Source organism: Equus przewalskii, chromosome X (genome assembly GCF_037783145.1).
Source record: "Equus przewalskii isolate Varuska chromosome X, EquPr2, whole genome shotgun sequence".
Classification (NCBI taxonomy): domain Eukaryota; kingdom Metazoa; phylum Chordata; class Mammalia; order Perissodactyla; family Equidae; genus Equus; species Equus przewalskii.
Window position 1 is genome coordinate 123,476,972 of NC_091863.1, and position 51,871 is coordinate 123,528,842.

A 51,871-nucleotide genomic window follows, 5' to 3' on the forward strand; every position below is an offset into this window, starting at 1 on the left:
CGGGCCCTCCGGGCTATGGACCGTCGCGGGGAGAGTGTCCTCAGCAAGGACCGCGAGTCGTCGGCTGGAGGGCACCTGACTGGCCGAGCAAGGGAGGCCGCGCGCCGGCAGCAGGTGGCCCCGGGCGCGCCTGAGAGCTCCGGGGCGGGGCCGGGTGGGGCGGGGCGGGGTCGGCGCGCGCCCGTGCCAGCCGCGCGCGCCCCAGGCCCGAGGTGGGTGTGGCGCGGGGGCGCGCGGGTCCCAGGGTTGCCCGAGGCAGCGGGCGGGGAGGAGGGGAGAGGCGCGCGCCGCGGACGCGGCCATTGTGCGAGGGGGGTCGGCTCGCGGGGCGGAGACCCAGGCAGCTCACGGGGGCCGGGATTGCGCGCGAGGCCTGCCCCCGGCCCTGGGGAGGAGGGGCCCCGCCCGCGCGCCCTGCCGCCCGGCCCTCCCTGGGTGCCCCCGCGCCGCGCGGTGGTACGATCCGGGTTTAAAAGGCCCGGGCGGCCCCGGGCCGGCCCAGTGTGTGGGCGGTGGCGGTGGCAGTGGCGTTGGTGGCGGCGGCGGCGGCGGCGCGCGCGGGGCGCCGGTTGCGGGGCGTGGCGGCTGGGGCCTGGGAGCTGGGCCAGTGTGGGGCTCGGGGGCGCGTCCACGTGGCTGGAGGGCGGCCACTCCGAGCCAGCGGCGGCGGAGAGACAGGTAGGTGGCCCCCATCCGCCGCCACCCGTGCGGGGCCAGCATGCTCCGCGGCCCGGGGCTCACGCAGCCCGGGGGCCTTCAGGGGGTCGGGCCCTGCCTCTGTTCCTGACCCTCGGGCGCCGGCCTGAGTAGTCCTTCATGCCCTGCGCTGGTAGGGACGGCCAGTCCAAGCCCAGCCTCCCTGCCCGATGGGGACCCTTTGTGGCAGAGAAGCTACCCCTCCGAGGACTGCTACGGCGCCTCCGTCCACGAGGGTCCCCGTGGCTCTGCCGAGGGGTGCCCCCTGGTGGGGGCAGGGCGAGCCGGGCAGCAGCATGGCGCGGGGCATGGGCACTCTGCTGGCAGGGCTGTGGCAGAGGGGCTTGGTGTGCCTGTGATGCCTGAGGCTCCCACTGACAGGTGGAGGTTGGGAGGGGGCTTGGGCTGCAAATCCTGCCTCTCCAGATTTCCCTCCAGCCCTGTCCCCATCCTGGTTCCTAGGAGGTGAGGGTGGGATGTGGTCTCCCCTCTGGCCTTCCTTTCTTCTCTGGCTGTTGTTTAGGGGTCCAGGATGTGGACCTGACAAAAGAGCCCCTGAGAGATGATCAGTCTGAGCTGAAACTTTGGCTTCAAGCTGGGCCTGCTCCTTGTTTTAGGAAATGTGTTTTTTCCTTTCTCTCTTCTGCACCTCCTTGGTTTGGTTCCCCGCGCCCCCCAGTCTGGGTACCTTGTGTCTCGCTTGGGGCTAGGGCACTGACTGGGTAGCGCTTAACCCTGCCCCATTGGCTGCCACGACACTGCTCTGCTGTATTTGCCGTCTGGGGCTGGCCAGAGGGCTGGGTGTGGCTTGGGGGGTGAAGACTCAGCCAAGTTGGGCACTGTCCTTATGGCCCCCCCATCTTCCCAAGGCCTTGCTGTTTTGGGGGATGTTGCTCCCCATCCATAGGGCCCCTTGGGTCCCTCTGCATCTCCCCTTCCCCAGCTAACCTTTGGACCTGGAGGGAGAGAGAGCAGCACACGGCTGCCTGGCCATCTGTTTGGCTGTGCCTGAGCAGAGCCTGACTTACGTCTGTCTCAGCGCGTGGCTGTGGGGGCAGGCGCGACTCGGCTTTGTGTTGCAGTGAGTAGGCCAGACAGCAGGCTCCTGGACAGCCAGCTGAGGGAGGCCCTCCAGGCAAGGAGGCAGCTGGGGCCAGGAGTGGGGATGTGGTGGTGCTAGGTCTGATCTCAGGCCTTGATGCCCCAGACTTCTGTCCTGGGGCTCCTGGTGGCAGTGCCACTCTGGGGTGGTGCCCCCCACCCCCGGGGCTTATGATTGTTCTCTCCCTGCCTTTCCGCCTTCCCCCAACTTGGGCATGGGGCGTCTCTGTGGCCTGCGGCTTGCCTACGGTGGCTCTTCTGTGTGGCTGGCTGCCCTCAAGTCTGGGATCTGGTGATCGGGGTCTCGTTCTGGGAGGGCCTCCCACCCTGCCTTTCCCAGCATCTGGCTCTGCTGCCCTCTTGGGTGTGGCCCAGCTGAGGCAAGGCCTCCTGGCTCCTTTCCAGCGGGGGGTGGGGGATGATTGATGGCCCCCAAGCCTGCCTGTGCTTGCTGTTCACTCATGCGCCCTGGTGGAGGCCCCTCCTCTCTCCCAGACACGGTCACCATCTGGGGCTCTGGCGTGGTGTTGGGTGAGTGGCCTCCACCCTCTGTGGCTCAGAGCTCAGCCTGCCAGGGGCCCTAGGCCAGGCAGGCCAGGAGGAGGGCAGGCAGCCTGGGCCAGAGGGCCTCTGACTGGTACTTGCTATCTCTCCTCAGGCCCGTCCCTGGGCGCAGCCGCCGGCCATGCCCGCTGTTTGTCTCCTCTCACTGCTCGTCCTTGCCATGGGGGGGGCCCTGGGCAGCAGCAGGCCCTTCCCTGCCTTCTCGGTGACAGACACTACCCTCACCCACCTGGCGGTACACCGGGTGACTGGAGAGGTGTTTGTGGGCGCAGTGAATCGTGTCTTCAAGCTGTCCCCCAACCTGACCGAGCTGCGGGCCCATGTCACGGGGCCTGTTGAGGACAATGCTCGCTGCTACCCACCCCCCAGTATGCGTGTGTGCGCCCATCGCCTGGCGCCTGTGGACAACGTGAACAAGCTGCTGCTCATAGACTATGCGGCCCGCCGCCTGGTGGCCTGTGGCAGCATCTGGCAGGGCATCTGCCAGTTCCTGCGCCTCGATGACCTCTTCAAGCTGGGCGAGCCCCACCATCGCAAGGAGCACTACCTGTCGGGGGCCCGGGAACCCGACTCCATGGCTGGCGTCATTGTGGAACAGGGCCAGGGGCCCAGCAAGCTGTTTGTGGGCACTGCTGTGGATGGCAAGTCTGAGTACTTCCCCACTCTGAGCTCTCGAAAGCTCATCGGTGATGAGGACAGTGCCGACATGTTCAGTCTGGTGAGTGCCTATTCGCCCTCTTGGGCGGGTTGCTGGGCCCTCCTTCCCTCGCGTCGCTTCTCACCCTCTCAAGAGCCAGCTCCCAGTTCCCTCCTGCCTGCACCTTGTGTTGGCTCCACCTCTGGAAGAGCCCTAGTCCAAGAGGGGACAAGCTGCTGAGGACAGCAGGACCAGCTGGAGCACAGGATGGGGCTGCTCACCTTGCCCTTGGCAGCCTTTCTGGCCTGGGCTCCTGTGACCATGTGGGCAGTCGGGAGTTGTGAGGGAAGCCTGGGGGGACCGTTTTGTGGGAGCAGGGCCAGGGTGTGTTGCAGGGTCCAAGGGCCCAGGGTTTGGGAGGTTACCGATGGACGCAGGCCTCATCCCAAGCTCTCTCCTTGATCTGCTCTCCAGGTGTACCAGGATGAGTTTGTCTCCTCACAGATCAAGATCCCCTCAGACACATTGTCCTTGTACCCTGCTTTTGACATCTACTATATCTATGGCTTTGTGAGTGCCTCCTTTGTGTACTTCCTGACGCTGCAGCTGGACACCCAGCAGACGTTGCTGGACACAGCAGGCGAGAAATTCTTCACATCCAAGATCGTGCGCATGTGCGCGGGGGACTCGGAGTTCTACTCATACGTGGAGTTCCCCATTGGCTGCTCCTGGCGCGGCGTGGAGTACCGCTTGGTGCAGAGCGCCCACCTGGCCAAGCCCGGCCTGCTGCTGGCCCAGGCCCTGGGTGTGCCAGCTGACGAGGATGTCCTCTTCACAGTCTTCTCTCAAGGCCAGAAGAACCGGGCCAGCCCACCGAGGCAGACCATCCTCTGCCTCTTTACCCTCAGCAACATCAATGCCCACATCCGGCGCCGCATCCAGTCCTGCTATCGCGGGGAGGGCACACTGGCCCTGCCTTGGCTGCTGAACAAGGAGCTGCCCTGCATCAACACTGTAAGCTCTCACTTGCCCCACCCTGCCCCTATGCCAGGCTATCTGCCCCTTCCCAGGTTTGCAGCCCTGGCCTGGATAGTGGCGTGGCAGCCAGTGGACTGGCATGGCCTTGGGAGTGGCACCCTAGCCCTGGAACACCTGCTTCTCCCTCTCAGGGGTCCCCCGCACTGTCTTGTCCTCTCTCTGCATCTGCTGTTTCTCTTCCTTCCCTGGCCTTCCGTCTTACTGGCTCTCTTGGCAGGCGCTCTCTGTTTGTGGACCACCCCCTTCCTCTTACTGCTCCTCCACCCATCCCCAGGTTGCTGCTCCTTACTCTGTCTCACGGGTGTCCCAGCCTGGCCCCATCTTGCAGGCCTAGGCCTTGCTCTTCTCTCCCCGCTCCTGCCTCCTCCTCCTCCTCCTCCTCCATCTCCCTCTTCAGCCCCTGATTTCCTGTGGGGCTCGCAGGGCGAGCAGTCAGTTCTTGCTCTCTTCCAGAATGTGGGGTCCCACGGCCTCCATCCAGCTGGTGCCTCCAGGCTCTCTTATATACATCCCTTCTGTTTCACCAGCCCATGCAGATAAATGGAAACTTCTGCGGGCTGGTGTTGAACCAGCCACTGGGTGGCCTGCACGTGATTGAGGGGCTGCCCCTGCTGGCTGACAGCACTGATGGCATGGCCAGTGTGGCTGCCTACACCTACCACCAGCACTCCGTGGTCTTCATTGGCACTCGCAGTGGCAGCCTGAAGAAGGTGGGCCCCAGAAGCCTTGGCATGTGGAGATCAGGGCAGACTCTGACATAGGGGACAAGGGTTGGGGGCAAGAACATGCAGACGGGCCCCTGGAGACTCTGAACAGGGCATGGCCCATGGGGGGAGGGGGACTTCTCAGGCTGGGCCCCAGGAGCCTGGCCATGCTCCACGGCCGACCCCTGAGCCATCCACCTCGCCAGCATCACTGCCTGCTGTGGCCTGAATTGCCAGCTTCCTGTGGCTGTGGGGACAGAGACCAGACCCATCTCAGGGCTTCCCTGCCGCAGAACAGGGGCCGTGGCTGAGCCATCATTGCTGGGTCCTCAGTCAGATGAATGAGGGAACAAATGGCATCCTTGGGGAGGTCTGGGGGTGGCCAGGAGAAAGGTTATGCAGGGAGCCACTGAGCTCTCAGAGCCTGGCTTACTTCCCTCCTAGGCCCTTTTTTCGTTTGCAGCAGCGTTACTGAGGTGTAGTCCTTGTACCATACACTTCCCTCATTCGGAGCGTACATTTCAGTGGTTTTAGTAAGTTTGCAGAATTGTACAACCATCAGCATTCTCTCGATCCAGGACATTGTCATCACCTTAAAAGAATCCCTGCCCCTTTAGCTGTTACCCCTCTTCCCCATCCCTAGGCAGCACTAACCTCTGTGCCCCTATCTTCTGGGAGCCTTTTCTGGCTGGCTGAATCACCCCCAAGGGCCTGTGGGGGCCAGGTCCTGGCTTCAGCTTGGCCACAACCTGGAAAGTCCCTGGCTTGAGAAGAGGACACCCTGGGTATGTGGGGTGCTACTATGGCATCAGGTTGGCTTGTCATCCCTCTGCCCTGGTCTCATGGCCCAGGTGCGGGTCGATGGCTCCCAGGATGCCCATCTGTACGAGACAGTGCCCGTGGTGGATGGCAGCCCCATACTCCGAGACCTCCTCTTCAGCCCTGACCACCGGCACATCTACCTCCTGAGTGAGAAGCAGGTGGGCCCGTGGCGGGCGGCGGTGGGTGGCAGGGTCGGGGCAGGCTGGGTGCTGATGTGGCTGTCCCCAGGTGAGCCAGCTCCCAGTGGAGACCTGCGAGCAATACCTGAGTTGCGCAGCCTGCCTGGGCTCGGGGGACCCGCACTGTGGTTGGTGTGTGCTGCAGCACAGGTGAGGGCTCAGTGAAGCTCCCGGAAGGGGCCAGCCCACAGGCCCTCTGCTCCCAGCCATGCCCTTGCGGCCTCCCCCTCCCTCCCCTTCCACTTTCTCCCGCTAATGAGTGGAACCTCCACCCTGAGTGACGTCCCTTGGACCCAGGGAACAAGGCTGAGGCATGCTGTTGCCTGGCACTGTGGGCTGGGCTGCCTGTCCCCTTTGTCCTCAGGCCCCACTGTACCCCCGGCCGGCACCTTCCTGGGGCAGCTGTGGGACGGGCTCTGGTCTGGCTCCACGCAGATGCTGCCGCGAAGGGGCTTGTCCAGGTGCCTCAGCCCCTCATGGCTTTGCCAAGGAGCTGAGCAAATGTGTTCAGGTGCGGGTCCAGCCCAACAACGTGTCGGTGACATCACCTGGGGTGCAGGTGAGTGGCGTGGTGGGTGGGAGGTGTGTGGGCCTGTGCGTGTTGGGGGGATGCGCCCTGTTCTGAGTCCTCTGCCTCCTCCAGCTCACTGTGGCCATGCGCAACGTGCCAGACCTCAGCGCAGGTGTGAGCTGTGCCTTTGAGGAGGTGACGGAGAACGAGGCCATCCTGCTGCCCTCTGGGGAGTTGCGCTGTCCCTCGCCCTCCCTCCAGGAGCTCCGGACGCTCACCAGGGGGCACGGTCAGTGGGCTGGGGCTGCCTGGGACAGGGGCGCCCTCAGGCCCCAGCTTGCTCACAGTTGCCCTGGGCTTGCTGCAGGGGCCACCCGCACTGTGCGGCTGCAGCTGCTCTCCAAGGAGACCGGCGTGAGCTTTGCAGGGGCCGACTTTGTCTTCTACAACTGCAGTGTTCTCCAGTCGTGAGTACTGGTCTCCCTGAGCGCTGTCCCCACGTCTCTTTGTCCCTCGCTGTATTGTGTGGGCCCTGCTGTCTTCTTCCTTCAGTCCCCTGTGTGTCCTGTAGGAGAGGTGGTGAGGGGCAGACATGGCCTTCCTGGTTATTTTGGAAGCCTCTCCTCCCCAGGTGCATGTCCTGCGTCGGCAGCCCTTACCCCTGCCACTGGTGTAAGTACCGCCACGTGTGTACCAGCCACCCCCACGAGTGCTCCTTCCAGGAGGGCAGGGTCCACAGCCCTGAGGTGAGGCGGGCGCCGCGAGCAAGGGGGCTGGGCTCCGTGTGTGCTGGCCTCTGGCTTTTCTGCCTTTGATCTCGTTGGTTTCTTGGAGCCTCCTCAACATGGGGCTGGCCCGGATGGACGGCAGCAGTTGGTGTGCAGCTGACGGGCGTTCTCCCTCCAGGGCTGCCCTGAGATCCTGCCCAGCGGGGACCTCCTGATCCCAGTCGGTGTCATGCAGCCTCTTACCTTGCGGGCCAAGAACCTGCCGCAGCCCCAGTCGGGCCAGAAGAACTACGAGTGCGTGGTCCGGGTGCAGGGCCGGCAGCAGCGGGTGCCTGCTGTGCGCTTCAACAGCAGCAGTGTGCAGTGCCAGAATGCCTCGGTGAGGCCCACCTATCACACCTGAGGGGGTGGCCAGGACGTGCAGGGCCAAGCGTGGAAGCCTCAGGTGGCCATGGCAGGGGGCCTTCTGAACCTCCTGCTGGGGATTCCTGAGCCGGGAGGTCTGTACACCTTCTTTGAGGTCACGCAGGTTCCTCTCCCCCCAGTACTCCTATGAAGGCGATGAGTATGGTGACACCGAGCTGGATTTCTCTGTGGTCTGGGATGGAGATTTCCCCATCGACAAGCCTGCCACCTTCCGAGGTGAGGGGCAGGATGGAGCTGAGGAGCTCGCCTCCTGGGACAGAGTCGGCATGAACTGGGGGCAGGTCCAGCAGGGGACCCTCCGGCAGGGCCGTTGGTGCCACTGGCTCCCTGTAACCACCCCCTAGCAGTGCCCTCTGTACCCACAGCTCTCCTGTACAAGTGCTGGGCCCAGCGACCTAGCTGTGGTCTCTGCCTCAAGGCTGACCCCCGCTTCAACTGCGGCTGGTGCGTCTCAGAGCACAGGTGCCAGCTGCGGGCCCACTGCCCAGCACCCAAGACCAACTGGATGCACCTGAGCCAGAAAGGCACCCGCTGCAGCCACCCTCGCATTGCCCAGGTCAGCCTCCCAACCGCCTTCCACCCACCGGGCACCCGCAAGTCTGGGCTCACCTTCTCGCCTCCTATGCTCTGCAGATCCACCCACTTATGGGGCCCAAGGAGGGAGGTACCCGGGTCACCATCGTGGGCGAGAACCTGGGCCTCACCTACCGAGAGGTGGGCCTGCGGGTGGCCGGCGTGCGCTGCAACTCCATCCCTGCCGAGTATGTCAGCGCTGAGAGGTGAGTGTGGCTGTGCCGCCGCCCAGCCCTATCCACTGTGGCTGGCCCTGACTGTCTCTGACCCCTAGGATTGTGTGTGAGATGGAGGAGTCGCTGGTGCCCAGCCCGCCGCCAGGGCCTGTGGAGCTCTGTGTAGGCGACTGTTCCGCGGACTTCCGCACGCAGTCTGAGCAGCTCTTCAGCTTCGTGGTGCGTGGGCCGCCCACCTCTTCCCCTGCCCACCCCTTCTGAGGGGCACAGGCCTAGCCCCAGAGCTGGGCTGCCTCCTCCCTCCCCTCAGGGCTGCTTTTCCCACAGACCCCAATGTTCAACCGTGTGAGTCCCAGTCGGGGCCCAGCTTCTGGAGGCACACGGCTCACCATCTCCGGTAGCTCTCTGGATGCTGGCAGCAGAGTTGCAGTGACTGTGAGAGACGGCGAGTGCCAGTTTGTGAGGTGGGCAGGGCGCTGGGTAGGGACCACAGGGGCAGGGCATGTGATAGCCCTGGGCCGCCTGCTCCAAGGGCCCATTTGTCGACCCAGGAGAGATGCCGAAGCGATTGTGTGTATCTCGCCCGTCTCCACCCTGGGCCCCAGCCAGGCCTCCATCACCCTGGCTATCGACCGTGCCAACATTTCTAGTCCTGGAGTCCTCTACACCTACACCCAGGACCCCACTGTCACTCGCCTTGAGCCCACCTGGAGCATCATCAAGTAAGACCCTTGAGAAAACGTGGAGCCTGTCTGGCATTGAGGGGATTGGGGACTGGGTCCTCGAGCTCCTGTCCTGGGGTCTCCCCTGATGACTGGGGCCTTTGGCCTCAAGTTACATCTCCTCTGAGCCAGAGCCCCTCGTCCCTGCCCCCAGCGGAAGCACTGCCATCACTGTGAGTGGGACTCACCTGCTGACAGTCCAGGAGCCCCGAGTCCGGGCCAAGTACCGAGGCATTGAAACCACCAATGTGAGTGCCAGCTGCCCTCACCCCACCCCTCACCCTCCCACCTGTGGCCTCATGTGCCGGGCTACCCGCCCTTGTCCCCACAGACGTGCCAGGTGATCAACGACACTGCTATGCTGTGTAAGGCCCCCGGCATCTTCCTGGGGCGGCCCCAGCCGCAGGCCCAGGGCGAGCACCCTGACGAGTTTGGCTTCCTGCTAGACCACGTGCAGACAGCCCGCTCTCTCAACCGATCCTCTTTTACCTACTACCCCGACCCCAGCTTCGAGCCACTTGGGCCCTCCGGCGTCCTGGACGTCAAACCTGGCTCCCACGTAGTGTTAAAGGTGCCGGTGGGGCTCAGGGGCCAGGAGGGGCAGGGAGGCTGGGAGACCTGGCTGACCGTGTCCTCCACCTGTAGGGCAAGAATCTGATCCCCGCAGCAGCCGGCAACTCCCGTCTCAACTACACAGTCCTGATTGGGGGCCAGCCGTGTGCACTCACCGTCTCGGACACACAACTCCTGTGCGACTCACCCAGCCAGACGGGCCGGCAGCCTGTCATGGTGGGTGGGGGTGGAGAGGCCATCAGGGGAGTAGGGGTGGGCATGAGGTCAGCTCACAGCGGACTTGTCCCTGCAGGTGCTGGTGGGTGGCCTGGAGTTCTGGCTGGGCACCCTGCACATCACGGCCGAGCGAGCGTTGACCCTGCCGGCCATGGTGGGGCTGGCAGTGGGCGGTGGGCTCTTGCTGCTGGCCATCACCGCTGTGCTGGTCGCCTACAAGCGCAAGACTCAGGATGCTGACCGCACACTCAAGCGGCTCCAGCTACAGATGGACAACTTGGAGTCCCGCGTGGCCCTAGAATGCAAGGAAGGTGCCTGGGGGCAGGGTACAGTGTAGGGTGGGCGGGCTGGGGGGCCTTCCTTTGCCTGTTCTGTTCATTCTCCCTCTCTGCCCCTCCCCAGCCTTTGCCGAGCTGCAGACAGACATCAACGAGCTGACAAACCATATGGACGGCGTGCAGATCCCTTTCCTGGACTACCGGACCTATGCCGTGCGCGTACTCTTCCCAGGCATCGAGGCCCACCCAGTGCTCAAGGAGCTGGATGTGAATCCCCCCCTCATTGCCTGCCCACTCCCTGTCACCCCCAGGGCCACCCCCGCACCCTCTGAGATGCCCTGTGCCCCACAGACCCCGCCCAATGTCGAGAAGGCCCTGCGCCTCTTCGGGCAGCTGCTGCACAGCCGGGCCTTCGTGCTTACCTTCATCCACACGCTGGAGGCCCAGAGCAGCTTCTCCATGCGGGACCGTGGCACCGTGGCTTCGCTCACCATGGTGGCATTGCAGAGCCGCCTCGACTATGCCACAGGGCTGCTCAAGCAATTGCTGGCGGACCTCATAGAGAAAAACTTAGAAAGCAAGAACCACCCAAAGCTGCTATTGCGCAGGTACTGTACTGCTCCAGCCCTGCCCTTGGCCGGCTCTACCTCTGGGCAGGCCCCGCCCCCTACCAGGCCTGGGCTGAGCGCACCTTTCACCCTAGGACTGAGTCAGTGGCTGAGAAGATGCTTACCAACTGGTTCACTTTCCTGCTGCATAAGTTTCTGAAGGTGCGCATGGCCGGCAGGCGGCAGGGGAGATGATGAGGGGAAGTAGCTGGCTGTCAGGCAGGCAGCAAGCTTTGTGCTGGCCCGGCTGCAGGAGTGCGCCGGGGAGCCGCTTTTCCTGCTTTACTGCGCCATCAAGCAGCAGATGGAGAAGGGCCCCATCGACGCCATCACGGGCGAGGCGCGCTACTCCCTGAGCGAGGACAAGCTCATCCGGCAGCAGATTGACTACAAGACGCTGGTGAGTGAGGGGCCAGTGGGCAGGGCTTCGGGCATGGGGGGAAGCCTTGCCCAGGACCCACCCTGTGGTGCCCCTTGCCCTCAGACCCTGCACTGTTTATGCCCGGAGAGTGAGGGGAGCCCTCAGGTCCCAGTGAAGGTTCTCAACTGCGACAGCATCACCCAGGCCAAAGACAAGCTGCTGGATGCTGTGTACAAGGGCATCCCATACTCCCAGCGCCCCAAAGCTGAGGACATGGACCTAGGTGAGGCCCTACCCTCTCCTCCTGGCCCCCACCCTGTGGCCATGTTACTTTGGTCACTGCTCACACTCCTCACCTGGGCTCTGTCCTCTGAGGGGAATGGGCCCAGGGTCTTGGGGGATGCTGTGCGGGACCTCAAGGGCTATCTGTGGCCTGCAGAATGGCGCCAGGGCCGCATGGCCCGCATCATCCTCCAGGATGAGGATGTCACCACCAAGATCGAGTGTGACTGGAAGAGGGTCAACTCACTGGCCCACTACCAGGTAAGGGGGCTGGGGGCCCACTCACCCCCAGGGCCACTGGGGTACTGCAGCCCTGCCCTGAGGATTCAGGAGCAGGGACCTTGGCTCCTCCCTTCTCTGGCACCTGTGCTCGCAGGCCTTCCTCAGGAGCCTTGGCTGCTGCCCTACATGTACACTGCAGGGTCTGGGTGGCTGGTGGCTCAGGTCCCTTGGCTTCTTGGCCTCCTGCACTGTCTCCTCTCTGTCTCTGGGGTCTCCAGGTGACAGATGGTTCCGTGGTAGCACTGGTGCCCAAACAAGTATCTGCCTATAACATGGCCAACTCCTTTACCTTCACCTGCTCCCTCAGCCGCTACGGTAGGTGTCCTCAGCGTGGTGGCCTCTGCTGGCCCTGTGCCCTTTGAGGCTGTATCAGCTGTCACAGGGGACCCCCTATCTGCGGCCAGCTTGGCTCTGGCAGTCTCCCTGGGCCCTGCCCTTGGGAGGTCTCCAGTTCCTTAGAGCCTAGAAGTGGGGTGGGCCAGCAAGAGTGGACGGGCCCCCCTCAGCCAGCTGGGCTCCCAGGACAGGTGGGGCAAGAGCCCTGACAATACTGGTGTGGTCCCCCTGGCCTAAGGGGCACACTTGTCCTCTGCCCTAGAGAGCTTGCTCCGCACAGCCAGCAGCCCCGATAGCCTCCGCTCTCGGGCGCCCATGATCACGCCCGACCAGGAGACAGGCACCAAGCTGTGGCACCTGGTAAAGAACCATGACCACGCCGACCACCGCGAGGGGGACCGTGGCAGCAAGATGGTCTCAGAGATCTACTTGACACGGCTGCTGGCCACTAAGGTGTGGGCCTGCCCTGCACCAGCCTGGCCTCAGCCCAGACACCTTCGAGCCTGGTTTTGACCCTGAGGTTGGCCCTGTCTGGCCTGTGTGGGGAGGAGACCACTGGATTGTTCGAATCCAGTGGGCCTTTGCTATGGGAACTCCCAGCCCAAGGTTGAGACAGGGCCTATCTTAGGGGCATTGGTTCTGCAGGGAAGCCTTGCTCATTGCTGAGCCTCTCTGTCCCCCCGTCTGTCTTGCTGTGGGGACATCCCAGCCTGGCTCCCTCACAGCCTGTGCCCTTGCTGTGCTCCTGCAGGGCACCCTGCAGAAGTTTGTGGACGACCTCTTTGAGACCGTGTTCAGCACAGCGCACCGGGGCTCGGCCCTGCCCCTGGCCATCAAGTACATGTTTGACTTCCTGGATGAGCAGGCCGACCAGCGCCAGATCAGTGACCCCGATGTGCGACACACCTGGAAGAGCAACTGGTATTGCCCCATGCCGGATGCTGCTGGCCCCTCCAGGGATGGGTGGGCAGAAGAGGCTGGCTTTGCTGAGATTCAGGGACCATGGGGCCAGGGTGACTGACGGGCTGGAGTGGTTGTCCGGGTAGGAGAGGACTGTGGCCTGGGGTCAATGGTGCCAGCAAGCAAAGAGGGCGAGTGAGTGAGTGCAATTTCAGAGGTGGGCTCTGCCATGCATTTGAGGGGGTGGGATGTTGGTAGTTAAGGCCAGTGCCCAGAGGTGGCCTTTTGCTCTCTGGGGTCTGGCACAGGGCAGAGATGCTGGTTGCCTGGCCCAGGTGGTCTCTGTCGGGGGTTGGGATGCACTGAGGACAGAAGAGCTGTTTACTCTTAGGTCTCACTGCTTGAAGGCCAGCAGAAACTTAGAGAAAAGGCCACTAATCCTAAATATGTCCCTCCTGCCACTCTGGGCAAGATGGGAGCTGACCAGATAGGAACCGTGGAGGGGAGCAGTGATGGGTGGGTGCTCACTGGGCGACTAGGGAGCTGTGGGTGTGTGTCCCTCTGTCCAGCCTGCCCCTGCGCTTCTGGGTGAACGTGATCAAGAACCCGCAGTTTGTGTTCGACATCCACAAGAGCAGCATCACAGATGCCTGCCTGTCGGTGGTAGCCCAGACCTTCATGGACTCCTGCTCCACGTCCGAGCACCGCCTGGGCAAGGACTCCCCTTCCAACAAGCTGCTCTACGCCAAGGACATCCCCAACTACAAGAGCTGGGTGGAGAGGTGGGCCCTGCCCCGCAGCCCTGTGTGCTGGGCGGAGGGGAGGCAGGGTCAGGCAGCCCAGGGAGGTTGCTGCTGGGTGAGGGGCGTAGGAGCTGCCTTCCCTGGGCTGGCTTGTCTTAGGTGGGCCAGCTGCAGGAAAAGGCCCAGAGGCCAGCCTGGCTGCCAGGGCAGGGGCTTTGGCTTTTATGGCACCTGCCTGTGTGACCTCAGGGTCCCAACAGGTACTACCGGGACATTGCAAAGATGGCATCCATCAGCGACCAGGATATGGATGCCTACCTGGTGGAGCAGTCCCGACTCCACGCCAGCGACTTCAATGTCCTAAGTGCACTCAGCGAGCTCTATTTCTATGTCACCAAGTACCGCCAAGAGGTGCGTGCCACCCCCACAATCCCCCTGAGGGTGCAGCCATTGGCAAAGGCAGGGGCGTCGGTGGGGGTCAGGGAGTGCCACAAGGAGGTGGAGGGGACAGATTGCTTATGATGTTCCCTCTGACCAGGTCCCCGGGCTAGCATAGGTGACACTCTCCATAGATGCTGGGATTTGAGGGGAGTGGGTGGAGCCAGAAGGTGTGTGGCGCCAGCCCCGTGTAGGGCCTGTGGTGTTTGCAACCCAACTGGAGACCCCAATAGGCAGGAGACACAGAGGTGTGGACTTAAGGATGCATCCTTGCCTGGAGACAAGAACTTGTGAGCCAGGACATGGCCCTGAAAGCCCCGAGCCTGGCTGAGCTCACCAAGGGCGGCCGAGTGGGTGTAGAGGGAGAAGCGGCCCCAGCACTGGGCCCTGGGACACCCACAGGTGGCCGAGAAGACGGGGAGCTAGCAGCAGAGACTGAGGAGGGGCGGCCAGAGGCGTGGAAGGGACCCCAAGAGTGCCAGGCGGGTCCTGGAACATGAGTGAGGCTCCCCGGGGCGGGGGGCGCTCAGGGAGGAGGGAGTGATCGGCTCTGTGGGGTGCTGCCGACGGTCGAGGGAGATGAGGCCCCAAACGCTCACCGGGACTTGGCATCAGGATCATGGAGACCTGGACAAGAGAGGTTTTGGGGGGGGCCGATAGGAGCGGATGGGAAAGGGGAAATCGGGGACAGCGAGTGCAGACCACTCTTGGGAGGGGCCGCGCTCTGGCTGTGGAGAGGACGACAGAGAGTTCTGCAGTTGGAGGAGGATTTGGGGTCGAGGAGAAGCCGGAGGGTGTGTTCAGAGGTGAGAGATTGCAGCCCTTCCCACGCGCCTGCCCAGGGCCCCCTGGGAGGAGGGATGTGCTGAGGCGTGAGGCAAGGAAGAGCTCAAGCTGCTCAAGCTGGGGAGGGGGGCTTTGCCCCGGAGGAGCCGGCCCCTCCTCGAGAGCCCAGCTCCGGGGGGCCGTCCTGCCCCAGGTTCTCACCGCTCTGGACCGAGATGCGTCTTGTCGGAAGCATAAGTTGCGCCAGAAGCTGGAACACATCATCACCCTCCTGTCCAGCAACAGTTAAGGGTGGCGGAACCGGTGAGGAGGGGCCTTTTCGGTCCTGAGCTGTCCTCCCGTTGAGGGGGGCGGCTCACGCCTGGGGCTGGGGGCTGAGCCCTGGATCGGGTGGCACGGGGGAGGTCACTGGGCCAGTGTGCCCCTGGCACACCTGGGCCCCCTTCATTAGTGCCTTGCTTTGGGCCCCACCGGGGTGGGGGCTGGGGGCTGAGGGGGAGAGGATGACAGGACCAAGCCCCGCACCCCAGCAGCAGCAATACCCTTAGCCTCCTGCCCTTGTGCCCAGGTGTTGCCACGGCCCCTGCCTTCCTTGCTATTTATACCCCCAACCACCTATTTATTTAATTTACCACCACCTCACTGTCTCCATCTGTAAATACGTGTCACCCCTGGCATGTTGCCAACTTCACTGACCTTCTCTCCTTGAGTCGTCCTGGCTCCCTTGTGACGTTGTCAGCCTTGGCCTAGCCTCTGGCACCTCACCCTTGCCATGGCTGGCCCCACCCATACCAGGAAGGCAGCCTCGGTGCCAGCAGCACTTGGGGTGGGATGATGCACCTGAAGCCGCCCTCAGACTGTGGCTGTGCCCAGGCGTCCCCCTGCAGCTGGGCCACAGCGTCTCCCTTCAGACTTCTCGGGAGTTGGCCTGTCCTGTACAGGGCCCTGCTCTCTCTGAGACCCTGGAGAGCTAGAACCAGGCTTGTGCCGGGGCCTGACCTGGGCCCAGGGACTCCGGCTCTCCTTCTCCCGGCCCTACTGCCAAACATCCTCAGTGTTGTCTGCACTTGCCCCCGACCCCCTCGTCCTCAGCTGCCCTGTCCTGCGCCCGCCCCAAGGGGCTGAGGCGGCAGTGCCTTAGTCCTTTGTCCTTCTGCCTCCTGTGAGGAATCAGGCCCTGTCTCGCAGTCCTGGAAATTCCATTCTCTCCTCTTTTGTTGCATGAGTTCTTCTTTGTTCGTGTAATTTTTTTTCCTAATTAAATGTTGGGAAAACAGAGTCAGTGTGTGGCTTTGTCCTTGAGGCAGGTGGGTGGTCGGAGAACATGGGAGCAGGTGGGGAGACTGCTGGACTGCAGATGAGCTGGACTCCCTTTGTGGGAGGAAGGGTAACTCATTGCAGGGTTTCTGAGGATTTGAGGAGGTCCAGGGCCATGTCCAACCCACCGGCAGGTCCTGGTGGCTCCACCTTCAAGATATATTCAGAATCACCTCACCTCGCCCCACCTCCACTGCTCCCAGCCTGGTCCAAGCCACCCTTGTCTCTTACCTGGATGCCAATCTCCCTGCATCTGCCTTGCCCCTCCTTGGCCTGGTCTCAACGTGGGAGGCACTCGGATCCTGGTAAGATACAAGGTCTATCTTGTCCTGCTCTGTTTAAAACCCTCCAGTGGCTTCATTGTACCCAAACTCCTTCATGTCTGACAATTCTTTACTGTTCCAGCTATATCTCCATCATGATGCCCCCACTTCCCTCTTACTCCCCACTCCTGTTAAAGTAATGCAGGTGATGAGAAAGTGGGATGCAATTTTAAATGGAGTGGCCAGGACTGATATCTGAGTGAGCCAGGAACCCTGGGGGAAGAGAGTTCCAGACAGGAAAGAGCCCAGTGCAAAGGCCCTGAGGTAGGCGTGGGCCTGGGGTGTTTTTTTTTTTTTTTTTTTGAGGAAGATTAGCCCTGAGCTAACTACTGCCAATCTCCCTATTTTTGCTGAGGAAGACTGGCCCTGAGCTAACATCCATGCCCTTCTTCCTCTACTTCATACATGGGATGCCTACCACAGCATGGCTTTTGCCAAGTGGTGCCATGTCCGCACCTGGGATCTGAACCGGGGAACCCTGGGCCGCCAAGAAGCAGAACGTGCGAACTTAACTGCTGCGCCACTGGGCCGGCCCCGGGCCTGGGGTGTTTTAGAAAGGGGAGGAGGCCAATCAATGTGGCTGGATCAGAGTGAGCAAGGTGGAGAGGGGAGGAGAGGAGGCCAGAGTGGAAGCAGGCTGGGTCACATCAGACTCTGTAGGCCACCATAAGGACCTTGGCTTTGTCTCTGAGTGAGAGGGGAGCCCAGGGAGGGTTGGAAACAGAGGGGTTTCGTGACCTGACTTAGGCGTTAAAGCTGCCTGCAGCTTCAGCAGTCCATCCATGGGGCCAAGGCAGTGAACTGTGGTAGTGGTTATGTGACTGTATGTGTTTGCCAAAACTCTGGACCTGTGCACCTAAAAAGGGGGAAGTTGACAGTGTGGAAATTAGACCTCACCAAAGCTGACTTCCAACACAGACAAGGAAACAAAAAGAAGAGGTGAAAGAGTAAAGGGAAAGCCATGTGATCCAGGCACAAGATTCCAGCCCAGAGAAAGGGAAGTCCCAAGATGACAGCTGTGCAGGCAGGCGACCTAGAGAGACCCAGATAGGAAGAAGAAAGAGGACGCCAAGGAAGATGGTTTTAAACATTATCATTATGAGATAAGAGAAGCTAAGCCAATGGAAAACTAAACAAGGCAGTTTTTAACCTCAGGGAAAATAGAAACCGCAAGAAATGAATAGAACTATTTTGGGAGGAGGGGGCGGGGAAGCGGAGTGGATAATGGTGTAAAAGAGCTAAATTCTCATCTATCTGTCAATAATTAAGGTCTTAAAAGTGATTTTAAAAAAGAGAGAAAGAGACCCTCACTGTAGCCACTAGAGCTGCTGCATGCTGTCAGGTGAGATTCTTCATCATCATCAGGACCACTGCCACAGCCCCGTCAACAGCATCTCTCTCCCTCCAACCCACAACATCAGAGCTGTCCAAGTTCTGCAGTGGCGGACTATGTCCAGGCATACTGAGTGACAGGGACTGGACCTACCGTCCCACTTGAAACACCCCAAAAGACAGACAACAGATCTGAACTACAGGTTTGGAGAAACCGGCTATCAGGCAGGGAAGGACAGTGGTCTCTTGGAGCTGGGGACAAATGGGTAAGCCCTGCAGTTGCCCCAGCTGACTGACTGGAGAGGGCGTTTCCTGATGGGGCCCAACGGACACCCTGAATTTAGGAGATGGAACCGAAACTCTGAGCACCTAGAGTTGGCAGGGACAGGGGACCAGAGAGAAGAGAGCTGCAGAGGGAGAGAACCCTGCATATCCGCAGGGGGTCCTGCTGAAGCAATCTGCAGACCACCGATCAGCACAAGTGTGTGAGGAAACTACTGGAGGGAGGCCGTGAAAGGACCCCTCCCTTCCCCCAAAGGATGAAAGGTTAACTATGCCTAGCCCTACAGCAGGACAGGGACTAGTGGCTGCCCACCCCCACTGGCCAAAATGGCAAACCTCATAATTCAGGCGGCCTCGGGCAGGGTGCTCAGAAGGGTCTCGTCTCAGGGTCATGGAAAAAAATGACTCTGACACTGAAAGCTGCTCTGGTGTCACGCAGCAAATCTTCAAAGCAAGACTCAAAAGGATCCGACTGTTTCCGAGGCACTTAACACACCCCAGAGCAAAGCTCAGGAAGATGTTGAGGAATACAAAGGTAGCCAGCACACAAGGGAAAATCATAATGCCTGGCATCCAATCGAAAATTACCAGGCATGCAGAGCAGCGGGAAAATCCAACTCATAATGAGGAGAGAAATCAAGCAATACGAGGCATCCAGATTAGAAAGAAGAAAAACCTGCCTTTATTTGCAGACATGATCACCTATGTAGAAAATCTGATGGATTCTACAAAGGAGCTACCAGAATAAGTGAGTTTAGCAAGGCTGCAGGCTACAACATATTTTACAGGGAGCTAACTTCTTCCAACAAAAGGCTTAAACAGTTGTCCCACCACTTTCTCTTCACTGATCTGAGACTAGGCCAGGAAGCCACAAAGCTCCTACTCCAGAATTTTTGGGGTATTTTTGTTGTTCTCATGCAAACTAAGTTTTTAAAAAATTTTGCTGAGGTGACCCAGTGGTGACAACGATGTGGGAAACCAACATTTTGTTGAGAAGGCACATTCTCTGGAGAGCAATTTTGCACCGTACGTTGAGAGCTTTAAAAAAATAGTAAATATTGAACGTGGTAATCCTACCTCTTATAATCTTAAGCAAACCATCATTCATGCAAAGATCTATATACAACAATTCCATTGAATCATTACCTATAATATGGCAAAAATTGAAAATAATTTAAATGTTCAATAATTACATCATAATTTATCTTTTATGCATTTATTCAATAATGCTTTTGAGAATTTTTATAAAAAGTTCACGTTAGATGAAAAATATCAGGAAAAATCCTAAACTTGCAAGATACTATGTATCATCTATTATTGTTAAATATTTACTATACAAATTTAACTATAAAACTAAGAAAATATTCCAAGATGTTGACAGTAGTTAATAGTGAGTGACAGGACCCATCTTCTTCCATTTCCTAAATTGTCTTCAATTGCCTAGCACTACTGGACCATCTGAATCCCGAACCTGCCCTCCAACCTGAGGACAAAAGCAAGAATATTAGGAGGTGCAGTAGCTGAAAAGGAACTCAGACACGGAACAGTAGCTCAGTTTTATTTTCTGCTGTAACAAACATTTAATCACCAAACAAAACAAGTGGACCCTGAGCGCCCAAGGGCCATACAGCCAAGGATGAGGCTCCCGTAAGAAAGTGGCAACTACTGCGGGAACCTAGGGAGGGTACACTGACCAGGACAGGACACAAGGTTAGACCTTAGCCCCCTTTCCCCAGCCGAGGCTTAGCGGGAAACAGGGGGCCCAAAGCGCTGCATGGTCCGCACCACCAGGGAAAGCTGGTCAAGAAAGTTGATGATGGAAATTCGGAGGAGGCGAGAATCTTCAGCTCTCCAGCGGCTAAAAGGGAGGGGAAAAGAAATTCAATTTGGAGGCGGTGACTCCTCCCCTTCCTTGCTCTGCCCCTCAGGCATCCATTACAGCGAACCCTTTGCCATGCGCATTAGAGCGCCCTCTCAGGTGGAGACGGGTCCAGCGGACCACGTCCCCTCTCTGGACCTAACTCTCGTCTCCGGGACTCCAATAGAGCGCCCCTCGGTGGCCTGGCCACCCGCTGCCAACCCCACCGAGCCCCTATTAGAATTTACACCGCCAGGACGCTGCCAATCACTGAGAACTCCTTCCAAACCGCCCCTCGGTGGGGTTCCGCATCTGGGGCCAGGGACCCATGGGCGATCTCCGCCTCTAAGGAGGACGGGAAAGGCACGCTGAGGGCGCTGGTGGAGATTCGGTTAAGGCACCATTCAATACCGACTCGGCCTCGGGCTCCCTCTCAGGCCACCCTGACAAGTCTCCTTCCCTTCAGGACTGCTTCCACCCGGTCCAAACCACTCTTGGCCCTAGTCCTCCCCAGCCACCCCGTACCCCCCTGCTCTCATTTCTTCTCCCGCCAGACCACTCCCAGCCCCAGCCTCCTCCGGCTCCCCTTTCCGCCCCTAGGCTGCTCACCGACCCGTTTGTCCCCTGCAGCTCAACTCCCCGCCGCAGGCAGCCCCCAGCCCATTCCCCGCTGTCCCCTCGGGTAGGATACAACATGTGTAGTCGGCTTTCCAGCCTTCTGGCTGTGGACGCGGCGTCTACCCCCGGCCCTGAGGCGTGCTGTACTCGCGTGACGCGCGGAGCTCCGCCGGCTGCAGATGCCGCCGCGCCCCCACCGGCCCGGAGGCCCTGGCCGTCCTGGCCGTCCCGGCCGTCGGCGCCGCCCGCCCCGCCGCCTGCGCCTGCGTCTGCTGCCTGCATGGCGGCCGCGCCCCGCCTTCGACTCCGCCCTCTCCTCCGGCCGCTAAGGAACTGGGGCTCCTTCCCGAAGCTCCGCCCCTTCGCGCTGACTCTGCCCCGCGCGCCTGCGCAAACAGACCCCAATGAGGCCGCCGGGCGCGTGGTTGATTCCCGCCCAACCGACCCTGCTGGAGGCTAGGGATTCCGTTGGCCGCGGAGAAACTGAGGCTCCCTCCAGAAGCCCCACCTCTTCGTGCATGACTCGACCCCAAGACGCCTGCGCAAACAGGTCCCCAGTGAGGCCTCAGTTCCCGCCCAGCCAGCCCTGCGGCCCGCGGGCCCCGGGAGACCCCGTGGCTGCCTAGCCAATGAGCACTCCCTCACGAAGCTCCGCCCCTTGGCGCCCAGTACAACTGGGGATCCCCAGGGCGCCTGCACAAACAGACACCCTGTGATTCCGCTGGGCGCGAGACTATTTCCCACGCAGCCAGCCCAGGCAAGGGCTCCTGGAGACCCTGTCAGCTGCCTAGCCAATGAGTGCTCCCTCATGAAGCTCCGCCCTTCAGAGCTTGATATGACCCCAGTGCGCCTGCGCAAAGATACCCGCTGTGATTCCATTGGGCGCATGACTGGTTCCTGCCCAGCCAGCCCTGCCCCGCCCGGGGACACCTGGTTGGGTGCCTAGCCAATGAATGCTCCCTCATGAAGCTCTGCCCCGTAGAACGACATGTGACCCCAGTTCGCCTGCGCAAACCCGTCCTGCCTCATTATCGCCCCCGCCCAAGACCTCGTGTGAGGCCAGCAGATGCGTGGCCGGTTTCCCGCTATACTTCTTCACGGAACCGAATGACCCCAAGAGATGTGCCTCGACGTCCTTGCAGTGATTTGTGGAGGGAGGTGGAACAGGATAGTCCCCGAGGGATGCTGCTCTGCACCCCGCCCCCATTGGCGATGTAGGCAGAGAAACCAGAGGGGGCTTTAAAGAGGTCAACGACCCCATCAGATATACTTTTTAGAAAGATCACTAAGTGGGCCTTGTGGAGGTCAAGCCTGCCAGCAGGGAGGCCCACAGAGAGGCAAGGAGAGAAATGATAGGGGCCTGAAGTAAAGTAATGGCAGTGAGAACAGGGCTACTGTCATGTGTGAAACATTAGAATGTAAGACTAAAATCATTAAAACCCCAATTGGGGAAATTACTGTATATATGAGTAGAAATCCTAGAACAGTACACCAAAATGTAAATACTCATCCTGATGTGATGGGATTGTGGATGATTTTAACTTCCTTTTTGTGTTTTCCCGAAAATTTTTGACAATGATCTCTCATGACATCTTTAATCAAAAATAAGTTTTTACTGGCTTCCCAGTGGCGTAGTGGTTAAGGTCGCACGCTCGGCTTCAGCGGCCGGGGTTCGTGGGTTTGGATCCTGGCGGGGACCCATACACTGCTCATCGAACCATGCTGTGGCAGCATCTCACATGCAAGAACTAGAAGAACATACAACTAGGACAGAGAACTGTGCACTGGGGCTTCGGGGAGGGAAAAAAGAGGAAGATCGGCAACAGATTGTTCCTCACCAAAAAAAACAACACCTAAAAAAATGTTTTTGAAGTGACATGAAATTCTTGGTGGGGATTGTCATTAGTTTTCTATTTTCCGCCTTTGTAATCAAAAGGCAGGACATGAAGCTGAATTATGTTATCAAATCTCGTTGGATCTCTCCTCAGAATAGATCCTAAATCAGCCCACTTCTCTCCCTTTCCATTGCTAGTCCCCAGGGGGAGACACATCTCTTCCTGAGCTCCTTCAACAGCTTCCTGACTGGTTTTCTTCTTCCCTTGCACCTCTACAGCCTGTTCTCCACACAGCAGAATCTGTTCTTAATTTTTAATATAAACCACATCATAATCTCATCCCTGCTTAAAAGCCTAAAATGATTTCCCATTGCCCTTGGAATCAAATCCAAATTCCTTGCCATAGCTTATAAAAGCCATGTGTGACCTGTCTCCCCACTCCTCCACCCCCACTTGCCTGCTTGCTCATTCTCGGCAGCCTCTGTGGCCTTCTCTCTGCTCCTGACCAAGGGTGGCCTGCCCCCAGCCCTTTGCACTTACTCTGCTATTTGGAAGACTGTGTCGGCAAACTTTCCCCTGGCTGGCTCCTTGTCATTAGGGTCTTGGCTCCAATGACACCTCTGAGAGGGCTTCTGAATCACCAGTCTGGCATACTACCCCCAGGCACACTTCACATTTGCCCATTTAAATTTGCTGCATAGCAGGGGGCCAGCCCCATGGCCGAGTGGATAAGTTCACGCGCTTGGCTTCGGCGTCCCAGGGTTTCGCCTGTTTGGATCCTGGGCACGGACATGGCACTGCTCGTCAGGCCATGCTGAGGCAGTGTCTCACATGCCACAACTAGAAGGACCCACAACTAAAAAAATATATACAACTGTATACTGGGGGGATGTGGGGAGAAAAAGCAGGAAAAAAAAGATTGGCAACAGTTAGCTCAGGTGCCAATCTTTAAAAAAAAAATAAATTTGCTGTATAGCATTTCTAATAATCTGAAATTAGTTTGCTGCTTGTCGAATGAAACAGAATATTAACTAAGCACCAGACTGGAGCACAGATTCGGAACCAGCAATCCCACATGTAGGAAGTTACTTCACAAATAGGAAACAACACATCCACAAAGCTACTTACTGTAACATAATTGGTCATAGAAAACTAATGGACGCAAGGTACATGTTCATCAGCAGGGAACTGGTGAAATGAACTATGGTACGTTCATAAAATAGTCCTAAGCAGCAGTAAAAAAGAATGAAAATTTCTAATGAAAAATGAAGTGATTTCCAGGATATATTGTTATGTGAAAAAAGCACAGCGCAAAGGACACACACGCTCCCAGACATACGTGCTTATTGGAAAAAAAGAAAAGACAGAGGAAGGAGAAACCCAAAACTAATGAAAATGGTCACCTCTATGGGCTTGAGATGGGCCTGGGATTTCTTGGAATATACCCTTTTGTGTAGTTTTGACTTTGAACCATGTGAATATTTTACATGTTCAAAAATACATTTGAAAAGAGTGAAAAAAATCAAAATGCTAAAATTGAATAAAAGCAAACACAGTGAGCCTAACTGCATATGCAACTGATAACAAAAGCACACGGAGTGGACAGTTTAGGTGCCTTTGAGCTCAGCTCTCTGACCAGACTGCCTTCATGGGATGTCTTCTAAGGACCAAAAGAATTGGCTTTCCTCTTAGTATGTTTATTGTCAACAATGGTGGTGATGAGGCGGTTTTGGGTGTACTTTAAGATAGACTCTGTCTGATAGAGCAAATGAGTAACTACATGCAGTTTGGGAACCAGAATTCTCACTGGAGTGAGGGAAGATGGGCAAGAACTGTGATGTTGGATTGGAATTGGGGATTGCAGTGTGAACCCTTAAAAAAATATATTTCCGGGACTGGCCCCGTGGCCGAGTGGTTAAGTTCGCACGCTCCGCTGCAGGCGGCCCAGTGTTTCGTTGGTTCGAATCCTGGGCGCGGACATGGCACTGCTCAGCAAACCACGCTGAGGCAGCGTCCCACATGCCACAACTAGAAGGACCCACAACGAAGAGTATACAACTATGTACCGGGGGGCTTTGGGGAGAAAAAGGAAAAAAAAAATTTGTTTAATACAAAAAACGTATATATATATTTTCCAGTTTGATCCAGTGAAAGAGTCTGGAAGCAATGACACCCCAGTAACAATGGACATACCCTGCACCCAGACCTTGGTTTCTCAGTACCAGTCACCACTAAAAGGACCAGAGCTCCAGGGCTGGCCCCAGTGGATAAGTTCGCGTGCTCCACTTTGGCGGCCCAGGGTTCGCTGGTTCGGATCCTGGGCGCAGACTGAGCACCGCCTGTCAGGCCACGCTGAGGCGGCGTCCCACATAACAGAACTAGAGGGACCTACAACTAGAATATACAACTATGTACTGGGGAGCTTTGGGGAGAAGAAGGAAAAAAAATGAAGATTGGCAACAGATGTTAGCTCAGGGCCAATCTTTAAAAAAAAAAAAAGAAAGGGGGGTGGGAAAGGACCAGAGCTCTTTGGAGAAACGGTTAATTTTAGGGCTGGGGCGGGAAATACACGAGCTGAGCCCGGAGCACCTTGTGGTGGTTGAACAATGAAAGAATGAGGCGTGTCAAAGGGACACAGGAGCCAGCTGGAGAGAAGCAAGCTAGAACAGCTTGAGCGTCCGAAAGGGTATGAACCATTTTGTAGAGGAGTGTGACGAGGAGCGGGCAGCAGGAAAGTGCTGTAGTGCTGGCAATATTCTCTATTTCTGCCTGGAGGGGATAGATACATGGGATATTCACTTTAAAGGTCTATTGTGCTGTACACTGATGATTTATGCACAGTACTGTACACATGCTGTAGACCAATAAAAATGATCCCCAAATGACACTCTTGGATTCTAAGTTGTTGAATAAAAAAATGATGCATCCACCATGATAATCGAGAAAAGAGAGCAGGGAAAAAGGAAAGCTCTTTATAGAGAAATACCAACTAACAATTGTGGAAAGAAAGAAAGCATCAGAAAACCAGAATTTTGGGGCCGGCCCGGTGGCGCAGAGGTTAAGTGCGCACGTTCCGCTTCAGTGGCCCGGGGTTTGCTGGTTCTGATCCGGGGTGCGGACATGGCACCGCTTGGCATGCACGCCATGCTGTGGTAGGTGTCCCACATGTAAAGTAGAGGAGGATGGGCACGGATGTTAGTTCAGGGCCAGTCTTCCTCAGCACAAAAAAGACGAGGATTGGCGGCAGATGTTAGCTCAGGGCTAATCTTCCTCAAAAAAACCCCCCCAAAAAACAAAACAAAACAAAACAAAAAAAGAAAACCAGCGTTTTGCAGCCACCGACACAATTCCTTCTGGCCAGGCTCACCCTTGGATGGTGAAACCGTTAGATGAAGGTTGCTGGGCACAGGATATGCACAGGGTTTCGAGGTATTACCCCAGATACTCGTGCATTAGGAAGGGAACATGCAACTTTGCAACGGAGAGACCTGGCAGCCACCACCTTGACCACTGAGCCTCCCCTCCCCTACAGTGGGACAGCCTGCTCCCGAGTGCCTGCTGATGCTGTTGGGGGGCAGGGGGAGGGGGACAGAAACTTGTCAGAGCACTTAGGCTGAATCTAACAAGGAAGGAATCAGGCAAATCCAGACTCTGGAACATTCTACAAGGCAAATGCTCTGGACTCTTCCAAAAATATTGTTGCCTGATTGCCTATGGAGAAGGGAGAGTTGGGAGAAGCAAAGGTGGCCTCCCACTGCCTGTCATTAAAAGCCTGGCTGAGTGGCATTGCCATTCATCGAGGTGGGTCGTGGAGAAAATGTGCGTGCTGAGGGGCTGCCCAGTGCTGGACGTGGGTGCTAAGAGGGAAGGAGCTGTGTCTGTCAGTCCCAGTGTGGCCAGCATTTGGGACATGGTGGGCACTCAGTGAGTGTGTGCTGAAGGAGAGCCAGGAGCTGTCTCAGAGTCCCACCCTGGAGATGTGGCCTGGAGCTCAGGAGAGAGGGCCCGGGTGAGCTGCAGACATGGGGGTGAAGCATAGAAATGGAAATGAAGGTGGACAAGCTCCCCTGGGGAGTGATACAGAGAGAGAAGAAAAGGGTCTGGGGACAGAGCCCTGCAGCCCCCCAACATTAAGAGGTAGAGCGTGTGGGAGGGAAGAACCAGCAAAGAAGCCAGAGAAGGAGTGAGCAGTGAAGTGGAAGAAAAAGCACGAGAGTGAGGGCAGAAGAGGGTGGGAGTGAGGACCGCCAGAGGTGTGCGGAAGGGGGAGGTCCTCAGGTGCCCAGGGGGGCCGCTCCGTCTGCTTGGAAGGTGACAGGGGTGGTTGTCTCTTGCGCAGGCTTTTCAGGACCCAGAGGTCTGAGGCTCACCACAGCTGCCACATCTGCTCCTTGGAGTGCTTGGCCTGGCCAAGCAGCGGCCCTGTCAGATCTATTGGACCTGGCTAGGCCTGTAAGGTGCCAGCAAATTGTGGGCACAGCTAATTTCTCGCTTGGGCACCTCCAAGTCAACGAGCCCCACCCCAAAGCAAATGCTGCTCTCCTCTGAGTACCCCCCTCCTCCCACGTGCCCTCAGGAAATGGTACCACAAGCATCTCATTCCAGGTGCTAGACCATTTCTGTCTGAGAGGCCGCTTTAGCTGGGCCCTTCACTCATCCTGCTGTCTCCTAGTATCATTGTGATCACAACAGAGCCTGCGAGACGCAAGATGTCCCTGGGGCTCAGGGATTGTCCTGAGGCCACTGCCCTAGGGGCAGGCAGAGGGTCTCAGGGCCCCACAGTGGGCAGGGGACAAGGGATAGCAGTGGGTCAGCACCCACACCCCGGGTGGACACTTGGCTTGGAGGAGCATCAGGCCTGCAGTAAACATTCTGACCCCTGTTGAAGGATCTCAGCAGTTGGAGCCTGCAGGTGTACATGGGGCCACCCGTGGTATCTAGGGGCAAAGGTGGGGTGCAGCCTGTGACCCCTCCATCTTCTCATGGAGTCCTCAGTCTCCTCTCATGACGGCTGGGGCCTGGACAAGAGCTTCCCCGGCCTTGTCCTACCGGGGCCTCCCATCTCTTATCCCGGCAGCATTTCCTCCCTCTCTTGTCTTCCCGCCCTCAACCTGCCCACCCCTGCCCTGCCACAGCTACATATTCCTGCACAGACAAGTTTCTGGAATGAGGGGTTCCCAGTCACTGACACTGACTCCTCCCCTACCCACCCTGCAACTGCTTCTTGCCCCCCAACATCAGCGATGACCTTCTCCTTACTAAGGCCAGGGGTGGCTCCCTCTTGCCCTCACTTTGCCTGTTGGGAGCACTGGACAACCCCCCTTCCTGGAGGGGCATTCCTGGCTTCCGACACCGAGCTCTCCCCGTGGCCTTGTGTTTGGGCATGCTCCTTGGCCTCTACCACATCTCCAGTCAGTAAAGTTCCTCAAGGCCCAGTCCTTTCCCCTCTTCATGCCACACTCTCGGGGATGCCGCCTCATCCGTCCTCAGCCTCTAGGGTGCCCTGTCCACAGGTAACTCCTGAACATTGTTGTCGAAGGCTGCACAGGGCTTTGGAATCGGACCTGGCCTGGGTGCCAGCCAGCTCTTCTGTCAGCAAGGCTCCCACCACACACCCTGAAGACTCCACTCCTGTCTCCATGTCCAGCCCAATCTCTCCGCTGAGTTCCTGCCCCCATATCCAACTGCCCAGTGAATGGCTCCTAACCACGACATGGCTCTGTCATTCCTGAGTGGAGAGGCGCTGACACAAGGGACTCAGTGACCATCTAAGGTCTGTCTGAAACTCACATCCGCGTGTCACTCCCCTGCAGTGGACCAGTCAGCCCTCCCCGAGAACCTGGCTTTTGGTTGAGAATCCCCTTCTCCCTCCGGCAGCCCATGGGTGTCCAGGTGCCTGGCCTCCCACTGCCCACCTCATCCCCAGCCAAAATGATCAGAGGCACAATCTGGTTCTGACCAACGAAAGGACTGTTTATTTGTCAGGGGCATCTGAGAAAAAAGCTACACTACAGGGCAAGTAGGTGCTCCTTGCTGGCTGTGAACGAGGGATTCAGTGGAATCTTCAGGCAGCCATCTTTTGATCCTGAGGCGGCAGCCTGGGATGAAGCAGACACTGCAGAGTGCAGAAGGGAGGTAGGAAGAAACTGGGTATTTGGTGAAATTGTTCATCTGCTGCCAATACCGCTGGACTTCTCAGCTTCGTAAACCAGTAAGTTTCCTTTATTGTTTAAACCAACTTCCTCTATGGTTAAACCAATTATTGGAAACCAAAAGCAGCCTAGCTAATATAGTTCCTTTTGGATAAAAGTCAAGGTCTCATATTCACCTTTAGTGCGATTTAAAATTTCAACATAAACTTCCTGACTCAAAATAAATGAGAGCATTGGTAAGTCACATGAGCTGCCAGACCACACAGGCTCCTAAGCAGGCCCTGTTTTCTATTCTCGGCTCTCAGGTGGGGCCAGGGGCTTCTGTGGACTCTTCAAAGCCTTCGCCCCTTAGGCCTCTGTTTGTCTTCCCATCCTGGGGACCCAGTGTTCACCCAACAAGGCCCAGGCAGGAGGGCAGCTTCCTTCCTGCCTTGGCCATCCCAGATGCCCTCCTCTAAGGAGCAGGTGCCCAGATGATCTCTAGTGCCCACACCAGGCAGGGTGGGAGGACCACTACCACCAGCCCATGCTTCTTCTCCCTCCCCAGCACCCTGAGGTCTCCTCTCAGCCAGTGAGGGGTGTGCAAAGTGGAAGCCCTTGTACACACATGGCAGGGGAAGGGGCCCTTCCACGCTGTGGGTGAGCACAGGGTACAGGGGCCTCGTCGAGGCCTAGCTCTGGCACTGCCTTGAGTGACCTCAAGCCAGTCACCTGTCATTCCTAGGGGGTGAGAACTGCCCATGTCCAGGAGGAGACAAGCAGAGAGGGTGCCTAGACAACAGCTGTGACACTAAGGGCTGGGACACCTCATCTCTGGGCCATGTTTGGCCATTACTCCACTTTTGGCCTCAGTTTGTTTATGGAACATGACGGGGAGGATGGCTGCCGACTCCTCACCCTGGTGCTGGGGTAAGGATGAAGGAAATTGACTGAGGTTTAAGGACCGGCCCTCATTGTGCAGAGCTAACAGCTGGGGACCAACATGGCACAGGGACTTGCTTGAAGTCACACTACAGAGCTGGGCGTTCATCCCCGATTCCCCAACCTGCTTGTCTCTCGTCGAGTGCACTCTGGCTGCAGCAGCTGAGGGGCCTCGGGGCTGGCTGTCACCTGGCCTCCCACCAATGCTGGACCACCTGTCAGGTGACAGGACTGGGCAGCAGGGGCCAGCTGCTTCCCCTTTCAGGCCTGGAAAGGAGTCACTTGAGGGTTTATTCTCAGTGGGCTAAACATGAAATGCCAGAGCCCATCCCTCGGAGCCCTTCCAAACAGCCCCTCTCTCCTTCTTACCCTGAGGCACTTCTAGAAGCTGGCTGGACTCAGGTTCTGGCTCTCTCACTTCACTGCCAGGAGCCTCGGCTGTCCCACCTTCTGTGCGAGGTGCCTGGCACCTAGCGAGAGCCGGGTCCGGACACCTGCCAGCTAGTATTATTGTGAGCCAAATTGCAACATGAGAACACATTTAATGCTACATGCAGCTTGCAGCCTGGCTGCACTCCTCCCCACACTCCAAGAATCCTCTTAGGAGAACCCCTTCTCCATAGCTTCAGTCACTTCAGGGTGCAGGAAGCGGCTAGCCAAGCGTTCGATGTCATCCAGAGTCAGGCGGCTCAAGGACCTCTCGTAATCCTGAGGAGACAAGGCCAGGAGGATTCAGGGGGTGTCAGTGCGGGGTACACGGTGACAGAGGTGGGGGCTGGGAGCAGCGGGGCCAGGAGGGGCCAGCCAGGGCTCCCTCTCACCCTCTGCAGTTGATCCAGGACTCTGCTGGCATCTGCAGCGCTGAAGTGGCGGGCCAAGACTTTGGAGATCAGCTGCCAGGCAGGTGGGGGTGGGGCCGGGGTCTCAGCCAGTCTCCGGGTAGTGCTTTCTTCCAGTAACACCTTCTCCAGAGGTCTGACCACTAGGTTGAGCTTGGAATTGGGCCCAATGCTGTAATCGGAGAGTCTCTTCCCATCTGTCAAAGAGAGATTAAGTTGTCACCCACAGCGGTGGGGGTGGCTTCAGGGAGCCCAGGCCGAGCGCTGCCGCAGCTGGCTGAGGGGGGTTCGGCCACCTCCCGGAGGGTCCAGCGGCCAGTGCGCCGTCCCTCACACGCTGCCCGGGCTCGGCCTGGGTATCCTGTCCCCCGACTTCCTGCGGGGCTCCCTGGACGTCTCTCCCCGGTTACCTGCCAGGGCCTTGCCCTTGAACAGCAGCCGCTGCTGGCGCACCGGGACGTTCAGTTTCTCGGAGACCAGATGTTTCAGCGTGGACACGAGCTCGTCCTCCGACACCTGGCCGGGCCGAGGGTGGGAGGCCGGGGTTGAGCCCGCATGCCCGCCGAGGGCGCTCTCCCGGCCTCCCCGGCGCAGCCGGCCCGCCCGCCCCGGCCCCGGCCCCGGCCCGCCCGGCCCTGCGCCCGGGGCTGGGGGTGAGGGCGCGAGCCGGCCCGGCGGCGGGGCCCGGCGACGCTACCTGCAGGCTGCACTCGCGGCCCTGGAGCGCCTTCACCGTCAGCTGCATGGCGGCCGCGGCGGCGTCCACTCCGGCCGGCACGCACCCAACAGCCCGCCGCGCGCCGCCGCCCCGGGCGCGCGCCGGAACCTCCCGCCGCCGCCGGAAGCCGCGAGAGGGGCGCGCCCCGCCCCGCCCCGCCCCGCCGGCCCCGAGGAGGAGTCCCCGCGGCGCCCCGCCCCGCCAGCGGGCGGGGACCGGCTGGGCTGACGGGTCCCCTGGGACGACGGCGCCGGAAGCCGGCCAGGACGGGGAGGAGGAACGGGTCAGGCCGGCTCGCCCTCCTCTGGGCGGGGAGCGCCGGCCTGGCCGCCCCGCGGCTGAGCAGGTCAGCGCAGGCGGCCCGGCTGTGCCTCGCAGCAGTCCCCACACGGCCCAGCCTTGCCAGGGTTGCTCCGGTGCCCGCGGCGGGCTGCTGCCTCCTCCTTTCCAGTCTGGCTGAAGAAAACCAGCTGAGCTTGGGAGCAGGCAGGGGAGCCAGGCCTCTGCCCGCATCCTCCCGCGGCTCATTCTAGAACAGAGACGCCTACCTCTCACAGAGAGGGGATGCCTGGGGAAGGCAGGCTGAGAGAGAAAGTCTGTGCAGAGGTCACCTTGTCACTCAAGCCAGTCCTCCACCCTGGCCCACACCTACCCAGTCACACCCTTCCTACCCCCAACCCCAGGCCCCAAAGGGCAAAAATTGGAAGGGACCCAAGCTTGCTTCTCTCTTTTATTGAAATATATTTTCTGGGCAGTGCCTACCTACCTAAGTCAGCATAGCCTCTTTGGCACTGAAAGCTGGAGAATAAAAAACCAGTAAAAAACATCAGCCTGGATTTTTGTGAGTGCATAGTGCATGAGAACTAAAGGCCTTTGGTACACAAGAACTGTGGGGACAGTGGGTGGAGGGTGGGGGCTAGGGGCGGCGAAAGCTTGACCCAGGGGCCTCAGGGAACTGGGCACAGGCTGCTATAGATGAAGTGGCCAATGACTAAGGCCAGCATCTCCGAGGTGCCGCTCAGTGCCACGATGAAGGGGGCCTGGGAGGCATAGTTGGCTTGAAGGCGGCGGAGGGACAGCTGCAGCATGGCCAAGGCCAGCAGGCTGTTCTGCACTCCTACCTCAATGCTGACCGTCCGCCGCTGGGCCACTGGCAGCTTCAGGCATGTGGCCAGACAGTAGCCCACCAGGAGGCCAACCAGGGGCACTGTGAGGCCCACCAGCACGATGGGCAGCCTGACGCCCGCCAGGATGAAGACCCCCATGCGGTAGGCCAGGAAGAGGCCACCCAGGAGCAGCACAAAGCTGAAGGGCTTGATAACCTGGAGCAGCAGTTGGGAGAACTTGGGGAGCTTGGACTTGATCACTACGCCTGCTGCTATGGGGATGGCAATGAACAGCAGGGTCCCCAGGATCTTGGAGATGGGCACATGGAGTGTTTCGTGGATGCTGAGCAGGCGGCTGTAGACGGCTGAGGACAGTGGCAGGAAACCAGTGGCAGCCACCGTTGAGATGAAAGTCATGGAGATGGCCAGAGTGACGTCCCCTCCAAGGAGGAGGCTGAAGAGGTAGCTCCCCCCGCCGCCAGGCGACGAGCAGGTGATGATGAGGCCCAGAGCCAGGGCCTTAGGCAGCATGAAGACCTTGGCCATCAGGAAAGCAAAGAAGGGCATGACCAGAAACTGGCCCAGGAGGCCCAGCAGCATGGGCTGGGGGCTCTGCAGGAGTCCCTTCAGAACCTTGAGCTCCACTTTGCACCCGAACGAACACTTGTTGACAAAGATAAGAGGCAGGAGCAAATAAAGTATTGGGTTCTCTGAGAAGTGGATCAGGTCGGCGCCGAGGGTGGTGGGGGAGTCTTCGGCAGGTGAGACCTTGATGCAGAAATCTCTCCGCTCCTCGATCAGCATGGGTGGGGCCTTGTGGGGATCCACAAGCTGGATGTGGAGTGGGGCTAGCCCGGGCAGGCCTGAGTGGATGCTCACCACAAAGCCGCCCCCACCGCCCCAGGTTATGGCACTCACATTCTTGATGGTCAGCACCTCTGTGTCCAGGGAAGTGACTCTCAGCGTGGGACCAGGCCCTGTCCTGTTGCCCTGGCCTGGGTACTGGCTCGAGATCACAATGATGCCCTCACTCTCCTCTGGGAACTCAAACTCCATCACAGAGCCATCCCCAATGCTCAAGTAGCGGCCCCCTGTCAGTGGCACAGTATGGCCCAGAGCCGTGCTGAGGTTGGCACCGGCAATGGCTGTTCCCCAGACCCCCCACGGTAGGCTGACAAGCAGCAGGGCAGCCTTGAGCATACCTAGGCAGCCTGTGCAGCCACTGCCCCCTCCTGGGCCAGGCCACTGCTGGGAGCTGCCCCTGCCCCTCCTAAACACCATGGCTCCTCCTGAAGGATGGTGAGCCCAGGCTCTCTGCGGCTTAGGAGAGCAGCCCTGCTGGTACCATTGGGTTGTCCTGAGAAGGGTCCATAGGCACGGCCCAGCCCTGTGCTGCCTTCCTTGATGGCAGAGCTCTTCCTGAGGAGAGAAAGGACACAGAGAGATGGCTGGTGAGGGTGAGCAGCTGTGAGCCCAAGAGCCTGGGGATCTGGAAGCCCACTGTTGGGCGACTCAGTAGGACCCCTTGCCCCAAGCCCAGGAACAGAAAGGCAGTGCCGAGTGCTGATCCTTGAGTGCCATTCGGTTGTCCTCTCCCCCAGCACAAGTGCCTCAAGCTTCTCATCCCTCACCCAGAGGAGCCACCCACAGGTAGGAGTTCCCGTTCAGCCTGCTGGTACCTGCTGATTTACCGGGACTTGCCCAGCACAGTGACCATGCAGAGACATCCTGATACCAAAGGGTTTGAGAGAGCCACCCCCAATCCTGTCACCACTAGCCTGTTCCCCACCAGCTTCGAGATGCAGCTACAGCGGGGCCGCAGCAATCCCACAACCAGGATGAAATCTCTGAAAGGCTGCCCAGGGATGACAAGGAGACAAGCTCAAGGAGAGCAAAGGGTGCTGATAGGAAACACTGGCTTGGGCCAGATTTGAGAGGCCTTCAGAGAGCAGGTTATGGCATTTGAGTGTCATCTGACAGGTAGAAAGCAGCCAGCAAAGTGGTGTGGGCAGTGGGTGACCATCTGGTTGAAGGCCCCAGGGGCTGATGTCCACCACCAACGTGAAGTTGTGAATGGTGCCACCGTGGCTCCGTGGCCTCCCCTACCTGCTGACAGTGGGGAGATGAGGGTTCTGGGGTGGAGCAGGTCCCATCTCCCCAGGGAAGTTGCTGGAAGGGGCAGCAGGAGGGGGTCAGATAGGATCCGATGTCTGCGGGGGGACTTCCTCTCCTTCAGAGCTCCCACTCCTCTGGCAGTCCCAGAATTTGAGCTCCTAGAGCCGCTGTGTTACATCTGAGAGGCTCTGCTTGGAGTCCAGGGGCTCCTCCCCATGCCCACATGCGCCCTACCAGAGCCTGGAACTCCCAGTGGGACTATGAGTGTTTCTCATAGGCGAGGTGCCTCAGGCTGAAAGGAGGAGGTTTGGGCAGCCACCACCCAATTGTCACATCACCTGCTGGGACTGGAGCAACCAGGATGGGGACACAGTGGCTTTTCATCACTACTGTCAGTTGCCTCACGTCCTGCAGTGTCCCAGTCCTGTTAGAGGCCCCTGCCTCTCTAGATCCTATCAGTCTTTGTCCCTGCCCCCATCCCCCCACCCCATCCTGAGACTGGGGAGCCAAGCCGCAGCGGGTGGAGGGCAGGTTAAGCAAAAGGTTCATCCCTGGGAAAGTCTCCCCCATCCCCCTTGGGATGCCATGGCCTCGGCTTGTTTGGAGTTTAGGTCACTTACCGTGGAGGCCTTGGTCCAGCCTTGTGTCCCACCGTTGAAGAGGGAGGCAGGAAAACCAGAGGGAATATGACAAGCAAAGTGGAGGAGAGTCACAGGGAAAAGATGAAGGCACCCAGGACTGAAGCCACCGCGGTGGCGTGAGCCAGTTCAGAAGGGAGAGGAGGCTAAGGGTCATCCACCCTGTCCTTCCAGTAGGGTAGGCAGCTTTGAGTCACTGCAAGAGGGGTCTGGCCCAGATCCCACACCATTTCTGCTTGAGGGGCCGGAAGAGTTTCAGCAGATGCACCACAAGGCAAGGGAGGGAACCCCAGGCTGGCTGCTTTTTCCACACTGGCCAAAGGTTCCGTGTTAGGGCAGTTGGCAGTGCTGACCCGGAGCCCCTTCCTACCTGGAAGTCCGGAAGTTGTCAGATTGAGCTCGAGCAGAGCTCGGGCGCGAACAGGGGATGGAGGGAAGGAGGAGAGCGCTGCCGCTGGGCTCGCGCTGCCGCCCCGAAGCCGGCAGGCCGGCGACCCGCCCGGGCGGTCCCGGGGTCGCGGAAGGGGGCCCTCGCGCCCCTCCCAGGCTCCGCGGCCGCACCAGGCCTCACTTTCGCGCGGCAGCAGTCCTCCGCCTGGCCCGGCCGCCCGAGTCGGCGAGCGCGGAGCCGGGCCGGACCCAGAGGCCGCCTTCCGCCCGCCCTTTCAGGCCCCAGGCTCTCACCTGCCGTCGCGGCCCCGGAGCTCGGCGCCACCGGGCCTGCCCGGCCGGCGGACGCCTGCGAGCTCGGCAGGCCAGGGCCCCGCCCCGCCCCCGACCAGCTGAGGCACCGCCCCCGGTCAGCCGAGGCCCCGCCCCACGGGCCCGCTCCGCCTCCCCCACGGAAACAGGCTCTCCTCAGGCTGCCGGGTCGGTTCCGACCGGATGTGACGTATCCGGGAGCGACGAGCCGGCGCGGTCCCTCCGGCCTGGCCGCCTTCCGGATCGCGGTTGGTCGGCGCTGGACGCGGCTTCTTGCGGCTGTCGAGCTGCAGTTCCGAGTTTTCTGTGGTTGCCGCCCGGGTGACGTGCTCCGGGTAGGGGCCATGGTCATTGCCAAACACATTGCGACCTCTGGGGGCAGTGAGACACAGGGCTAGCCATTAGCAGGACTGGGACGCCCAGGTACTGCTGCTATTGGCGGGAGCCCGGGGTCACGGTTTCGGCACGTTCCGGCTCCGGGCGCCCAGCCCTATGGCCCCAGGGCCGAGTCCGACCCACCCAGACTCTGGGGGCCAGGCTCGACCTGGTTTCAGCTTCCTTCATTCAAGCATTGACTGAGTGCCTGTTTCCACACTGCGGAACATCAGTGGACTTGTCCACCTTTCCAAACTTTTTGGCGCCACCAGCAAGGTCTGGCGACTTCACGGAAAAGGAATGCAAACAGATGGCATAAGGATGGGCAGAAAGGTGGTAAGGGTGTAGAAAGGACATGGGAAGACTAAGCAAGTGCATAGTTGAAGGGGATTTGCACGTTCCCAAAGGCTGCTGGGCACCTGCAGTCTGCCAGCGGATCACTGGCTACCCACTGCTCTGGGAGGACCTCGTCACGGCTTTGATGGAAACCAGTGGGCCCCAGAGTTACAGGTGCTTGCCCCCGGAGGTGCACAAGACACTTCACTGAGAATGTCCCCCAAAACTCCATAGCATCTCTATTTTTATTTAACTTTTCAAATAAATAATTTTAATAAGTATTAATTTAAATGTAAATGTAAACACATTTTATTTTAAAAATTTATATTTGTGTGTTTTATAAAGTTCAGATTAGTGCGTGCATATGATACGTAAGCAGGTAGATGTACACATGATGGCAGTGCATGCTTAAGAGGGTTTGATTTAGGTCGGTGATTAAAAACATTCAGAGGCCATAACTCTGGGCTGTTCTTTAGCCTCAGAGGACCAGTAAGGCGTAAGCCATTTGTGTGTGTGGACTTGGTGTTCCAGAACTATTGCATTGTCCCTCTCAAATAGGGTTGAAGGGTCCTGATGGAAGCAGGCTGGCACAAGTGAGAGGGGAGGGCTGGGCTTGGCACATGCTGCGTTGAAGACTGCAGTTTGCAAAAGGGCAGTCGGGGTAGGGCTGTCCAAGGACAGGGTAAAACTGGCTAGAGGTAGAAGGGGAATGGGTCAGCAGAAAGAGCTGGGGGAGGAAAACCTAAAAGAGGTGTCCTCCCTGGAGGAAACCTGCGTTTTTATATTCCAACTGAATGGGAATGGGTGCCGGGGGTCAAGGAGACCAGATGTAGTCAGAAGGCTGCTCCCCATTGTCGTCAGTCACTTCAGCCATCCCTGAAAAGCCAGAGTGCGCTGGTGGGATGTCTAACATGAGGGAATTTGGAGGCCTTCTCTGCAGGAAAAAGGGACGGCTTAATTAAAGGCAAGGAAATGTTCATAGTTGGGTCAGGGTATTACCAAATTACCCCAGAAGAGGAGGAAGGGCTCTACAAATCAGTCCAGGATATTTAGTTCCAAAAGAGAAGTCATCTGAACTGAGAGAACACATAGAAGGAATGATAGGGACAGCCAAACAGCAGAAATGTACTTCAGATGGGAGACCTGCCACTGTAGTAGGTAATAGGGTCACAATGGTGACCTTGAGCAGTGTGCCCACCTCCTGCTCTCCAGGCAGGGGCCTCCAGGAATGCTCGGTGATGAATAAGCAGGCATGGAAGGCACATTCTCTACAAGCACAAGTACGGGATGCAGGTGGTATTTGCAGGGAAGTGTAATGACCACTGTTGTTTCTGCTTGCCCGGCATCAGGTCACAGCACCTCAATTTCCTTTGGGGGAACCATCCCTCCTCCAACCTCGGTACCCAAAGTTTGCATGTGGATGGTCCCAACGCTGGCCTCCGGTGGGCCCATGCCCAGATGTAGCCAACCAGAGCCACACAGATTGATGCAAGGATAAGCCCATAATCCAATTTGGACCAATGACAGTCCCCGGGGACTTGTACGCGATCTATTGGGAAGGTGGGACCACTTTTTTGCTGGGGTTGCTAAACTGGGACCTCTCTCTTGCTCCCCGTACTTGAGGGAGACAGCATGTTTGAAAAGGAAGCAAATACAGAGAAAAACGAAGCCGAAATGGAGACAGCCCGTGTCTCAATGATCCCGCTGACATTATTGGAGCTAGAACCACCCATGGGCATTGGGATCTGTTACAGGAACAATAAGTCTCCTTCCCTTGTCATTACTTATTTTTGCTTATGCCAGTTTGAGTTGGGATGCTGGCACTTGTAGCCGAGGATGTCCTAACTCCTCAAGGGTAGGCCTGAGGATACAGCTTTACCTCCACTTTGGAAGGTCGTGCAGGCTGTGCCCCACACCACCATCAGCTTCCTAGCCTGTGCTGGGCCAAGTGGGGGAGAAAGCTGGCCTGCTGTTTCCATTGGTGTAACTCTGGTGACCCTCGGCGAGGGCACAGCCTCTTGGGGAGTTAGGGGCCATCAACGGGGCTCACTCCCACCTTTCCAGCATGTAACACAGAGCCTGGCCCAGGGCAGGCACCTGGTGAATGTCTGGGGAAGGTCAGGCAATCACAGCAGTGGTTTGACAGGCACCGTGGGGCCTAAACACCTCCCAGCCTTGCAGTATGGAGCTTCATGAGCTTCCATTTCATCTAGAGCAAGCACTAACCTTGCAGAGCCCTACTTATCTGGCTTCTAACTTCCGAGCTCCAGTGAAACTCTCCTAAGCTCACCAGGGACTTTTATCACTTCTGGAAATGGGGCTAACGGCAGGGCTTTCTTGCTAGGGTTGCCGTGAGGACCGTTTAGGTAACATGTGTATAACCGAAGTCCTGATGGAAGAACTAAGGTGAGATTTGCTTCAACATATTGGGCTGTAGGGGGTGCAGATGAAACACTGGCCACATGCTGATCACTGTGACAGTTCCGATGGGCACACTGAGGTTCATTATACTATTCTACTTTGGGGGACATTTGAAATTTTCCATAATCAAAGGTTTAAAAAATGAATACCTGGGGGCTGGCCCCATGACCGAGTGGTTAAGTTCATGCGCTCCGCTTCGGCGGTCCAGGGTTTCGCCCGTTCGAATCCTGGGCGCGGACATGACACCGCTCATCAGATCACGCTGAGGCGGCATCCCACATGCCACAACTAGAAGGACCCACAACTAAAAACACACAACTATGTACCGGGGGCTTTGGGAGAAAAAGGGAAAATAAAATCTTTAAAAAAAAATGAATACATGTATGATACTATAATGGTGGATACACGTCATCATACACTTGTCAAACTCACAGACTGTATAACACCCAGAGGGAACCCTAATGTCAACTCTGGGCTTTGGGTGATGATGATGTATCAGTGGAGGTCGGGTATGTGGGAACTCTCTTCCTGCTCAACTTTGCTGTGAACCTAAAACTGCTCTAAAAAAGAAAGTCTATATAAAAAAAATGAATACACATAAAGCGCTCCGCACAGGGTCTATGATCACCACCCCCGGGCCGACGCGTCCCCAACCGTTTGTGGTCCTGGCAGCACAACCACAGCCTCTCCTTCTGGGCTGTCCCTTGGCCTCTCACTCTTCTTCTGCCTGCTCCTTAAATACTTGTTTCTTGACATTTTGTTTGCACTCTGGCAGCACTTACTCCTAGAAGGCAGAGGCTCGGGAAGCCTGTCTCCAGAACCGGACTTGTAAGTCCACCACGCCCGCCACGGCCCCCTCGAGGCTGCCTGGCTGGCACCCTAATTCCTCCCATCCAGGAAGTCCAAACTGCCTTCTCTCCTTTTGCTGACCCCAGACCACTTCTGTGTCCCTGGATGTGCCATTCCAGTAAAACTCCTTACAGTTTCCTGCTGGTTCTTGCTCAGTGGAGGGAAATGTAACTGCGATCTGTGAGAAATGCCAAACAGCCCACATGACTTGGCCCTTTGCAGCCCTGATTTCAAAGGCATCCACCAGCCCGCTGTGGGGAGACACTAGCTCCTGAGGGAGGCTGGGTGGAGAGGGAAGGCACTTGGGCTGGTTTTAATCCCCATCCCTGTCCCTACAGGCCTGTGCTGTGTCCGAGAGAGCTGCGTGAGTTTCCTGCAGCCTCAGAGGGCAGAACCATCTCTCTCAGGTAAGGCTATGGGGATGCCAGTTGGGGAGCTCCTCTGCTCACCGCCTGAGTCACACCTCAGCTACAATGGACCTGTTGGTGGCAGGAGCCCTGGAGACAAAGGCTGTCTGCTAAGGCTGTGGGGGCAGGTCAGCTGAGCCTCCAGGACATGTCCCTCCCCCTGACACCACCAGCCCTGACTCCCCACTGAATGTACTTCATTCCATCGAGGGCCACCAATTTATTAAGAGGTCATCTAGAAGGCGGGCCCTCTGATAAACTGCAGGAGCCGGAACCCACTGCGCTAGGGACTGTCATCAGGCTCGCTGTCTTGCTGTCCCAGCTGGTCTGGCTCCAAGGCGGCCCCTTCCCGCAGAGAGCGAGGCAGGAGGCAGCCAGTCCCCCGAACTGGCCACCAGGTGTGGCTCACCAGAAGGAGTCACACTGGAAACAGGTTAGCCCACAGGGCAGCGAGTGGTGTTGGGACGGAGAGGTTCTGGAAGATGCCCCAATCCACCAGGCAGCTGCTACCAGACTTGTGCGATGAGAGGGTGAGCACCCAGGGTCCTTGCGGCTGGGGGTGGTTGGGAATCGGGTGGGGGCTAGCCAGGGGAAGCAGCCTAGGAAAAGGAGATGAGTACCTGGGCTCCCCTGACAAAGCGTGACGCGGCCGGCCCCTTCAGCCCCGACCACTGGTCATGCTTTGGTCATCAGTCACTGCCTTGGAGCCCCAATGTGTTGGGGCAAGAGAATGTTCCTGGCCGGGTATGGGGTCGGGCCTCAGCCCTGCACTGCTGCCGCCGCCGCCGCTGCCGCCGCCGCCGCCGCTGCCGCCGCCGCCGCCGCCACCGCCTCCACCCGGGCTGGGCACACGCAGCCTCCCTCAGCCTGGAGCTCACGCTCGGTGGGCTAGCTGGCCATGGTCCTCCTCGGGATGCAGCCTTCCATCTCCAGCGCCTCAGGCCAGCCTTCATACTTATTGGTGTGCTTACTGTTCTTCACGTGCTGCAGGGTGGGGGGAGCAGGAAGTCATAGCCTCAGCCCTCAGGCACAGGGGACAGACAGAGGTTTCAGTCCCCCTGTGCTAGTGTCAACCAACTGTGTACTCTCTGCCTGCCTGCCTTGATTTTCTCATCTAAAAATGGCAATAGCTGCGCTGGCCTGCCCCCTCACAGGTGGAGCGGGGGGTCAACTTCTGTGCCCTCATGTTGGCCTGGAACACAACGGTAAGGGAAGGAGGGAGTGTGTGTGTCCCTGTCCTTACCTGGCCTGCAGGCAGCTGCTGGAAGCTGCAGAAAAAGCCAGGCCAGAGGGGGCATTTCTTCTCTGGGGGCTGAGCTGCTCTTTTGGCAGCCAGAGCCTTCCAGAAACCACTGGAACAGCCTGTTTGCCTTGTCCTGCTGTGGGGAGCAGGGCTTGGGGGCACCGTAGCTTTTCACTGGACTGGGAGCCTCCCCAAAATAAGGATGGGGCCTGACACATGTGGCCCCAGAGGAGCAGCTGGCCAGAGGGCAGCCAGGGCTGGTGGCAGAAGGGTATATAGTGTCAATCGGGGTACTGGGTCTTGGGAGAATGGGACAGAACTGAGCATCTTGAAGATGTTTGAGAGGAAGGTTGCTTAGTTGTGACTCTTGCCAATGTGAAAGCTTTGCCATTTAAAGACTGAAATCCATACAGGACAGACAAGGTCACATTACTGCCCCTCCCTGTGCAGACGGTGAGGGGCCAGGCCTGCCTTGGGGGTGTGTGCTAGGGCAGAATTCAGGGCAGGCTGTGGTGTGAACAGAAGGGGACCTAGCAGGATGGTCAGCGGGGCGGCCAATGTCTGCAGGCAGAAGGGGCAGGCAGACTGCCCTGGGCTGGGAAGCAGAGGCACCACGCTCTCCAGGTGTACCTGCTCAAAGGGGCTCTTGTTCTGCACGCCCTTGGCCCCCACAAACACCCAGCTGTCCCGGAAGGCGAGATCCTTGACATTCTTGCTGCCCAGATCGCTGAAAAGCTTCCTGGTCTCTTCATTCATCCTGCCGCAAAGAAGGAAGAGATGTGAGCCTCGCCGGAGAAGGGCCAGGCTGAGGCTGGCCTTGGCAACCACTTACTTGGTGGCTGGGTCATCATAGGACGCCACGAACACCAGCGTGCCTTCATGCAGTGGCCGAATAAACTTCAGCAGATCGTTGACATCTGGGGGGACAGGTCCAATGGAACACGGAGCATCAGGCACCACTGAGCACCCTTCCCCCACAACCCCTGTGCTCCAAATGAGGAAACTAAAGTAGGGATCAGGCCAGGGACATATCCCACCAATGGGGGCCAAGTGAGTGCAGGGGCAAACTGGTATAAGAAGCCAGGGCCATCCCCATGACCATACACCTGTCCCTTCCCACCTTTTCCAAACCCAAGGAAGTGCTTGAGAAGCCCCCAGCAAATGGATAGAAAGAAGAGTGTTTCAGGGGAAAGACTCCCAGTCGTTCTGCTGCACAGTCACAAAGAGGAGGCCACAGCTGCCACTCACCTCCTGCCCACATGTCGAAGGCTCGGGCCTCGATAAGCTCACCGCTGACCCCTGGGTCGAGAGGGAGGGAGGGGGTCCTACTGGGCAAGCGCCAGGGTAACTCCACCCTACCACCTCGATCCCCCCAGATCAGGACATGGTGGTGGCCACCAGGTGCAGCCCTTCTGGAAGCTTTTCAAACATCCCCCCATATTCATGCCCACTGTGCCCCTCGTTCAGACAGCGGCAGCCCGCCTAAGGCTGCAGAGCTTCTGCCTGGCATTTCGGGCCCTCCAGGAGCTCTCCATGAAGCACCCTCCAACTTCCTGGAAACTTCTAGTTTTTTACTGCTACCATGGTTTTGTTCATTGGGTCACTTCTGTGGAGCCTTCAGCTCACACAGACCCCCGCAGAGACCCCTTCCCGGGCCTCCCTGGGAATTCCTGGAGGGGAGGGCCAAGACAAACAGCCAGACACCTCCTCGCGAGGAGAGGGTGAGGAAGCAGGGTGGCAGGTCATGGCCCAGCTCTGCTTCTCTGGTCTTAACTCTGACCCCACATCATGGAGGACTCACCGTTCACTAGGGCGATGTTCAGTCCACGTCCCACGTTGTCCTTGACACTGCTCATGAGCCTGGCAGGGAGACGGAGCCCTCGAGTAGCACATCTGCTCTGCTTTCCCTCACAGACCCAGCTTTTGGTCCCCCATTCCCTCCCCTGCCTCTGTCTACCCCAAGCAGCTCACATCTTGTCCTCGAGGCAGATCTTGGGTCCGATGACATTGGCAGCCCCGCTGACCATGCGAAAGGCCAGGTGCTCCTCAGGACATGGCTGGGGCAGGCCGCACTTGTACTTCCTGGCCCGTGGCTCTGAGTGGGGACAGGAGGGGTGACCCATGGGCCTGGTCCTGGGGTCACCCGAGATCGGAGACAGGGAGGCCAGGACCAGCCCATAGGGAGGAATGAGTGACCACAGAGCAAAGGACTGGTGGTGGGGAGGGGACATGGCTCAGGCCAAGGCCAGGGACACTTCCATGGATACTCTGCATCCTTCTGGGGCTGCCCTCAGGGCAAGGTGACAGGGACCCCAGGGAGGCTTTTCTGCCACTGGTGGGAAAAAGGAGGCGGGAGAGCTGGCTTGGGCTGTGCCCGTACCAGGAACAGAGCACAGGTGGGGAAGGAAGGAGCAGCTGGGAGGGTAACTGCACAGATGAGTGCCCGGCCAGACTGGACTGCAGGAAAATAGCTCCGAGAGCACCTGGTTCCCATGGGGTGGGGTGGGAGGACGGCCTCTGTGACAGGTTGAATTGTACCCCCACCAAGGATGTGTTGAAGTCCTAACTCCAAGTACCTCAGAATGTGACCCTATTTGGAAATAGGGTCACTGAAGATATAATTTGTTAAAATGAGATCATCCTGGAGTAGGGTGGGCCCTAAATGTAACGACAGGTGTCCTTTAAGAGACAGAAGAGGAGACACAGACACGGGGGAGAAGGCCACGTGGAGACAGAGGCAGGGACTAGAGTGAGGTGGCCACAAGCCAAGGAACCCCCAAAAGGGGTTCCCCCAAAAGCTGGAAGAGGCAGGACGAATCCTTCCGTAGAGCCTGCAGAGGGAGTGTAGCCCTCCAACGCCCAGATTTCAGACTTCTAGTTTCCAGAACTGTGAGAGAAGAAATTTCTGTTGTTGAAGTCACCCACTTTGTGGTACTTAGTTACAGCTGCCCCAGGGAAATGATGCGGATTTTGATACCAGGAAGTAGGGTGCTGCTATAAAAAATCTCTAAACATATGGAAATAACTCTGGTGTTGGGTAATGGGTAGAGGCTGTAGAATTTTGAGGTGCATGTTAGAAAAGGCCTAGATTGCCTTGAAGAGAGCACCAGTAGAAATATGGACATTAAGGGTGATTCTGGTGAGTGCTCAGAAAGAAGAGAGAACAGTAGAGAAAGCTTCTGTTGTCCTGGAGAACACATATATCATCATGACCATAAGGTTGCTAGAAATGTGGAATGCTAAAGGTGCTTCTGGTGAGATCTCAGACGGAAATGAGGAACACGTTATCAGACACTGGAGGAAAGGCGGTCCTTGTTATAAAGTGGCAAAGAACTTGGTCAAATTGAGTTCTAGTGCTTTGTGAAAAGTAGAACTTGTAAATGCTGAACTTGGATATTTAGCTGAGGAGATTTCCAAGCAAAGTATTGAGGGCACGGCCTGGTTTCTCCTTGCTGTTCACAGTAAAATTTAAGATAAGAGAGAAAAACGGAGAAAGGAATTGTTAAACATGAAGGAACCAGAACACGAAGATTTGGAAAATTCTCAGTCTAACCATATCGTGAAAAATGAGAAATTGTGCTCTGGAGAGAACATGAAGGATGTGGCTGGACAACTGTTTGCTAAAGAGCTGAGGCATGTGACTGACAGATCCACTTAACCATGTCAGCAGAAGCCAGGAATAGAGATGGGGTTACCCAGGAAAGATCTGAAAGACTTTCTTGTCTTATAGCTTAGACCCTCATGAATTGCACAGGAGACCAACAAGGTTTTTGAGAATTTTATACTAGCAGAAACACTGCTGGCCTGGACTGAAAGGGACAGAGAAAGGACAGAGGGAAGGAAAGATGACTCTGAGGGCAGAGTGGTGGCTACAGAGGCCAGAGATGGCACAGGCCCAGAAGGTAGGGCGGTCCCCTCCATTCTGGAGGGCCCCCCAGCCCGGTGGGCCTAGAGGACAGAGCATCGGGTCACAGAGGATTCTTCACAGGCCTTGAAACCTAACGGCATTTGCCCTGCTGGGTTTTGGACCTGCTTGGGCGTGGTGACCCCTCAATTCCTTCCACGTTCTCGCTTTTGGAATGGGAATGTCTCTCCTATGCCTGTCCCACCAGGGTATTCTGGAAGCAGGGAACTTGTTTTCTAGGTTCACAGCATGCAAGCAGCTCCAGGGGGCTGTGATGGCTAGTTTGGGGAGGGATGAATGGAGATGAGAAACCATGGAGGACTGGGGGCAAGCAGGGGTGTCACAAAAGTAGCATGAGGGGTGGGCGCAGGGGAGGAGCAGGAAGGTGACAGGAGCCTTACCTACAGTCGCTGAGTTCTCTGGGCCTGTGGGTACAGAGAGTTGTTTCTGTTAGCCTGGAGGCCTCCAGGCTAACAAGGGCCCTACACCATGGGCCCTACACCGTGAAGTCAAGGTAGAGGGGCAGGTAGGCTCAGGGACCATGGGCTAAGCCAGGCTGACCTTGGCATGTTCCTGCTTAAGACTGAATGATGTTCAGATGCAAAGCTCCCTGCTCCAGGAAAAGGGTGAATCAGAATTGTAAAAAGTACTTAGGTGAAGCGTCACCAATAACAAGGTGTAGAGTCCCCTCTCTATCTCAGAGCCCCCTGGAAAGCCTGCAAGGAGCAACCAGAATGTCATACCCAAAGTTCCACAGAAGCCCCCTGCCCCCTAGTCGGGTCCCACTGACTCCAGCTGGGCACGGAATTCTAATTAGCAGGGACTGGCTTTCCCAGCCAAAGCAACTGGGTGGTAGGGGAAGGCTGCACTGGATGCCAGGAGACAGACTGAGGGCAGCTAGAGGTGGCCTGCCAGGGAGACAGAAAACCCAGGCCACCCCCACCCCTACCCGGAGCCTCAGTCCACAGGCCCAGGCGACCGCCCTGGTGACCTCCGTAGTGGGGCAAGGAAGAGTTCCACACTCACTGGTGAAGAGTTGCTGGATGCGAGGAAAGCCACTGCCAGGCCCACCCAGGAAGATGCTGACTATGATCCAGGTGAGGCCCACGATGACAACCAGGGCCACAATGCGGAGGGGGCCTGGAGATAGGAAACACACAGGCAAGGCCACCTCAGATGCCACTGAGCTCCCAAATGACCCCGGGGCCTCTCAGGACAATTGCCTCATCCACTTGGGAAGAAGTGACTGGAGGACAGGAAGGTGGGGACCTGTTACCATCCACCAGGCCTGAGAGCGGGCCTCGAGCTCCTGGCAGGTAGAAGGAGGAAACTGAGTTCTAACTCCAAGGCTCTCGGCTTGGTTCTCCCCAGCAGGTGTGGAGGGGCCTTCCAGAACTCACTGCTCAAGAGGGCTCCAGTGCTCCCCCCAATTTCCTGCCTTTGAGGCTACCAATATATTTGTGTCCCACCCATCCTCCTCTTCTTCTCCTGGGAAAGCAAAGGAGGGGGTCCTCTGTCTTTTGAAGACTGGTCCCTTCACCTGCTGTGGGCTGTGCTGGCAGCTCTCCTCCCTGCTCAGGTTTCTTGTAATGGCAATCGTTCTCTCTATCTCACTCTTTCTCCTCTATTTTCAACATGTCACAGAAATGTTGGTAAGAAAGCACAGAAGGAAAAGCCCTCCTTCAGAATCACATCCCCATCCAGCCACTGACCTCTCTCCCCTCCCTTTCTCTTCCCCGTCAGCTCCTCCAAAGTCATCTACGCTGGCTCTTTCCATAGTCTCACCTCCTACTCTCTCCCAACCTACTCCAATCTGGCCTGGTCTCCACCACCCCACCAAAACAGCTTGCTGCCAAGGCCACCTATGACCTTCTTGGTGTCAACTCCCCGTGTCACCTGTCGGCCCTGATCTTCCTTGGCCTCTCAGGCTGCTGCCCAGGCCTTCCTGCTGGAAACACTTCTGCACTGGCTTCCAGGATGGCACACTCTAAACCTATCTGGTCCCTCCTCCTCCTCCTCCTTGCTTAGATCGTCCTCTTACTCTGTGCTGAAAAGCTGGACTTTCCCAGGCTTCTGTCCCAAGCTGCCTTCTCAGCCTATGCTCTCCTCTCCCACTAGGTGCTCTCATCTACTCCTGTCCTTGAATTAACCCCCATTCTCTACTGCAACTCTCAATATTGTCCTGCCCCAGCCCTGACCACTTTTGAGGCCACACCCTCTCAGCCAGTTCCTCAATGGGCAGCTCCACTGGGATAGATTCATAACGCTGCAACCTAAGCACATCTGAACTCCAATTCTTAAATTCTGCTCTCCACCCCCCAACCTGTCCCTCCCCAAGTCATCTTCATTTTAGCTGCCAAGGCAACAGCAGGTCTGGCACTGGGTTCAATATCCAACCCCATGGCCAGTCTGGTCAGACCATGCGTCTCCACCTCTGCACCCCACCCCTCTCCACCCAGTGGCCATGCTCCCTGGAGCCTCTCCCACAGCTCATTTTCCAAACAGTGCCCAGTTATCCGAGTTGGGAGAAATCAACTATCCTAATCCTCATCTCACAGCTTGGGGAGCTGAAGTTATGGAGGTGAAAGGATCTGTTCAAGGTCATAGAATGAGGGTTTATGAAGAGTCCTCGGTTTCTAGAACCAAACCCAGTGGTCCAACCGGGCCCCTCTAGACAGAGACCTCTAGACACCTGGGCCTCCAGCCAGGTCCCCTTTCCAACTCCCACCCGTTGTTCACTGTGGAAGCCACCCACCTGCCAACCTCATGTCCACTTCTCCTGCTGGTTTGGGGCCGCCGGCTAGAGCACTGTTTGGGGACCGCGCGCTCTGGGGGCAACAAAACAAAAGAGCAGATTTGGGTGGGGGTCAGGGACGAGCCTGTGCTGGGCCCCTGCCGCAGGGTGGATGCGATCGGTGCACTGACTTGTTCGTCCAACCACCTGGCCAGGCTCCTCGGGGACGTGGAGAGAAGCCCTGCCAGGCTAGGAGGGAACTCGGGAACCCATCGGCTCACGATCGTGCCCACGCGAGCCCCTGGGGCTGGCAAGTGGAAATGGTCCTCCCGGACGCGGGTCCCTCGCTGGGAGGCCCCGAGCTCAGGCCGTCCCTCCGGGCCTGGGGACCAGTGATGAGGGCTGGGTCGGCCGGAGACTTGCCTGGCAGTAGGGAGACGCGGGCTCGGTCGGGGGCAGCCTTATCAGGCTAGCCGCCCGGCTCTTCTCGGCCAGAGAATGGGAGACAGCCGCGCAGCGCGACCCAACAGGCCCAGCAATGGCTCCCCAGGGCGGGGCCACAGCCCTCCGGTGCCACCCCCGCCGTCCGCTGGGTGGGAGGGCCTGCGCCGGCCCCGCCTCTGACGTGCGCTCGGGTTGAGTCGCCAAGCCGCCAAATGGGAGGAGCCCTATCCGGCCTCGCCCCTGACCCCACGTATGCCCCGCCCCAGAAGTCTCCCCCGACTCCTCTCGGGCAAGAGATTCCAGCCTTCCTATGCTTCCAGGGCTGGGGATACCCTCCTGCCCTGTGGTCGGATTTCTGAAGCCTGGGAAGAGTCGGATAGATCTGGTGGGACTAATTAGAAATTGTTTTAAAGTTGCTATATGTGCCTTTTAGAAACATGGCGGTACAGAAGAGTGCACGGTAGGAAGACACTGAATGCGACGAGCCGGAGCCAACCAGGCTCAGAGCTGCGACGCCTCTGCTCGAGGTCTGTTCTCTGGATGGAAGTGCGTTCACGCCGTCTCACGTATCGCTCCGATAAGGGGAGCGGGCGTCTAAAGCGTTATTCAGACTCGTTGGAAAACTCCTGCCTGCTCCTCTAGCCTTCTTCAGGAAGGCGTCCCTGACATCATCCAATGCACCCTGATCACCTACTGCACCGGGGGAGCTGGCGCCACCCCTTTCGACCGGACCCATTTTTCTGGAGGGCAGCCGCTGGGTGGCATGAGAGCCACAGAAATATCCGTGCCCTTTGACCCAGTGAAGCCACTTCCGGGAACCTTCCTAATGGAAGAGTCCAAAATACAGAGAAATCTTATAAAGCCAGGCAATGACAGAGCTCTGGTTAGAACCCAGTAGCTTTGGGCGCCTGCCCGCGAGCGAGTGGTTAAGTCCGCGAGCGAGTGGTTAAGTCCGCGCGCTCTGTTTCAGCGGCCTAGGGTTTCCCCGGTTCGGATCCTGGGGCGGGCACAGCACTGCTCATCAGGCCATGCTGAGGCTGCGTCCCACATGCCACAACTAGAGGGACCCACAGCTAAAAACATGCAACTATGTACCGGGGGGCTTTGGGGAGAAAAAGGAAAAATAAAATCTTAAAAAACCCCGTAGCTTCTACACTGGCATACACAACACTCCCTCATTCTTCCTAGTAAGATCAGAGTAATCAATTTCTGGGCTCTGCTGTGGCAGTCAGGGGTTAGTATCTGGGTTTTGTCATAGAATTTGGGATCAGATAATGCTGACCGTTTGCCAAACTCTCATACTTGTGGGTACTGAACCTTGGGCACCATGCCTGCCTCACTGGTCTTTCCTGCAATACTTGTAGTTGTGGTGCCCAGTAGAGGAGGCTCCCAGTTATACTCTCGGGCTGCCTGTTGGGCACAGTGCATCTGCCAGACTGGTAGTTCTTAGAGGACACTGTTTACATCTTGCTCAGAGCAATCATTTGGGAAATGTTGGTTTAATGAGTCCCCCTGAGGGTCCAGAGGCACATCTACCATCCCCAGGGGCACCACATGAGTGATGGGCTAGAAACCTGGGACTCAGTTTCAGGCCTTCTGTGCCTCATGGGGCAGCCTTGTGCACGTCCCTTATTTTCTCTGGGACTGTTTTTCGATGGGGACGTAGAGAGGATTAGACCCTCATGTCATAAGCCCTCATGTCCCTGCCCCAGTGCAGGCACCCAGGGTGAGGGGGCAGAGAACGTCTCCTCTGGGCCCTCTGGCCTGTGCCCCACTGAAGCTCCCATAGCTGAGGTGGCAGTTGACCGTTTTTCTTTGGGTCCTCATGTCTTTGCCTCAGGGTAGGCACCCAGAGCTGAGGTGACAGTTGATGCCCTCAACTGCTCCCTCGTTCCCCTTAGTGTAGACCTACACCAAGTGCTGAGGTAGCAGTTGGTGGTAATTATGTGGGCCTGCGTGCTTATGTCCCAGTGCAAGCACCTCCTGCCTCTATCCCAGAGGAGGGGCCCAGAGCTGAGGGGACAGTTGACTTCCTCCACCTAGTCCTTTGTGCCTCTGCCTATGTTTAATGACCCAGAGCTGAAGTGACAGTTGAATGACATCAATGGTCCCTCATTCTCTTTTCCAGTGTAGGCACCAAGATTTGTTTTTCAGTAGACTGTCTACACCTGGGCCCTCATGTCTCTGCCCCAGTGCAGGCACCCAACATGAAGTGATAGTTGATAGTCCCCAACTGGCCCTCATGTCTCTACCTACTCTTTCATTCTCCTTTCCTAGCATAGGGATCAAGATCTGGGCTTTCAGTTGAATGCTGTCACCTGGCCCCTCATGTTTCTGACGTGTAGCTACACGGACCTGAGAAGGCACTTGAGTTCCCTCTGCTGGGCCGCAGGTCTCTGCTGCTGTGCAGCTCCCAGCTCCAGTGCTCCTTGCGTCTTGTGTCTTGGGTCCTCATGCTCTGCCTCAGGGTAGGAACTTAGATCTGAGGTAACAGTTGAATGCCCTCGCCTGTCCCTCATGCCTCTACCCAAGGTTAGGCACAAAGAGCTGAGGTGAAAGGTGACTCTCCACTCCAGGGCCCTGAAGCCTCGCCTTAGTCCAGGCATCCAAAAATTAACTGTCTGTTGAATGTTGAAACCCAGACCCAATGCCTCTACCCCAGTGTAGGCACACAGAGCTGAGGGGACTTGTGGCTGTCCTCACCCTCTTGCTCTGTTCCAGTGGACATTCAGTGCCAGCTGAAAGCCCTTATACCTCAGCACCAATGTTGCCACTCACAGCCGAGGTGACAGATGTCTTTCCTCATCTGGGACCTGTTGCATCTGCCCTCATGTAAACACACAGATATGAGGTGACAGATGTCTCTCCTCACTGGGTCTGTCATCCCTGTTCCCCATTGTAGGGGCCCAGAACTGAGGTGACATTTGTCTCAATTCATGGATGCTCTAAGGTCTGTGTCAGAACATATCCACCCTTAGATGAGGTGACTGTCTCACAAAAGACCATCCTCACCTCATCCCTCATGCTTGTGCCTCATTGCAGGCACAGAGGGCGGAGGTGACAGCTGAATGTCCTTACCTGGGATCTCGGGGCTCTTCCCCAGTGCAGGCTTCTAGAGCTGAGATGACAGCTGTCATCAAGGCCCTCATCTCTTTGTCCCTCACAGGCACCCAGAGGTCAGTGTTCTCAGCAGGGCCCTCATGCCTATGCCCCAGTGTAGCACCCAGATCTGCGGTGTCATCTGACTGCCCTCACCTGGGCCCTCTGCCTGTTGCAGTGGAGACACTCAGAGCAGGATCAGATCAGGAGCTCCCTGCTTACACGTGGTCATCACGTGCTGGGTGCCTGGGAGGAGCCGGGTCCCTCCTCCACCTCGGGCTCCCGCTGTCACCCCTACGTGAATCCTCTGCTTCCAGGAGCATCCCCTTCGGCGATGCCATGTCAGCAGGTTCCCCAGGGGACCTGGAGGTCCCAGGGGACTTATCCCTAGCACATGGCTCTGCTACATGCCCCCCAAATTTATGAAGATCCGTGGGGCTCCGAGCACGAAGACTCCTGCGGGGTCAGAAGGGCCCCATGCCATTGTTTGCTTGGTTTTTCCCCCCCGAGGATTTGCTGTCATCCTCAGGGCTGTATTTTGAGGATTTGAGGTTCTAGGCCAATGGGCCAGGGTGGTTGGGGACAGATGTCTTTTCCCCAGGATCAGGCAGGAGGACGGTGCC

General features: G+C 57.9%; 5 protein-coding genes across 20 annotated transcripts; 1 reads left to right on the forward strand and 4 right to left on the reverse strand.

The window, feature by feature from the left end:
* Positions 1-545: 545 nt before the first annotated feature.
* Positions 546-15,958, forward strand: PLXNA3 (plexin A3). 6 transcript variants are annotated; one of them, XM_070606596.1, is made up of 33 exons: positions 546-678; positions 2,456-3,079; positions 3,473-4,012; positions 4,564-4,746; positions 5,592-5,720; positions 5,791-5,891; positions 6,177-6,300; positions 6,385-6,541; positions 6,620-6,719; positions 6,884-6,998; positions 7,159-7,359; positions 7,526-7,622; positions 7,772-7,962; positions 8,040-8,185; positions 8,254-8,374; positions 8,483-8,619; positions 8,707-8,877; positions 9,032-9,125; positions 9,209-9,448; positions 9,523-9,666; positions 9,743-9,977; positions 10,069-10,211; positions 10,296-10,552; positions 10,648-10,714; positions 10,806-10,952; positions 11,037-11,196; positions 11,353-11,456; positions 11,696-11,792; positions 12,076-12,266; positions 12,565-12,734; positions 13,283-13,495; positions 13,717-13,867; positions 14,297-15,958. In XM_070606596.1, the coding sequence occupies exons 2-33, from the start codon at positions 2,483-2,485 to the stop codon at positions 14,318-14,320; spliced, it is 5,547 nt and encodes a 1,848-aa protein (XP_070462697.1). In that variant the 5' UTR covers positions 546-678; positions 2,456-2,482; the 3' UTR covers positions 14,321-15,958. The 6 variants fall into 6 exon arrangements, with proteins under 6 accessions (XP_070462697.1, XP_070462695.1, XP_070462694.1 ...); XM_070606594.1 differs by having other exon boundaries at positions 14,874-15,958; XM_070606593.1 differs by having other exon boundaries at positions 10,069-10,552.
* Positions 15,959-19,478: 3,520 nt separating this feature from the next.
* LAGE3 (L antigen family member 3) lies at positions 19,479-20,775 on the reverse strand. Its single transcript, XM_070606622.1, has 3 exons — positions 20,484-20,775; positions 20,041-20,169; positions 19,479-19,792 (listed from the first exon to the last, which is right to left on the reverse strand). Exons 1-3 carry the CDS (start codon positions 20,690-20,692, stop codon positions 19,678-19,680), a joined length of 453 nt encoding a protein of 150 aa, XP_070462723.1. The 5' UTR covers positions 20,693-20,775; the 3' UTR covers positions 19,479-19,677.
* Positions 20,776-28,197: 7,422 nt separating this feature from the next.
* On the reverse strand, positions 28,198-31,026 carry UBL4A (ubiquitin like 4A). The gene is made up of 4 exons (XM_070605662.1): positions 30,855-31,026; positions 30,568-30,673; positions 30,140-30,354; positions 28,198-30,026 (listed from the first exon to the last, which is right to left on the reverse strand). The coding sequence occupies exons 1-4, from the start codon at positions 30,900-30,902 to the stop codon at positions 29,919-29,921; spliced, it is 477 nt and encodes a 158-aa protein (XP_070461763.1). The 5' UTR covers positions 30,903-31,026; the 3' UTR covers positions 28,198-29,918.
* A 566-nt stretch (positions 31,027-31,592) lies between these two features.
* Positions 31,593-35,542, reverse strand: SLC10A3 (solute carrier family 10 member 3). 5 transcript variants are annotated; one of them, XM_070605660.1, is made up of 4 exons: positions 35,419-35,494; positions 34,717-35,104; positions 33,184-33,400; positions 31,593-33,072 (listed from the first exon to the last, which is right to left on the reverse strand). In XM_070605660.1, the coding sequence occupies exons 3-4, from the start codon at positions 33,260-33,262 to the stop codon at positions 31,823-31,825; spliced, it is 1,329 nt and encodes a 442-aa protein (XP_070461761.1). In that variant the 5' UTR covers positions 33,263-33,400; positions 34,717-35,104; positions 35,419-35,494; the 3' UTR covers positions 31,593-31,822. The 5 variants fall into 5 exon arrangements, with proteins under 5 accessions (XP_070461761.1, XP_070461759.1, XP_070461760.1 ...); XM_070605658.1 differs by lacking the exon at positions 34,717-35,104 and having other exon boundaries at positions 35,419-35,531; XM_070605659.1 differs by lacking the exons at positions 34,717-35,104; positions 35,419-35,494 and adding an exon at positions 35,105-35,313.
* A 4,487-nt stretch (positions 35,543-40,029) lies between these two features.
* Positions 40,030-48,324, reverse strand: FAM3A (FAM3 metabolism regulating signaling molecule A). 7 transcript variants are annotated; one of them, XM_070604601.1, is made up of 10 exons: positions 48,129-48,324; positions 47,727-47,799; positions 45,998-46,111; positions 45,373-45,396; positions 43,039-43,954; positions 42,869-42,927; positions 42,316-42,366; positions 41,900-41,984; positions 41,698-41,824; positions 40,030-40,808 (listed from the first exon to the last, which is right to left on the reverse strand). In XM_070604601.1, exons 5-10 carry the CDS (start codon positions 43,296-43,298, stop codon positions 40,713-40,715), a joined length of 678 nt encoding a protein of 225 aa, XP_070460702.1. In that variant the 5' UTR covers positions 43,299-43,954; positions 45,373-45,396; positions 45,998-46,111; positions 47,727-47,799; positions 48,129-48,324; the 3' UTR covers positions 40,030-40,712. The 7 variants fall into 7 exon arrangements, with proteins under 7 accessions (XP_070460702.1, XP_070460704.1, XP_070460698.1 ...); XM_070604603.1 differs by having other exon boundaries at positions 43,039-43,162; positions 48,129-48,322; XM_070604597.1 differs by having other exon boundaries at positions 43,039-43,162; positions 47,897-48,264.
* Between the last annotated feature and the right edge of the window lie 3,547 nt (positions 48,325-51,871).

Coding starts and splice junctions, on each gene's coding strand:
- SLC10A3 (XM_070605657.1), bottom strand. CDS start 33,262: ATGGTGTTTAGGAGGGGCAGGGGCAGCTCCCAGCAGTGGCCTGGCCCA.
- UBL4A (XM_070605662.1), bottom strand. CDS start 30,902: ATGCAGCTGACGGTGAAGGCGCTCCAGGGCCGCGAGTGCAGCCTGCAG. Junction 30,355..30,567: donor CAAGGGCAAGGCCCTGGCAG/GTAACCGGGGAG, acceptor TCTCTTTGACAG/ATGGGAAGAGACTCTCCGAT. Junction 30,027..30,139: donor TCCTGGATCAACTGCAGAGG/GTGAGAGGGAGC, acceptor TTGTCTCCTCAG/GATTACGAGAGGTCCTTGAG.
- FAM3A (XM_070604603.1), bottom strand. Junction 42,928..43,038: donor ATCTGCCTCGAGGACAAGAT/GTGAGCTGCTTG, acceptor TCTCCCTGCCAG/GCTCATGAGCAGTGTCAAGG. Junction 42,367..42,868: donor GAACATCGCCCTAGTGAACG/GTGAGTCCTCCA, acceptor CTCTCGACCCAG/GGGTCAGCGGTGAGCTTATC.
- LAGE3 (XM_070606622.1), bottom strand. CDS start 20,692: ATGCAGGCAGCAGACGCAGGCGCAGGCGGCGGGGCGGGCGGCGCCGAC. Junction 20,170..20,483: donor GAAAGCCGACTACACATGTT/GTATCCTACCCG, acceptor AATCTCCACCAG/CGCCCTCAGCGTGCCTTTCC. Junction 19,793..20,040: donor ATTGGCAGCGTCCTGGCGGT/GTAAATTCTAAT, acceptor CCTCCCTTTTAG/CCGCTGGAGAGCTGAAGATT.
- PLXNA3 (XM_070606590.1), top strand. CDS start 2,483: ATGCCCGCTGTTTGTCTCCTCTCACTGCTCGTCCTTGCCATGGGGGGG. Junction 6,301..6,384: donor TGACATCACCTGGGGTGCAG/GTGAGTGGCGTG, acceptor TGCCTCCTCCAG/CTCACTGTGGCCATGCGCAA. Junction 8,878..9,031: donor CCCACCTGGAGCATCATCAA/GTAAGACCCTTG, acceptor CCCTGCCCCCAG/CGGAAGCACTGCCATCACTG.